Source organism: Eschscholzia californica, unplaced genomic scaffold (assembly GCF_041429995.1).
Source record: "Eschscholzia californica isolate CP2 unplaced genomic scaffold, dmEscCali1.0.p SCAF_2, whole genome shotgun sequence".
Classification (NCBI taxonomy): Eukaryota; Viridiplantae; Streptophyta; class Magnoliopsida; order Ranunculales; family Papaveraceae; genus Eschscholzia; species Eschscholzia californica.
This window is the reverse complement of record NW_028238309.1, coordinates 11,172,800-11,228,224: the sequence shown is the minus strand read 5'-3', so window position 1 is coordinate 11,228,224 and position 55,425 is coordinate 11,172,800. Positions and strand designations below refer to the sequence as shown.

Sequence of the window (55,425 nt, the reverse complement as noted above, 5' to 3'; positions counted from 1 at the left end):
TAGTTAGTTAAGAGCATTTCGAACTGCCCAGATCAGTTCAGCTGGAAAAAAGGAACATATAGCATGAAACATAATTTTTCTCATTATATTTTATTAATTCCATTATATTTGATAGTTGTTGATGATGCATAAAATGTCCAGACGTTGACTAACGTCTGGAGAGTCAAGATCAGACCTGAAGTCAGCAAGGTCAAGCCGGCTTAAGGCAACAGGACTGCTGAGCCCCTAATGGTCCACCGAATATTCCCCTAACTGGGAGATCGGCCAAAAAGAACCAACCCTGCAAAACGCCCTTAGCATGAACAGATCAACCCTGGGGTCTTCAAAGGAATAAGGGGGGTCCACACAGGTTCGACCAGGTGTCTTACGCCCAGAACTGGGGAGGCAGCAGCGCCAAGCGATCTACCGACTTAATCCCAAAACTTCTAGAAAGATCTCAGTCGGCTACACATCTCGAAGTGTTCAAGCCAGTTTGGACTCCACTTATCTAAAAGGAGGAAACTTCTCTTTTAGAGTTTATCACACCGACAAGATATCTATGGAAGATCCTTGAACTTAGGAACTTCCACTTATCAAAGATCCGGGATAGACTCCAAGAGATACCTTAGATACTTAAGAAAGAAAACTTCTCCCAAGGTTGGACGACAACCGCCTCTAATCACAGTCGGCCTAACTTCGCCTATAAAAGGCCCCCCACATCGCCCTTCACAGGACACGATCTCTTTACCAAAAAAAGATCACAAGAAACTCAGAGTTCTCATAACTCGCCCCCAAAAGGATCAATCGATATTCATTCTTTTACTGCAAAGAGCACACGGACTGGCTTGAGCGGCAGTGCGGTTTTCGAACCCTTTGCAGGTTTCCCCCCCCCCCCCCCCCTCGGGAACAGACGAACAGGAACAAGGAGCAAGGAGTTGGAGTTAGAAACTGGAGCAAGGAGCAGGAGCTAGGAGCTGGAATAAAGAGAAGCTGGACAGGAAGCAGAGCTGGAAGCAGGAATACCAGACTAATCAACCTTCAACTTAACGGAGGATTCATACATAACGAAGGTTGTCATGCATCAACTCCCTGTTTCATGCTGATAAGACGAAAAACCATTTTTTGACATCAGTTATTGTTGTATTTGATTAGTTCCATTTTGTGGGGTTTCTTACGTTTTCGATGTTTCATTTGTAGGCAATACCACATTTGAATTTTTTAAGAAACATGTTCGTTGACTTATACTTAGAGATGGTTGAAGTGTTCGGAGACGAACCAACGGTTGGAGATAAAGAAATAACAACAATCTGACGATAGATGGTGAGTCATAACACAAATGAAGGAGCTCCTTCTACCCGAGTTGATGTCGACTTTGACTCTTCTGATGTTGGTGATCAATGTCGCTCCTCTTAGTCCAAACATAGTGGCTACGTTTTAGAGTGTAACGTCTCAAGCCTTAGCAGTTGTCGATATTGTCCCCGCGTTAACCAACTCACACAAGTACGGGGTTACACTTTTCTCGCAATAGTCACGGTTGCTTCACCTTGCGAATTTCTTACAATTGCGCCATAGCTAGCTGACAACGTACCTAATCGCGCACCATTTGTATTTATGAGCGTCATGTCGTTAATTGGTCTTATCCATTTATACGCCTTTGTTGTTCGTGCCACTAACAAGTTAGTTAGATTCTAACATTTCAATAATTGTCTCGCATCGGCGGTTGCGATTGTCATTCGTTCCTACACCAACTTCTTTATTTTTACGTCAGTTACCATTACATGGACTGCTTCATCTTTACTCGTAAAACCCGTTTGTTACGTTTACATTTGCATATATCTAAGTCGTAAAGACAAGACCATCTACCCGACCATGAATGGTGTTTTCATTAAAATATGGATCATATACCAATGCCCTGAACCACTACCACTCCCTAAATCATACATCACCAAGCTCCAATGTCGTCTGAATCTTCACAATAATAAGAAAAAATGATACATTAGTGTACCAATCACCATCACATTAAGTTTGGTCTCCCTGAAATCTAAAATAGATTTAACACTACTAAGATCACATGTCTTATTAATCTTCCAAATATTAAGACAAAATGGATATGTTAGTGTAAAAATCAACATCACATTAAGTTTGGTCTACAAAAAGGCAAAACAAATCATGCACCACCAAGATCACATGTCATCTGAATCTTCACAATAATAAAACAAAATGGATACATTAGTGTACTAATCAAAATCACACGACATTTTGAGTGAAAATTTTGTTTGAAAATGTATGTTATTCTTTATCCACAAACACTCATTCGTCCACTTAGAACGTGATAAAAGATTTTATATATAAAGAAAGATTATTTTCTATAGAACATACGTTAATCTTCAATGACTAAAATTACACTTTTCAATTTATTTTTATAGGTTGAGATTACATCTCCGCAAGGTATCTCGAAGGATTGCGATTACACCTCTCAAACTTATCTTCAACAGTTAAGATTACACTTCTTAAATTTTTAAACAAAATTTGAGATTCTAAAACTGACTGTGCAAATTGGACACGGAGGATGACATGCTTAAGGCCGAAAAAGCTAATAATATTTTTAATAAGCTATAAAAATCTAAAAGAGTGGAGGAGAGATAATTGATTCTTGAACATGAGTAGATAAACTCCTACACATTAGTAGAAGGTCATTGTCATCAATATTACCCCTTAAATTTAATATATATATATATATATATATATATATATATATATGAAATAACTATTTACAAATAAAATGACTATTTACAAATAAAATGGCTATTCAATAAAAGTAAAGCAGACCCACGCATCTGAAATAAAATGTAAATACAATAAAAGTAAAGCAGACCCACGCATCTCAAATTGTTCAACAAGTTTAGTTTAATTATTATGATATTCTAATTTAAAAACATTTCTAATGCACGACTTAATTTAACATCTTCAATGCATGACTTACTTTGAAAAAGTTTAAGTATCACCTAAGGCTTCATGTATAATTACCGACACTTTTCATATTTTTGTCGCAGTAGCCACGATTGCTTCACTTTGCGAATTTCTTAAAGTTACGCCATAGCCAGCTGACAACGTACCGAATGGCACCCGTTTGTATTTATGAGCGCCTGGTCGTACCTGACCCTATCTATTTACACGTCTTTGTTGTTCGCGCCACTAACAGAATACTTAGATTCCACCGTTTCATTATTTGTCTCGTCTCGTTGGTTGCGACTGACATTCGTCTATACCAACACCTTTATTTAAATGTCAACAACTTTGATATATCACCATGGTGCTTCCTCCTGTTTTAACACAGTAAATCCTATAGAACTTCTCAGATATTTCTTATGAATCTAGATACTCGAGTGTGATTGAGAATATATGCAAGGAGTATCTATTCAATTCTTCGTATAATTTTATTTTCTTTACAAATACTTTGTTTTTTAAGAAATACATGAATTGCACACATAATTTAAACGATTTTTAAAGGAGAACGATAAATGAAATAATTATGTGATAGTCATTTGTTAGGTAAACTCAACACCACTTAAAACTCACTCCTAAAGTAAGATGGGATTTTAACCAAACTACATGATACTATATGTCATATGAAAATAATATTTAATAATGATTACAATCTATATTTCTGATATAAATAAATCTAAAGTTTTTATAATATGAGAAGACATTTACTAAAAAATCTAAAAGATTTCCTATATAAGATTGACTTTATGATTTTATATAGATATTATCCTTTAATTTTCAAATATTTATTTTAATAAAAAGTAATAACATCTCTAATGCAGATCTACACATCCCAAAGAGTCCCACTAGTTTGGGTTAAGAATTCTGATATCCTAATTTAAGAACATCTCTAATGGAAGCCTTAATTTAACATCTCTAATGCAAGACTTAATTTGAAAAAGTTTAAGGATTACCTAAGGTTTCATGTGTAATTACAGACATTTTTCTTGTTTTTGTCGCAGTAGCCACGATTGCTTCACCTTGCAAATTTCTTAAAGTCGCGCCATAGCCAGCTGACAACGTACCGAATTGCGCCCCATCTGTATTTATGAGCGTCTAGTCGTTACCTGACCTATCTATTTACACACCTTTGTTTTTCGTGCCACTTACGAGATAGTTAGATTCCACCGTATCAATATTTGTCTCGCCTCATCGGTTGCGATTAACATTCGTTTCCACATCAATACTTTTATTTACATGTCCACCTACACTTCCCCTTTCGGACCGGACGGTTCGGACACCACACCCTCTTGACCACAGTGGTAACCGGGCGGACCCGGACGGACACTTCACAAAATTTGAGTGTCCATTGCCTGTCCGAGCCCGTCAATTAGATCGGACATTACAGATTTCGGACAATCGGACGTCGGGCAAAACAAGCCCACAACCCTAATAATAAAGGTTCCCATAACTCCGGTGCCTTTTAAATTTGGCCCAAGCTTAAGTGCGTGGAGTGTGGAGTAATGCATGAGAATGAAGTTTGGTCAATTTCATAAATTTCCCGAACATTCACAAAAGTTTTTGTTGTCCAGTGTGGGACTAATCAATCCTCCCCAATTTCTTTAGCCTACACCTCCCCCCAAACCTCCACGACCTCAATGCCCTAGTCCCTAGTTTCCTTCGCCTAAGCCTCTTCCGTACTTACCGTTTCTTGTTGTATCTCCCTCTTTCATTTTTTTGTTAAAAATTCTCACTCTTTTTTGTTATCATCCCACACATATATTACAAACACACACAACACTATTTTTTTTTTTTATAAAATACACACACAACACATTAATATATATATATATACATATATATTGGTACACATATTATATATACATCTATGTATACAAATAATATGTATACATGCATAAATAATATAAACGGTTGGTCAGACGGACAATTAAACGGTCGGACTCCAACGGATGTCGGACAAGGCGTTGTGTCCGTGTCCGTCCGTTGGTTTTAGTCGGTCGGTCGGACAATGTCCGCCTCGGACATCGGGTGTCCACGGACTTCGTCGGTCTCGGGCGGACGTGGGCGGATTCGGGCTCGTGGGTTTTTTTCCCACCCCTACTCAAGTGTCGTTGGAAAATATAGGTAAGGAGCATTAGTTAACTTCGTATAATTTTGTTCTCTTTACAAGTATTTTTTTCGTTAAAAAACACATGAATTGCAAACGTGCTTTAAACGATTCCTAAAGGAGACCGATAAATGAATAGAATTATGCGATAGTCATTTGTTAGGCAAACATATAATATAAGGGGGCGGCGCACCACTTCACACTCACTTCTAAAGTAAGAAGAGACTTTAACCAAACTGCATAATACTATATGTCATATGTAAATGACATTCAATAATTAGCACGATTTGTATTTCTGACATCAATATTAAATAAATCCACAGTTTTGTAATATGAGAAGACATTTACTAAAAAATCTTAAAGATTTCATATATAAGATTGACTTTATGATTTTATAGGGATAACTATTTTAATTTTCAAATGTTTATTTTAAATAAAAAATAATAACATCTCTAATGCAGATCCGCACATCTCAAATAGTTTCACCTGTTTGGTTTAAGTATTCCGATATTCTACTTTATGGACATTTCTAATGCAAGACTTGATTTGAAAGAATTTAAGTGTCACCTAAGATTTCTAGAGTTTTTAAAAAAAAATTCTTCTATGCAAGACTTAGTTTTGGTCTTAAAATAACGTGACGACATTTAATTTATGAGAAGCAACGACTTTCTGATGTTAATTTGTGGTATGTACGATAAGTATTGTTACTTCTGCATTTGTTATGAGGGAATATCTAGTTATCAGAGCTTCTCAGAATACACGAGGAGACAACTATGTGACAACTACTCATCAATTTTGTGTCATTTTCTTTCAAAATATTCATCTGAATAGAGAAACCTAAAGAGTTTAACTTCTCCATAAAGAGGGGCCAAGAGTTCCTAATGAAAGAGAATTTTAAGAAATGAGTGAGTTTGAGAATTCCAACAATCATATTAAATTTGAATTCCATTAGGGAACTCCAAAGGATGAGTTGTATAAGAATTCAAAGAATTATATTACATTTGATGTTTGTTAGGAAATTACAAGGGATGACTTGCTTGGAGTTCAAAGAATCATATGAAATTTGATGTCTACTTAGGGGGTTCTAATCAACATCTAAGAACCTATGGAAGGTTAAATGAAAGGTGAAGTTCAAAGGTAAAATACAAAGTGTCATCTTCTAATGCAATTGACGATTTTTTCTTGTCTTAGTCAGCTTGTCTTAGTAACAACTAAGTTGTTTTGTTGTATAAATACATATAGCATATTATATTCTCATATATTATGTATTTCATATATGTACTCCACATAACTCCGCATTACGTGCTGGGGCCACGACCCTTACAAAATGCGGTGGGACAATAAAATTGAAATTGTTACAATTTTTTTCTTACATCGTGTTATTTCATATATGAGTTAAAAACGGTTAGTGTTGTGTTCCAGAAAAATGTCATATCTTATGATAAATCTTGTCAAAAGAAAATTATTTAGGTGATGAATGGGATAAACAATTGAAGTATGATAATACAAAAAAAAAACGTAATACAAAAAAGGAATGAAGCAGCAAAATAATCATGAAAAGAACTCCATTAAATAATTAGATAAATAATTTCGTCTTTCATGCCTTCATCTAACAGGTTGAAAGTGGATCTGCAAAATGATGAGTAGTGATTTGAATTGCTTATTAAGATATTTGGACATTTTGACTATTTAGAAAATTACTTTAAATTTCTTTACACAAAAACTATTTTAAGACGACCTAAGAAAATGTTTGCTCGACTACATGTCGATTTGGAGGTTTGGAATGAAATGAAAGCCAAAAGTTTCAAAAATGTCATGGTAGAGAGAATTTAAATGGGGGTAGTGGATAAGGACATTCGATGATACTTATGAACAACACATATGCAAACATTTCAAGATGTCGATGGACATTTTGAAATATTATGTCAGTGGATATTTCGAGATAATAAGTTCATAAACAAAATATCTTCTGAACTTTGGTAGACATTTGGTGGTTATTATTAATATTGTTATTATTATTATTATTATTATTATTATTATTATTATTATTATTATTATTATTATTATTATTATTTATTATTATTACACGATTATATAAAATAATATAGTTTTAGTAATATTTCAAAATTGTGAAATTGGACATTTTTGGCAATTTTTTATTGTTATAATATTATTATTAGGTTATTATATTATGAAACATATTTTAAAATATTTTGTTCAGACTTCGACATCATTTGTGGACATGTGACAGACTATTATTATTATTATTATTATTATTATTATTATTATTATTATTATTATTATTAGTATTAGTATTATTATTATTAGTATTTTGTATGATATAATATGAGTTAATAATATTTCAAAAATACATTGTTGGACATAATAGACATTTGCCAGATTATTATTACTAGGGTATATCCCGTGCCTCCGGCACGAGAAAATTAATTGCATGAACTGATCAACGTTAAACTCTTCGAAATAAACCTTCAAATATGGGCTGACTGCAGCAAGCATTATACTATAAATTGAAACTATATTATTGAAGTTCGTCTCCAAAAATATTATAAACTTTCATTGAGAGAGGAACATAAAAGGACATGTGTTTAGAAAATTTTGAGGATATATATAAGAAATTTAATTTCAAATTAAGAGAAAAATGAATGTAATACCTTTGTAAAAAAAAAAGTTCTACAATATTTGATTACAAAACATTCTTTCACCTAACAGACAGTAGCTAGATTGACTAATCTGCTTTTGTCGTTACAATCCACCCCCATCTTCTTCATCACAACTTTCTTCTTCTTCTAAATCTCTCATTCACTATCTTCTTCATCAATCTTTTTGTTCAACCCTTCCTAGTGCATTTGGAAACAACTAATGAAAATGATGACAAAACCATGGCTAACAATCAGAATTAAAGGTTACATCAATGCAAAGATGCAAAACCTCACACATAATACCACTAACTGGAAAATATTGTTGAAATTGTCATCTAATTCTGGCCTCCTTGAATCCTGCTTTGCCATAAATCTATCCATTGTTGAAAGAGCCTACTACCTCTTTCTTTGGAGATGAGATTCCTGATTTTCAAAGTATCAAAATAAAACAAAATATGTTGATGGAAAATAGGTTATGTAGAAACCGGATCTGTTTTTGGTCAATTTGGGCAACCAAACGTTGTCCAAATCAAGATCAGGATGGACCATTGGATTCGTCTCGTCGAGCTCTTGAATTTAGACATAATGTTTGTCAAAATCCGATTTCATATGAATGAGTTATCATTGATTTACTTGGGGAAAAATATACGGATAACTAAACGTGTAGTTTTAGTATTAGTACCGTATTGGAAAAATAAGGAAAGTTTTACTTCCTTATATAGACTTTTCCTTATATTACTAACAATAGATTGGTTGGGATGATGGGATGCTTGGCGTGGTTTGCACCACGCAAACCACGCATCACGCACGCGCGGCGTGGGCGAATGGGCGTTTAGGGCGCATTGGGCGCCCGCACTTTGCACTTTGCACTTTGCACTTTGCACTTTGCACGTGCGCATCGTCGCTAGGAGCGATTAAAGCCATTCGATTTTAAGACCAGAGATTTAATCCGACGGTTGAGATTTAATCAATAAATCTGATATATCCGTGGGGATCTAACGGTAGGCGTTTGTGGCGCTGGATCTAAATAGATCCGTTGAGATCTGACGGTCGAAATTAAATCTGTAACCCAACAGTCAAAGGAAACATCCATTCGTCTATAGGCACCCATACGAAGTGGTGCCAATACCCCTATAAATACCATGAGAATTCAGCAAACAAAACATCAATTTTTTAGCATTTCCTGGGCATTCATCTTCATCTTCAAGCATTAGAGTTTAAGAGATCATTGTTCAGAAGTTCATATTACTTACAAAGTTCGTCAGACTATCATAACTAAGAGGTACCATCTTTACTTTGATAGGTAATCCGTTTTATCCTGGGAGACATACACCATTACTGTTGGTACTGATATACAGGGTGTAAATTGTCTTAAGGACAGAGGTATCCTCGACTCGGATATTTTACATTTGATTTTTTTTTTTTTTTTTTTTTTTTTTTTTATTGTCACTGTTGTTATCTTAATTATTAGAAGATAACTCTCTCTGATTTATCAGATAGAAAGATAAACAAAAGTAAGTGTACTCTGTTTTGTGAAACAGAAAGATTAAGAACTATTCTCTTAAAAGAGAACCAGGGAAACAACAGGTTATACTCGAAGAAGTAACACAAAACCAACTTATTAGAAACACCGAACATAAAGAAAAGAAAGATTAAACAATTACCTTATGTTTGGTAAAGTTTCTCCTGATAGCCCGAGTCAAAGAGCAAAAGGCAAGAACTTATGTGATGAGTTGTAAAATTATGAACAAATTATTGTGAACTCGAACATTGTATCCGTGTCATATGAACACATAATATCATGAACAAAGTAATACTATAAACACATAATTTATGAACAAAGAAATACTATGAACATAAAATTTAAGGACTTAATTTCATCATCAACTTTAAGAAAAAAGAAATAAAATAGATATTGAAGAAGGGTTGAGTACTCACAAGAGAACTTAGTAGAAATTGAAGAACTCCAATTGAAATATGAGTATAACTCCTCTTATTTTCATCATATATACTTGAAATCTGAGTAGGAAAATAGAAATTTTCCCTAAATTAAACCTTTGTTTTCAATTCAAATCTCAATTCAAATCTGAATAGAAACTTTTAGAAAATTCCTTTTTTCTTGCCTTAGTATCTAGAGAGAGACGGAATTTAGAAATTACCTCAAACCGAACTGAGAGAGACGAATTGGAAGAAGCGAATTGAGTTTCTGTCATTATTCTTCCCCTAAACTTCTTTCTTTCTAAACCAAGAGGAATTGAGAGATGGAACAGAAGTCCCTCTGTCGAATAGAAGTCCCTCTCTTTCTTTTCTTTTTTTCTTTTCTATTTTAATTTCCTTTTTGTGTTATAGTTATTTCCTTTTTTCTATAAAATTTGATAGAAATAATAAATTATTGAGTTAATGGCAATAAAAAATACGGTCTAAATATAAAATTGAAGTTAAGGACCATATTAAAAATTGGGAGAGGGCTTCTAAACAATATGCATAATTAAATAAGGATGTTTGTCCCAGTCAGCATTTTCCCTTCTGTTTTATATAATAGATTATTATTATTATTATTATTATTATTATTATATAACATCTTTTCGAGAGTATTTCAAACATATGTTATAGATATTGGTGGACATTTGCTAGATATTAATTTTGGTGGCCAATATATGGACAACCGATTATTTTAGATGGACAACTATTTTTGGGTCCCAACCTAATTGACTTTGATTTAATAAGGGGACAATTCTATAAGGCCTTGATATCAAAACCTAATTAATTTGAGGACTATAAACAAATGTACTAATAGATTAGATTAGAAACTCTAATTGTCATTCATCTTCTTCATCTTTCTCCTTCATCATCAATCACCTCCATCCCCAACACCAACAAAACTCTTTCAACAAAAAAAAAAACACCAACAAAACCCCCACCATCACCACTACACCTTCACTGATCACAATATTTTCATGGACCACCGAATTCACCAATTAATACCATCATTATCACTACCATGACCATCACTAGCTAACATCTTCATCTTCTCCTTGACAAGGACAAACACCTAGTGATTAAGAATGAAGAGGTTGTGGTAAGATGAACTTCTAGTAGCTTATTCCACCTATTCAATGGCTTAAACATATAGAGGATCAAAGTCTTAGTGATTACTCTGATTTCACCATTATCACAACCGTCATTTTCAAATTTCCCTTTTAAATGCCCCTATAGAAACCAATTCCATCCCAAAATCAAACTTCAGAACTTACCCATACCATTCAAGAAGAAAATGATGGAACATGATTATCATGAATACCATGTGCTGATTTTGTAATTGTACTAGAGAGGCACAAAAGTACCAATTTCATCAGCATATACCTTATTTCATCATGGTGTGATGGATCATCTTCATCTGGACTCGTCTTTGCATCGAGAAGGTTGATAGAAATCGAACGAAATCAATTCCATTTTGTCTAGGTCTAATCTGTTTATAGGTTCAGAGAAAGTGGCTTCTTGATTTGGTAGGTCACTAGTTTATAAAATTTCTGCAACTAAAGACGGCAAGACGTCGATGCACTTCGGTAGTTTAGGGTTTTGGGATTCATGACATTTTCATGTCAAATTGAGAAGAATTCAGATCAAAAGAACGGTGGAAATACAACTCGTTCTATTGATTTCCCACATTTGTAACTATATGAGAAGGAGAAGAAGATGAGGGTGAGTTGAGTTCTTCCAGCTTGTTTGAAACCATATAAATCTATAAAAGCTCCTGAGAAAACAAGATTAATTCTTAAAAGAAAAAGAGGGTTAGGCAGTTCAAAAAGAGGGAGGACTTAATAAAAGCTATAAGTCTTGGAGGACATAAGTGAAAAATAATGAAGTGATGTCCCCTAAAAAATATTGTGTCCACGTAAAATAGTTGTCCACATAAGATAATTAGTTGTCCATATATTGTCCACCTTAATTTTATGTTCATTGATATCAGTGGCGAGGTCTGAAAATTTTCATTTGGAGGTACTATTTTATTATATAAAAGTCAATAAAATTTCGCCTATAATTAAGAAATTAAATTATATATACTAGTGAAACAATTTTGGTCCTAAAAAGCAATCTACCATTTTTTTTTTTTACAAGGTAACTAGATTTTATTTATAATCATCACTGATCCATTTCAAACTAATTCACGCCAGAGTATAATCATCACTGATCCATTTCAAGTTAATCGCCAGTTCCCACGACATATACGAAGAGGATTGGGCACGGTTCAAGTCAGGGAGCTTATCAAGAAATGGATCCCACAAATTTTCAAGACTAAAGGGAAGATCAAACGCTATCAGATAAGTTATCTCCCTCTTACCTTTTGTCTTTCTTGTTTTTAGTTTTTCTTGGCTTTAGATTCGGGTGTTAGCTTGTCTTCTCTCTCTAGGTTTAGGTCTCCTTTTCGCTTTTCTTCTCTTTAGAATACGAATGGACGTCACTAAAATCAGTGAGTAGACTCTTCTGGAGGCAGTTATTCCCAATCGTCCCTGCATGTAAAGATTAGATGGTTTTTTGGACTTTTCCGTTCGTCTTCTTCCACCTCTGGTCTTTTCTTTTTATAATCATGTGTACTTTGGTTCATTTCTTCATTCAGCCTTTTGGTCTTGCCTCAACAGCAATGGCTGCTCATTACACCCTCACTACTCATGGTAAACTGACTCTTAAGTTCACCAAGCCCTCATCCAACCAGAACTTGCAACCGATCAACTCGGGTTTCATTGCACGTTGGTGTTGCCCCTACGACATTGGACTATCGTTCATAAAGAAGCTTTCTTTACCCACAATCACGGTTCTTCCGAGATTGTGACTATTATCCTATGCAAGGTTCGATCAACACTTTAATCAGAAAACCTAGGAGCCTTTTTTATCCTTAATGCTGTGAACTTCGGTAGGCCCTGGATAATGAGAGGAATGATGCTAGTTATGAAGGAGGTGGAATTCCCCGTGGCGGAAAGTGCAGAGGATTTTTACTTTTAACCCATGTTGTGTACTGTTTACATAGTCCTTCAAGTCATTCAGAACAAGGAGGTCTTTGAGACAATTTTTGATTGCATGAGAAAGATTATACAGATCAAGCCACACAACTTTGGTTTAGTCACTAAGCATATATGTCAGAGTCCACTTCCTTTATGATGTTAGGTCACCTTTGCTGGCAGTGATAACTCGATTTTCTCGGATGGTGAAAAAGAAATGAAGTTGAGTTATTTCAAATTCTCGGGAGCAATTTGTCAGATCTGTCGTATTGTGGACCACCCTCTGAATCATTGTCCAGTTTTTAATTACTTTTCAGAAGATGAATCAGAAGAAGATACAATCCCCATGGATACTGCTCTCAGCAACTCCCCTGTTCTAGTCTCTGAGCTTCCTCAGCTGGTGGCTCCTCCTTCTTCCCCTGTGAATCACCCCAATCCCCCTCATCCCCTCTTCAACTTTAACAGAAACAAGGGAAGCGGTAGTTCCAGAATTTTTTCAATTAGTTCCACTGATCCTGCTGAGAAGGATTCTGAGCCAAATTCTATGCTCATTGACAACAATGAGACTAGCAGACTTCTGAATGAATCTCTTCTGCTCTCTCAAAGACTGAACATCATTCATAATTTGGAGGAAGAGAAAGATGCTCCCCCCAGAATAGGATACTCATTGTTTGATCCACTCGTTTAGGTCTTTTATGTTGATATTTTTGTGTTTGGTATAGTTTTTTGTCTTTTCTTTTGCGTTTCTTTCGCAGGTATAGTGGCCACAACAACTTATTTTGTTAGGTGGGTTTCGGATGTTCTTCTAAACTCTTGTGGTAGTAGACACAAGTGATATTCAGGCATCCTGTCTTTTTAGTCTTTGGCCCCCTGTACTTGCTGGCCTGTTGGTTGTATAAAGGAGATATTTGGTATTGTTTCTCTTGTTTTCCTTTTGGATGGTGGGATCTTTTTAGTGTTTAATCTGTCTGTACTAGTTCTTACTGTCTTCCCTTTTCTTGTTTTGTTTAACCCTTCTTTGTGTTAGTTTTTCTTATTTATCTCTTTTACCTAGGGCTCTGTGTTGTTCTCCTACAGGGAAAGGACCTTTTGGCATTAGTCAATTAGATTTTCAGGTTGCATCTAGCTAGCTGGGCTCTTCATTTGGAGGTGCTCTTATATCTTTTATTTGCCATTGTTGTGGTATAGCGATTGATGAGACATGAAAATGTCCCATCTGAATCTCTTAACTAAGGCTAGTTAGTCTAATTCAAGCAGTTACTCTGATGATTTGTTTGATTTTCTTTCTCAGGTGTCTTTTACGGAGTTCGGTGTGAAAAATAGTTAAAATCGGGAGATTGACACGTTAGGGGCATTTCGATCATTTGGTGGTAATGGTGCTTTGGTAATTTGACCAACATTGGTGCTCGGGTGAGAAATGGAGTCGAAGACGACCCAGACGGCGAAAAACGGGAGTCGAATCGGAGTCCGGATGAGCAAATTAGAGCAAGTCAAAGTTCGAGCAAAAATCATTTGACCAAGTCAGCTAAAGGACATGTGGCGCAGATCTATCAGGATGACACGGTGTAATCTGACGGCAGCAGTTGTGCGTGGTACACCTTCGGGCTTCATGGGACGGCACTCGGGATTTATGTTCGGAATATGATCCAATGAGTTGAATGTGATGGCTTCAGTACTCCCCGTGCGAATCTGAATAGATGGACGACCTGACACAGTTCCAAGTATGTGGCTTGATCTGAGATGCGCATGGTGTAACCTCCTTTATTGGGCTACGATACACCTTATCATCCTACTCTTGACAGCCAACGGTGACTAGACCCAAATTGTTGGGAATCCTTTTATTATCTTGATCTCTTCTCAATATAAAAAGGAAAGAAACCTAATATACAGTAGAGAGAGAAACCGATATTTAGAGAAGGGAGAGAAATTAAAATGGAAATAGGAAGAGATGTTGGCTGGTTTCATTTAGCTGAAGATTTATTAGAAGATACAATCAGAAAGAAATTAAAATGGAAATGGAAGGAGAGAAGATTTTTAAAATCTGATTTGAAGAGATCATTGGGTGATATTTTTTGACATTATCTCTTTCTCATTCTGTGAACTCGTTTCTCTCTCTCTCTCTCTCTCTCTCTCTCTCTTATTCTGTGGTAACTAACTTATTTAGAAAGAGAGAGATGCAGAATAGAGAAACAAATCAGAGGAGAAGAGATTGATTGAACATAGAGAGAATCATGGTGGGATTTCTTTCCTTTTCTTCTTCTTCTTCTTCTTACTATTTATTTGTATTTCTTTCAAAGAAAGAGAGAGTTGGAGATAAGTATTTCCAGAGGGATTGACTGATAAAGATCGAAGATTGTGTGAATGAAAGAAAGAAGGAAACGAGATTCGATCTCTTCTATGAAGAGATAGTTTCTAAAACAGAGATTAGCTGGAGATTTTATTGGGAGAGAGAGAAAGAAAATTCTTGGGATTTATCTCCTCTTATTTCTCTAAACAGAGAGGAGCTTGAAGATTGAAACAACAGAAGATATAAAAACCAGGAACATAGTGAGAGGAAGACATCTCGGAATGGGAGGATCCTCTCAAGCTCAACAGGACAGCAAGATTAGAGAGAAGAGAGAGATTGTAGAGAGAGAAAAGAAACAGAGTTTCCATTTTTTTTTTCTATTTGGATTGATTTTTATTGTTCTTATTTACTGTTGCTATTAAGAAAAAACAGAAAGAGTGAGAAGAGATAGAGAAAACAGTAGAGAGAGAGAGAGAAAAAAAAAAACAGCGGAGAAGACGAGAAAATAGTTGGGAAAATAATTTTCCCACAAAGAAATCGTTTCTGAGAAGACGAGAAAATTAATTTCCTCAAGGGTCTGTTTGTTTGGAAAACAGTAAAAACAGAAGAAAAACTGTTCCTTAGGGTGCGTTTGGCTGCAAGTGGAAAATCAGTGAGAAAAGTTATGTTTTCCTCCCTATTTCTCTTTTATTCTTTATATTTATTTTAATCTCGTATTATGATTAGTTAATCGTCTATCTAGGGTTGATGATGAAACCATGTTCAATCTTCTAATAGGGGTTTTAACGAAAACATCTTCCGGAATGAGGATAGTTCATTATCCGAAATTCTGAGTTATAAAAAGAGAGATTTAATTCGTTTTATTGGTTCTTCAACTGATTTTATGTGGTGAATTCAGAAACCTTAGTCTCTCTCCAATTTGACTTCTCCCCATTTGAGTTCATTTTCATTTCCGTAATTCTATTTTAATATTTTATTCATTTTATTTTAAAACCAAAACCAAATCATTTTATTCTAAAATCTTATTACTTTCTAGTTTTAGAATAAGTTTAACTAGTCTCTAAGGAACGAACCGGTCTTACCGGAATTATTACAACTTGACATCCGTGCACTTGCGGGTGTAGACCTATTTTGGAAACTTTTTAGGTCCATTGGCGATCGTCGGTGGTGCTTTCTGTTTGTTGTCGATCACCCCCGTTTGGGTTTTGGTGTAGACTTAGACCGTTAGGCTTTAGTGGGCCCATGGACTTTCAATCCCCAACTGAGAATCAAACCCCAATGGACCTGGCCTTTCTGGCCTGGAATGTAAGGAGTTGTGACAATTTCACCAATAGAAAACATCTGTGGCGCCTAATTAAAGAGCATAATCCTGATTTTATCTTTTTGTCTAAAACCAAATGTTAATCCTATTAACAAAGTCGGTGGGCTAGCCCTTTATTGGTCTCCTAATTATTCCCTCGACATGTTGTACACAGACCAAAACATGATCCACGCTAAAGGCACCCAAATAGATAATAATTATCAATTCTATCTAACGGGCTTTTATGGGTATCCGTATAACAACAACAAAATGAGACCTTGGGAGACTCTAGCTAGCCACACCCCGGACAATCAGAACCCTTGGTTAGTGATAGGTGATCTGAATTGTATCTTGCACCCGTCGGAAAAATTAGGAGGGAAAAGGGCCCATTGCTCTAACATGATTAAATGCAAGCAGACTATAAATAGTCTGGGCCTCCAAGACGTTGGCTATTCAGGCCATCCTTTCATTTGGACTAATAAACAATTTAAGGGCAACCCAATTCAGGAAAGACTGGACAGAGCTCTGGTCAATCACAATTGGCTATCCACCTTTGCTCACTCCAAGCTCACTCACCTCCCCACTGTTGTCTCAAACCATAACCCCATCATTCTAAATTTCTAACCACCAAACCTAACTCTTCTTTGGGGCGCAAACCCTTCAAATTCATCCGTACGTGGATGTCTCATCCTAACTATGCTCAATTCATCAAAACAAACTGGACTTCTCTCCCTAATTAAATTTAGTCCAAACCTAACTCTCTGGCCATTCGCTTGTCGAAGTGGAACAAAGAGGTCTTCGGTCATCTGGACACTAACATTAAACAACTTACCAACAAAATCCAGAACATTCTAGACCCGTAGATCTTTAAAGAGACTTTCACCCAAATCGAAACTCTTCTTCTTCAGCAAGAGAGTCTTTGGAAGGATAAATCCAGAATAGCCAATATTAACTTAGGTGATAGAAATACTAAGTATTTCCACGCCAGAGCTGTCACTCGTAATCGAAAAAACCAAATTCACTCCATTAAAAAAGATGATAACTTTTGGACTAACGATGAGGCGGAAATTTTTTTCATCTTTTCCAATCATCTTCTTACCATCTCCACCTCGGTTGGTTCCAGTTTCTCCACTAATCTTCTGGAGTGTTTCTCTCACCAAATCAATCCCTTTCAAAATGAATCCCTTATCGCTACCCCAATAATAGAGGAGATCAGGAAGGCTACTTTCTCTCTCAAACCAAGGGCAGCACCAGGTCCAGACGGCTACCCCCTTTCTTCTACCAATCCAACTGGGAAACGGTGTAGGATGACATAATGGATATGGTCACTCATTTCTTTAGCACTGCTTCCCTCCCTCCTCAGTCCAATCATACTCACATCTGTCTTCTCCCTAAAACTAAAACTCCTCAAACCCCGACTGACTTCAGACCGATTAGCCTTCTCAATACGACCTACAATATTATCACTAAAATCATGGCTAACCGCCTCAAAATCATCATGCCATATCTCATTTCCCCCTTTCAGGCAGCTTACGTGCCTGACAGGCAGATCACTGACAACATTCTGATCAACCAAGAACTTGTCCATTCCTTCAAAAAGATCTGCGGGCCTAAAAGCTACTTTGGTCTCAAACTGGACATGGCTAAAGCTTTTGACCGCATCGAATGAAGCTATCTGGAGAAAATCATGACAATCATGGGTTTCTCTTTTCATTAGATCAATCTGATCAAAATTTGCCTTAGCTCCAGCACCATGGCAGTGCTCATTAATGGTCGCCCTGGTTCTGCTTTCGAGGTTAGTCGATGAATCATGCAAGGTGACCCCTCTTCCCCCTTCTTGTTCGATATTGTCATGGAAGGACTTAGCCGTATGTTGGAGAATAACAACAACCCAAACTCCTTCGTTGGTTTTCTCATTCCCAACTCCAATCTTACCATTAAACACCTCTTATTTGCAAATGATTGCATCATTTTTGGCCAAAATACTTTCGAGAATGTGCACAATCTCAAACAAATTCTAAAGGAATTCAATGAGGCTTCCGGGCAAATGATTAACTATGCTAAATCCAACATCTTTTTCTCCAAAAACTCGCACCCCAAATTTAAAAGAATGATCATTCGTAACCTCAAAGTTCATCAATCTTCGTCCGGAGATAAATACCTTGGCACAAATCTTTTCATCGATAAGAAAAAAATCAAGCTTTCAAATCCCTTCTCGCCCAAATTAAAAACAAACTCTCTAAGTGGCAAACTAACCTTCTCTCACAAGTTGGCCGCTCGATAGTTATTTCAACTATTGCAGCGGTCGTTCCCGATACCAAATGCTGTGCTTTGCCATTCTCAAAGGTATTTGTAACATCATCGAGTCCATTCAAAGGACTTTCTGGTGGGGAAAATCCAAAACCTTTCATACAATCAACTGTTCCACCATTTGTAAGCCACGCAAACTAGGAGGACTAGGGCTTCGTTTTCCTCTCCTTGATAATCAAGCATTCCTCAACAAACTTAATTGGCGACTTCTCAATAATCCTCACGCCATTTGGGTTCAAGTTTTCAAAGCTAAATATTTTCCAAAATCGCCAAAATTGTCTCCTCCTAAAGCTAACCATTCCTGGCCTTGGAAAGCAATAAGTAAACAGTTTAGTCAAGTGGAAAGTTTGGTCTTCTGGGACGTCAACAAAGGCACTCAAATCAATATCTGGAATGATTTATGGATCCCGAACCATCCCCCTCCTATCACAAATCAGAGTAACTCAAGCCTCACCTTGGTTGCCCAGCTCATTACAAACAATAATTGGAATACTAACTTGATTAATAATTGTTTTGATAGTCACACTTGCAGCGCAATTTTAAGTATAAATTTGCAGGCATATAAAGAGGATTTACCAAAATGGACACTCACTAACTTCACGATTAAATCAATGTATAACTATTTAAGAACTGGAAGCAATTGACCGATGCATGACTCCAATGACTGGTTTTTCATATGGAATCTGAATATCATACCTCGCATAAAACTATTCCTTTGGAAATGTTGTACGAACAATCTACCAGTTAAGGACAAACTTGGTAGGTATATTGGTAACATCTATACTTGTATAAACTGTGATGCAAATGAAACTTTAGACCATGTGATGCTACATTACAACTACGCCAGAGCGATTTGGTTTCACTTTCAGGTTAGATCTGAACAATTAACCACGGTAAGTCAATGGATTCAACAATGGAAAAATTGGATGAGGAAATTACTACTTTATATGCTAAAATCCTATGGTTTATCTGGAAAGCTAGGTGCGAAAATTGCTTTACCACTAAAAAACAGACTTCTTTGCAGATGATCAATCGCATCAACAATACGTCAAACACACCACTCAAAATTGAATCCATAATTACTAACAAATGCAGGGAAAAACCTCGGCAACAACAATGGAGACCTCCACCGACCCCATTTCTTAAAATCAATGTAGACGCTTCTTTTATGCAACTTACAGAACCAATAGGAATAGGGTGTATTATCCATGATGACGAAGCAAATTTTATCATAGCGGTAGCAGACACAGTCAGAGGAAAAAATGCAGAAGAATGTGAAAGTCTAGCCATACACTACGACATCTTATGGGCAATTAAACTTCAAATACAACATGTCCACATCGAAAGCGATAATCAAAATATCAAGTACATTAATGGTCACAGCGACGGTATACATTGGCAGTCTAGACAAATCATCTCGAAATATCTAGAACTCAAGAATCAGTTCACAGAAATCATCTTCACATATGCTTCCAGGGAATGCAACGCTAAACCCGATGCTCTAGCTAAATGGGGAAGAAATAATAATCAGAAAAAAAAAATGGAATGTAGTACCATCTTTTCTTTCGACTTTAAATTAAGGAGCCCTTGTAAGAACATTATTGTTGGTTTATTCTAATATATCTCATCAAAAAAAATTTGAGACGGAAGTCATTTGAGTTCCAGGTACCTGCTTAGTTTGTTTGAAGCTAGCATATGAGATGCAATTCATGAGCACCAAAATTACAATGCTTTAAACAAAAGGGATATTGAATAAAAAGAAAAGAAGAATGTAGATGATGGATCTTCGAGAGTAGAGTGTGGGTTCTCCAATGATCTGAGACGCCATATGATGTAATGTTGCCAATCAAAACTTTTAAGTCACTCTCAACGATAATTTGTTAGAAATTTATTCGGATTGATAACTTCATTCCTAATATGATTGTCAATGCATCAGTTACATTAAATCTTGACAAGAGACTAATTTAAATCCCCCCCAACGAAAGTACCACCATGGTTTCGTGCTAACACCGAAGAACTTGTAAATGATTCCTTCGGTGGTACCCCAGGAAAAAGTCTTGCAAGTGATGGATCATTTACATATATACGTGAAGGGACGATGTGATTGCATATATAATCCTCGTTCTTTGTTTAATAACCTTTCCCCTGTGACTGTAGTTTAGTCGAAGTGTCAAACAATACCTTGTTTCTTTCTTTTAAATATTTTATAAGATTATACAAGCTCTATTGGAAGTATGAAATATCGTGAATGAAAAGCTATTGTTGTAGTTGACCTTTGATTGTTGGTTATGAATAATGAAAGATGTCTGAATGCCAAAGCGTTGAGCCCTTGAGCCTGTATGCAGGACATTCCATAAGAAGATGATCAATGGTCTCTGTCAGGTAATTAAACAAATACAAAGTGCCGACGAGATTTGAATAAATCTTGCGATATTGTTCTTTACTGACAAGCCTCCACAAAACCTTGCGATATTGCTCTTTACTGACAAGCCTCAACGAAACCTTGCGATATTGTTCTTTACTGACAAGCCTCCACGAAGTATCTTTCACATAAAACACTGTATCGGTGGATTTAAATTGATATTCTTATTAAAAAATTTCCAATCAAATGAAGGGGATGATGATGATGGCCCCGGTTAGGGGTGGGAATCGGGCGGGTTCGGACGGGCTCGGGCAATATAGAGTCGGGCTCGGGCGGATCGGGCACGAGTATGCCTAGCCCGCGTGTAAGTGTCGGGCGGATCGGGCCGGACAGAAGTCTCCATATCAAGGCCCGTAGCCCGTCCGAGCCCGCCTGCCCGAGCGGGCTCCGTCGGACTCGGGCCGGACGGGCTCGAGTAATTTTACTTAAAAAAATATTTAAAAAAAAAATAAGAAAAACCCTAAGTTCCAAAAACCCTAAGTTCCAAGTTCATTCACAAGAAAACTTACCCATCTCTTCAATCACCAATTTTCTTCAATAATCATATTGGTTCATCTCTCATCAACCACCCATATTCATATTAACCCAACTTATAAGATCACATTAATCTTCTTCTTGTTTACACATTTGAAATCACAACTTCACAAAAATCAGTAAAACTATAATCCCCAAAACAAAAGTTCATATTTATGTCCAAATATAGATTCTTGATGTGTTGTTATATTCATCAACAAATCTCAGTCCACTAGTTTTTTTTTCTCAAACTGATAAATTAAGATCAATTCGAGGTTTCTTGGATGGAATTTTACAATCACATCTAGGACAATTAGGGTTTTTGTTTGATATCAAAACATATGATAAACAACCTGGACATCCAGCAGCAAACATCACTCCTTCAGATGATGATGATGATTTCTTCTTCTTGTCATTTTCCTCTTCTTGATCGATTAAATTTGATGAAGGAGATGAAGAAGAACATGATGATGATGAAGCTATTCCACCATTACTAATTTTAGTATCTGTTGTTGTTGTTGTTGTTGTTGCGGAAGAAGACAGAGAGAACTAGAGAGGCGGAGAGAGACAAAGAGAGGCGGAAGGAGACAGAGAGAACTAGAGAGGCGGAGAGAGACAGAGAGAGGCGGAGAGAGACATAGAAAACTAGAGAGGCAGAGAGAAAGATGAGGAGAGAAAGGCATTTAGGTTTCTTTCTAGGGTTTCTGTTTTGTGGGTTTTATAAGAGGTAAAGGGTAACTCACACACGGGCTCGGGTATCGGGTTGGCGTCGGGCTCGGGTATCGGGCTCGGGTACCGGGCGGGTTTATCGGGTCGGGAGTCGGATTTGAATCCCTGACCGAGCCCGGCCCTATAAGCCCGAGCCATCGGGCCGGGTAGGTCCGGCTCGGGTAGAAAGCGGGCTGCGGGTCTAAACGGTCCGGGCGGATCGGGCCGGATCCGGGTTCCCGGACCGTTTTCCCACCCCTAGCCCCGGTGATTCAATAACTCTTTATAGAAAGATTCAAAAAAGAAATCACCTGAAATTATTGGATGCTAGATAAATTGATCAGAGAGATTATTATTCAATACTCTTATTTGGATTTTTGTCCCAATATTAAGAGGGAAGAAAGATATTATTTGTGATTATTTCCATTGTCCATTTTGATAGTCTAGTAAGTCACTTGCCGCAAGACATAAAATCCAGCCAGAACTGATGCTTTGATATAAGGAAGTTTGCTTGATTAGCCAACCAAGGATCGGAAAATTTCTTAACTATTTCACCATTGCCTATTTGTCGAGAACTATTTTATTTTGCATTATCATTCAAAGTGAAAATAATACTTTTCTAGAGAGGAAAAAGTTTAAATGGGACTCAACAAATTTCGACGATAGAAGTTTGACCCATGTAGAGGTTTCTCAGTACGAAATCTCCATGTCATGTAATGATGTAATGACTCTTTTTTTTTTTTTTTTTTTTTGAAATAAGATTACTTTCATTAAAGGATACAAATGTCTCAGAAGAACAAAGACAAGTCCACGAAATTCAAAGACAAAATGTAAACAAGTTAACTGAAAGGACTGAAACCACAACGAGTCAGTCATTATGGACTAAAGCTTGATGCGCTAGAATGTGCGCCTCCCGATTGCAATTACGCGGACAATACTTCACTTCCGCGTGTAAAGATAGGATGCTTCCACGTAAATTGTTGATGATATTTTGTAAACGCCATGGAACCGTTTGATCTGGGCATGTGAGAAATCCGACGGCGTTTAAAGAGTCTCCCTCTAATATAAACCCATCTAACCCTAGGGTTTGTGCAAGTTCCACGCCGAAAGAGAAACCCATTACTTCACTGTGCAGGGGAGATATTGGAGTAAATCTTTTGCTGATAGTTCCTATAGTATCGCCTATATGATTACGAGCAACAGCAGCAGCCGAAGCTTCAAATGGGTTAAAGGTACCATCTACATTGATTTTGGTTAAGTATTGAGGGGGAGGCAGCCATTGTTGATCCTGCAATGAGACATTAGTGCTGGGAATGATAATGGGGGAACATAATTTTACCTCGTTTTTGGTCATCCACCAGCATCTTTGAAGATCAGGAGCTTTGGAGTTGAACACCATATCGTTTCTAGTCTTCCACCAATTCCAAAGAAGATGAGTATATAAAACCCATGTTTCATTATTTTGAATACCTAGATTCAGAAGATCAATAATATTCTTGATAGGATCTGAGTCTAAATTTAGGATAATATTGCTGTGTGTGATTGTGATGAGTTCTTTAAATTTCGGACACATGCCAAATAAATGAGCTATAGATTCGACTTCTCCATGGCATAATTTACAAGTCTGTTGAATAGATAGATTGTATTTACCAATATTGTTTAGAGTAGGTAACCCATTGTGTAAAATTTTCCAAATGAATAATTGGATTTTAGGAGGGATACCTGACTCCTTCCACAGCTTCTTCCAAGGGACATTTAGAAGCTCCTGATTAAGAATAGGAGAATTTCTTATAGTCAAATAATAAGATTTTGTAGTGAACTTACTTGACTCCGTAGGTGTCCAGATTAGTGAGTCTGTTGTATGAGATGTTGTGATTGTAATAGAATTGATGGCTGCAATAGTTTGTTGTGTAAAGTATTGTTGAAGGATACTTTGATCCCATCCAGACTTATCAGTTAACATAAGGTTTGAGACCCATTGAATATGTGATGGTAATTCTAATATGAATTGTGGTTTCTTCTGAACCATATCAATTAGCCAGGGATCATCTTTGATATGAATGTTAGTGCCATCTCCAACTTGCCATATTATGTTTCTAGCCATTGTTGATCTTGTATCTAAAATTGCCTTCCAAAAGGGTGTAGCTGAAGTGGGTGTGTTGATAGTCCAAAAGTTTCCAGATTTTATATATTTAGAATTTAATAACTGAACCCATATTGCATTTGGATTAGTCAGGTACCTCCATGTCATTTTCGCCAGCATTGATTCATTGACACACGATAAAGACCGTATACCCAAGCCTCCATATTTTTTTGCTGATGTGATAATGTCCCAATTGATGAAATGTATACTTTTGTCTTCTCTTGAATGTCCCCACCAGAAGCACCTTTCGATTTGTTCAAGTTGATTAATAACTCCAACTGGAATTTTCTGAAAACTAAAGGAGTATGTGGCGTATGAACCCAAAACCGACTTAATAAGAACTGTTTTCCCAGCTTGAGTAGTTAAATGATTCTTCCAGCATGCTAGAGATTTTATAAATTTGTCCACTAACCAGCCGTAACTCTCTATGCGATTCCCAGGTTTAAGCAAAAAAGCTCCAAGATATTTTGCTTGGTCGTGCATAATGTGAGCTTGAAGATTGTTGGTGTATTGATCTCTAATATCCTGAGGAACACACTTGCCAAAATAGATAGAGGATTTATCAAAGTTTACGAGTTGGCCTGAAAATTTAGTATAAGCATCTATAATTTTAATGATGGACTCCAAATTCTGAGAAGTTGCTCGACCAAAGAGGATGAGGTCGTCGGCAAAAAGCAAATGGGAAATACTAGGGCTAGAAGAATTTATTTTGTAACCCGTGTATAAACTATTCTGATGATAATGTTCAATAAGAAGGGAGAGAGATTGAGAGGTGAGGAGAAAAAGGTAGGGTGACAAAGGACACCCTTGCCTAAGACCCCTGGAAGCAGAAAAGTTACCATGAAGAGACCCATTTACCTGGATGTTAAAATGAGTACTGGTAACACAAGACATAATTAGGTCTAAAATATGGCCCGTAATACCAGTGGCCTGAAGGACTCGCTTGAGGAAGTCCCAATTTACCCTATCGTAGGCCTTGGCCATGTCTAGTTTCAGAGAGAAACCTCCTTTAGTGGCCACTGAATTATGCATAGAGTGTATTAGTTCTTGTGTTATGACTATATTGTCCATAATTTGACGAGAGGGGACAAAAGCATTTTGAGTCCACATGATACACTGTTCTAGATAGGGTCTCAATCTATTGGCCAAAATCTTGGTGATGAATTTATAAATCGTATTGCAAAGAGATATAGGCCTAAAGTCCGAGGCAATACTCGGATGTCTGACTTTGGGGATTAAAGCGATAGTAGTATTATTTATGGAAGGATCAACAAAACCTGAGGTAAATGTGTCTTGAATGTACTTGATTAAGTCCGGCCCCACCACTTCCCAGTTGTGTTGATAGAAGAAACAGGGTAAACCGTCCGGACCAGGACTCTTGGTTGAACCCATATCCATTACTACCTCTTTTATTTCCTCGGCAGTCGGCATCCTTGAGATGTAGCCCAGATCATTGGCAGATACCGCTTGATAAGCATTCATTATTTCGATTGGGGCGTTGGTAACCGGTTCCGCCTGAAATAAGTTCTGAAAGAAAAGGACCAAATCATTAGCAATATCATTTTCATTGTTAGATACCAAGCCAGATTGAAGAGTCAATTGATGAATTTTATTTTTTTGTCGTCTTTGAGACATGGCCAAATGAAAGGCTTTAGAATTTCTATCCCCATTATGAGTCCACTTGAGTTTAGAGCGTTGTTCCATTTTGGTTCTGTTTACCTCTTCCAAATGAAGAATTTGTTCCTGTAAGTTACTTTCAATATCTAAAGTGGTTTCAGTCGGAGCTCTAAGTTGAATATCGTGAAGACGTTGTCTCAAAATTTTAAGTCTATTATTGATCAAACCGAATGCCTGTTTGCTCCAAGCGTGGACAGTGTTCTTAACTTGTTGAACTCTATCATGAAAAGATCCAGAGCAATCATCCCAACCCTTTTTGAAAGTCTCATTATAATGTTCATGTTTAGACCAATAAACTTCAAATCGGTCAATGGTTTTCAAGGTCTGCCCAGCTACGTGAAGTTTTAGTAAAATCGGGCAGTGATCGCTATTGTATCTAGGTAAATGAAAAAGTCCAGCCTCAGGATAATCTAACAACCAAGCATAGTTACAAAGAGCCCTATCTAGTCTTTCTTTGGTAAGGTGATGGATAGAACGACAGTTGGTCCAAGTAAATGCCGGACCATTGTATCCGAGATCAATAAGACCGGCGTTGGAAATAAAGGCATTGAACTGGGAAACAAAAGGCGTGTAAGATGAACCACCCCATTTCTCCGATGAAGAAGTGATATTATTCAGGTCACCAACACAACACAGAGGGTTGGAAATGTTATTAATTCTATGTAAGAGATTAGTCCAAAAATGAGCCCTATCCTGAATTCTAGGAGGACCATAAATGCACATTAAATCCCAATCAGGCATATCATTAAGACCAATCACAGTAGCATGTATTACATTAGAAGAGGAATAGTTAATATTAATAGTAAAATTAGAAGACCACAACAATACAAGACCTCCACTTCGTCCTATAGATGGAACCTGGTGGATCTTATCAAGGCCGAATTTATTAAAATTTGGGAGATTAAACATATTCTGAAGACGGGTTTCCGAAAGGAAAACCATGTTAGGTCTAGTAGACCCAAGGAACTGTGTTAATGTTTCTTTTGTCGGGGCGTTCCCGAGACCCCGACAATTCCATGCTAGACAAGTCATTTCTCCGCCGGCTTTACGGGAGCCGCTGCCCTTTCAGTAGAAGAATCAGAGATACTAAGACGAGATGTCTTCTTATAGGTTCTCTTAGCCCTGACAAGGTTAGAATCAAGGTGATTCGGATATAACCCGAAACTCAGGCCGATAGACACAGCCCACAAGAGTTGGTTAAATCAATTTTTTTTTTTGCATAAATCAACGGGCTTAAGGGGTGGTTAAATCAGTTGGCTTCCACCTCTTTCTCTTCTATCTCGCAGTCATATTGTATACCGAGAGAGAAGAAAGAACTAATTGGTTAGAACTCCCCCTTTTCCTTGGGAAATAAACCTGGTTTTCCAAGCAGACATTTTTTTTTATCAAAAATGATTGTCAATAAGATGATCATGTGAATGTCTTCCTGAGTAATGCTTAAGAATGTTAATTCCCTGATATTTATCTTTACTTGCACTTAATTTATAACCCCCACAGATTTTGCAATCTCTTCACCTTTTTAGGATAAAGTTCTTTTACTGTAAAATATCCCCCAAGTTTTAAAAGTTAGATTGATTGTACTAGAATGTAAAATAAGTTGTTTTTTTTCTGTTGAAACAGTTCATTACATTAAGATTTTAAAATATCATTACAATACAAGTCTACTAAAAGATAAGGAACATTTTTCCATGTCTTTGATCTGTTCTTCTTTCGAGTCCATTTCGCTAACTTGTCCGCTGGTGAATTTAGCTCTCCTTTTGTATGCTTGAATTGGACGCTATCAAGTCCGCTTGTAATTTCTCGGATGCTTCGGATGTGTATCAAGGATTGCCATTGAACTGAATGTCTTTTGTTTTGAATATGCTCGATGATGTTAATATTGTCACTTTCTATGATTATAGTCCTGTAATTATGTTCATCTGCCCACGAGAGGCCTTTGAGAATGACCATTGCTTCGCTTTCTTCACTATTTCGCGCCCTGGTGGAAAAGACTTGTGCTTCTAGGAATTTAGATTCTGCATTATGGCAACCGCCGGTAAAACCTTACCTCAAAATTAATGTAGATGCGTCTTTTACCTCGGTTGAATCTACTTCTGGTTTAAGTTTAATTGTACGTTGATATTTGTTTAAGACCTTGTATGTTGTTAATTTTCATTTTCCAAATAAGAAACACATGAATTGCAAACACTAAGTGAGATATTGTTGATGCTATTTGATTAACCAGTTCTTTCTTCTTCAACCAATAACACAAAGAACCAGTTTCCATTTCAAAAAAAATAATAACAATAAGGAACGAGTTTAATGGTAGAATAAATAAATATGGTTATTGGGGACAACCTTATCGTAGTCCCCTACTACTATCAAATTTATCTAGTGGTTTTACCATTTAGTGGAATCTGAAATGATGGGGAGGTAATATATGTGGCTCTTTTGTCACGATCAATAAGCAATCACCACCATCAATCAAATCAGTCCACCACCTCCATCACAACCAATTCACCACCTTCGCAACTCGATCACTTCTGTCGCAACTCGACCATTTCTGGCGCACTCTGCCGCCACCACTTCTGTAGCAACTCCGACCTCGTTGCAACTCTACCACCATCACAACCACTTCACCACCAATCAACCACTTCACCACTACACCGTACCACTAACACCAACAATATTTGATTGTCCGTATACCGACTTCCATAAAGAGTTAACCGTCAACAAATAGTCCATAGATGAAAATTTTCAAATGTCGTCATCTGAATATTTTGCATAAACTATTGTACCAGACATAAAACTAGAAGTAGACTGGGCCAAATAACCCATTAAAATAAGGGTTATTTCCCAAATAGCCCCCAACTGTGTGACCAGCTTCATGCCTAACCTCCTACTTTGTCGAAAATACCTAAATGACCCCCTTTTTTAGTTTCCGTTATAAATCCGTTAACCAGTCATCATTTCTCTCTCCTCCATCTCATAACCTCTCTCTGCCACCTCACTTCCCGCCACCTGATCATTATCTTCACCGGCGAAGGTCGACGGCCGACCAATTTCCGATCGGCGACCTTCAAACCTATAAAAAAAAATTTATAGTCATCCGAATATTTTGAAAGCACTCTATAAAGAGTTATCCCTCGATAAATAATCCATAGATGAAACCATAGATGAAACTTGAAATTGCAGTCATCTGAATATTTTGATTAAACTATTGGACCAGACATAAAACTAGAAGTGGACTTGGCCAGATAACCCATTAAAATAACCTCAAAGTAAACGGTCTGACCGCGTGTTTAATGAGCAACTTCTTTAATGGTTGTATCTTTTTTTTTTGTTGTTGAAATTAATGGTTTTTTTTTTGATGAAGGAAATTACCATTAAAACCAAGCGTCTATTACATACCAACTAGAAATCCGAAAAAAAAAGAGACAACATCACTCCAAAGTTTCTTACACCCGTGAGCACACCCCCATTTGGCTAACGCATCTGCATAATTATTACCATTCCTAGACACATGAGAGAATATAATTCCTGAAAAATTTTCCTTGATGTCTTTGATCTGTCGGATGATACTTTGAGATTGCCATTGAATACATCCTTCCTCACCATTGAGAGCTTGGATTATTGCTTTATTATCACTTTCTAAATGCACATAAGATAGTTGCATTTGCATCGCGCTAAGTAGTCCATATAATACCGCTAAACTTTCACATTCTTCAGCATTTTGCCCTCGTACACTATCTGCTACCGCCATTATAAAGTTGGCTTCTGCATCTCGCATAATGTAACCGATCCCTGCATGTTCATGTAAATTAACAAAAGAGGCATCTACATTGATTTTAATATAAGGTGTCGATGGAGGTCTCCATGTTTGAATAACCGTTTGTTCTTGACCCTTCGTGGTAGTGCTATTCTCAGTTCTGAGAGGAGTAGTAGTGGTGTTGTTTATCCTTTCTATCATTTGCATTGGATTTTGTTTATTCGTCGTAAAGCAGTTTTCACATCTTCACATCTGGCTTTCCACAGAAACCAAAGAATTTTAGCATACAGATTAATAGTTTCTTCCTCAAGGGATTTCCATTGGTGTATCCATTGAGTAATGGTTATATCTTCTTTCAAGGAATTTGTTAAAAGAAGTTTAAAGTATGACTTCTGCATGACTAACGATCTTCCCCTTAACCATTAGATTTAATAAATCAACGGTCTATATGCCTTAAAGCCTATAAATATCCATCTACTATATCTTACTCCATCAGTTCTCTTCTCTCCTTCTTTCGTACAATTGAATCTCTTCCTCCGCCATTAAAACGCAGTACCCATTTCTTACTCGCCATCACTCAAAGACCTCAAAACCCTAACTTCCCCCAAATTTGTGAATACAATTCATCATTTTAACTTCTTCATCTTCACAATTCTTTATAAGCCCTAATTTTCACTACTCTCTATAATTCTTCTCCGGAATGGCGAACGAAGTTGATCCTCATCAATCTTCGATTTTTTCATCATCATCAACACCATCTAATTCTTCTTCTTCATCATCTTCTTCATCATCATCGTTACCTTCAAGATGTACAGAAGCATTGAACTACATATGGATTCCTCTTTTGATTTCGTTTACGAAGTATCTGAATTCTGCTAAAGCTCAAATGATTTTTATACCTGGATCTAATGATGTAGATAGTATTAGGTCAACTCGATCGTCTCTTTGTCCTGCTCCTGATTCTAGTTTGTATTATAGACCAGTTATTGGAATTTTGAGTCATCCTGGTGATGGAGCTTCAGGAAGACTTAATAATGATTCAAATGCTTCTTATATTGCTGCTTCTTATGTAAAATTTGTAGAATCTGCTGGTGCTCGTGTTATTCCTCTCATCTATAATGAACCTCCTGAGATTCTTTATGAAGTAAGTCAATTAATTACTTTGATGGATTTAAATGATTCCTTGATTTTGTTTAACTGTTTATACAATTCCACTGGAAATTATATTTTCTTAGAAGTACTAAAGAATATGAAAAAGTGATACTTGAAGTCTTAAAGAAATATAAAAGAAATTTTGAAACCTGAAAAGGTTTTTTTTTTTCAGCTTCCTCAATGGAAGTTGAGAATTTGATTTTCATAGCATAGTGTAGCTGTATAGGATATGAAGAATGTAAAAAAGAACTGGTTCCGAGTGTACCCAAAGTAAGAACAGGAGGAAATATTAGCAGATAAAATCTTAAATTGGTGTATGCAACTCTTCTTCTGTAAAAAATCGTGGCTTAACTAGTGACTTACATTTCTTAATCCCGGGGCTATTATACCAATTCTTAGGTAAACTTGATGGATAGATATCTACTTGGACTAACACAAGTTTATTTAAAAACATGTAATAACATCATCAATCCCTCTTAAGAAAAAAGAGTAGTTCACCAATTAAAAACAAAACATAAAGAGAAAAGTCGAACCACACAGGTCGGCTATTACAATGTAAGAGGAATTCCACTCCTCCGGAGTTGCTTATTTAGCTCAAGTAGTAACTTCTACTAATAGGAAAGGAAGTCTCGTGAAACGAGTATTATAGTTAATGTTCCTAAAATAAAATTAAACAAACTTGATGAAGAAAAAGGACTCCCGGATGAACTTGATGATTGATATATGTTTCACTTTGTTTTTACTTTTTATGTAGAAGCTGAATCTAGTTAATGGAGTGCTCTTTACTGGAGGGTGGGCTAAAAGTGGATTATACTATGAGACTGTTGAGGGAATTTTCAAGGTAACCTTTTTAAGCAATTGCAACAAACTGCAGATGCTCATACTCAACATTATATATGGTTGGATTTGTTATTTATTCAAGTATTAGCTTGATTTCTTCTTTTTGGTCTACCAATAACTTGGAAGATCATAGGTTAAGTTATTGTCTAAATTCCTATTACCTGCATTACTATGTAAATAGACTTGCTATCTGCATGTCAGTCAAACAGGGTAAATATGAAACAACTTCTTACAGAAAGAGAAGTCATATAAAAAATATCTTCTGTCATATCTACAATGTTTGGGGTACCTTGCAATTCTTGGAACTCCTACCTGAAAGGCTTTTGTTGTTACTCTCAATATCTTTTATTGTAAAAGTCTGTTAATCTCTTCTTCGTTCTTTGTTTATCTTATTTGGATTTCCTATACCAGTAGTGTATCATATATAAATCGAGCTTCATTGAATCTTTATTTGGGCATTCCCTATGATCATGTTTAAACTTTACCCGTCATATTATTGCATATCTATTCAAAAAGAAATTCTTTGTCCGACAATCTCGATGACAGTAGTATTGTGTATTTGTGGATTCAAATTCAGACAAACAGGTATTTGATATAATAGGCGTTCATTGACGGGACTAATTCGTAATTGTTGTCAAGAACTCTTTTTGAACAAGTAACTGGAATTTGTCAAGATAATTCTACTTGTTTCCTCATTATTTCACTTATTCTTTATCCTATTCTACACCACGATTGGAGAATATATATTGCTTACTTATATTATCATTGTTAGTTCCCCTAATCACTACTCCTTTAAAATTTCTCAGTAGTTTTAGTTTGTAGTTGGTAGACATCTTTTGCTGCTTTTGGTTGATCTGTGTTCATAAGGTAACATTTAGATGTTTTAGGATTGTTTCTTAGGGAAATTGGTCAAAATTCGACAGAACATTAACTGTAAAAAGGATTTAACAATTTTTTTAGGCTTCAGCTCCCTAGTAAGCTTTTCACGAGTTCCCAGAGGTTTGCACGAGTAGGGTTTTCACAATTCTACATATTCTGCACTTGGTTTGCATGTGTTCGCACGCTTTTGCAGGTTTACACAGGTTTGCATAGGCTTGAGTAGGGAGCCCAAGCCTTAAAGAATATTGAACATGGAGCACGAGCCTAAAAAGATAGAATTTGGCCTTCGGCCTAATTTCATATTTTAAAACTATATTGTGGTTATAAGTTTTTCTAAAAAAACATTAGAATTTATGTTTCTCAAGTGATGAAAAAAAGTTGTGGGCACTGGTATGAAAACCCTCGTGTTACTTTTCAGCTTTCCTGTGCGAAACTTGCAACCTTGAGCCCATGACTGGTAGTCTGCTGCCCTAGCCTAAAACTCTGTACAGCTTCTTTTCTTCTTGACTTGATCAAATTGTTCAAAAAGAGAAAACTTGCAACTTTGAGTTTAGCATCAAAATTCTTACTTCTCTTGTATTTGTTCTTTTACAGAAAGTTCTGGAGAAAAATGATGCTGGAGATCAATTCCCTTTACTTGCAATCTGCTTGGGCTTTGAACTTCTAACCATGATTCTTAGCAAGGTAAGCTGCTTTTCAGGCCTTCCCTTTTTCTTATGTTCATTCATTTCTAGCTTCACATTACATGTTTTGATTGTTCGGCTTCGACAAAGTGTAAATTCATGTCCGCCATGTGTTTCTGGGTAGCTTTGGCATCTAACAGTTAATAATCGGTCACTTATGCAGTGAGCCTAGAAATGAACGCACAATACTGAAAAGAAATATTTCTATGTATGAATATTCCTAATTTCTGAAAATTTTGTCCGCTTTTCAAAACTGTGATTTCTTGCACTTACAGAATTTAAGAGCATACCAAGTGGAGCAATGTTTAAGCTTAAATGCAGCATATCAGTTGCTATTTAGGGTTAAATTTAGTATTTCAGAAAATTTCAGGTTTCTATCAGTATTTTGTTCTTTGCTTACTGTACCTAGACTTCTATTCTGTTGTTTGGCTTAGGTGGAGGAGCCGTGGAGGTGATATTTTTGCCACTAACTTGATTGTTGTTCTTGATTTTTAAACCACTAATTAGTGCTATGGTTTAAAGTTTAAACCTTCTCTTTTAACAGAAAGAATTAGTAGTTTCGAGTCTTTCGATTAAGGACAAAATGACTAACTAAAGGGGAAACAGAAAAAAAGCACCATCTTCTTGTTTTGAAGTTAATAGACTCGGGACGTCATTAAATTCTCCAACTGTTGAACAACTGCTGTGACATATATTATACCATTCTTAGTGAGCCGCTTGTGATTTTATTTCAGGATAATGACATTCTTGAAAAGTTCAGTGCATTAGATCATGCATCCACCCTACAGTTTGCTGCAGCTACAAACATTCAAGGGACTGTCTTTCAAAGGTGTGTGCTTTTCGACATGTTAGTCCCTTTTACTTTTTGCTGGCATATGCTTGTAAAAAGAACAATTTGCGTTTCTAGAAATGCATAGCAGACGTTGTTTTAGAGAGTAGATTTAATAATATCAACTCCAAATAGAAATATGGATGCACCTCATATGTTGCTATTCTTGGCGCTACTTAGTCTGCCGGCTGGGTGTTTTCCTATGTATTCCGTTGAAATCATATATAGTCTTACCGAGGATCAGGCTTCTGTTTCCCCAGATACACTGTGAGAAGAATGTGGGCGTTTCCTTGAATTGATATATGTGCTCTGTTAGTCTTAACCTAGGATCTGATTAATTGAACTAATGTGTGCTCTTAACATATATACATATATATATATATATATATATATATTTGTCACAATAGTGCTGTTAAGAACAAGCTTTTACTAATATATGTGTTTCGCCAGTCTTAACCTAGGATATGATTAGTTGAACTAATGTGTGCTCTTAACATAATATATATTTGTCACAGTAGTGCTGTTAAGGAACAAGCCTGTATTAATATCTGTGTTTCATCAGTCTTAACCTAGGATCTGATTAACATAATATATATTTTTCGGAAACACATGGCCAAATAATTACTCCCGGTACTCTTAAATGTATAATGTATTTGTGTTTATTCTTAACTGCTAATTCTCGTGTACAAGGAAAGGGGATAGGAAGGTAAACTAACGGCCAGTGAGCGAAGAAATTCGATTGGCATAAGATGGAACATATGCTTGTAGGACTGATTCATAGTTGGAAGTGACAGATCACTATAATTTCACTGATCCAAATTTTTTTAACAAGTAGAAACCCAAGCCAATTTCTTTTAACATTTAACAAGTAGAAACTTACCCCAAACTTCATAATATAGTTTAGAATACAGAATTTCTTTTGGATTGTTCGTTCGTGGAAGTAGTCTTCACTATTTGCATTCATATGATATATGCTATCAACCATTTTATAAGTAGTCTTTCACTGTTTTCTATGTTTCGCAGGTTTCCTCCTGATTTGCTTAAAAAGTTAAGCACAGATTGTCTCGTCATGCAAAACCATCAGGTAATTTTGGAAACATAGAAGTTACTGACACAAGTCATAGTGTTACACTTCCCAAATAGAAAACAATAGTATTTTCTATGTAATATTTTTGCTCCTTTGAAACTGATTTTCTTCTTGTTGATAGAGTTACATAGAAGTATAGAACCTCTGTTTTAGGGCTTATGAATTAGACTGTCAGTCAGTTTTTCCTGCGTCATCATTATTTAGGGTCAGGAAATCTAATGAATGCCAATGAGTTCAAGTATCTAAGGAGAAGTTCTTAAGCTGTACTTCTTAACAATAATTTCAAGTCTCATGTCCGTGAACTGCTAATAGTTCCTTAATTAAAAAATTGATGTGAACTTTGAAGTATCTCATTTTCTTGAAAGTGGAGGAGTCATTACATTAAAAGAAGAACTTTCAACAGGAGAAGCATGCACTACTGCTCTATATAAGACTGAATGTAATAATCACTGTCAAATATATTTCTGGGTGGCTAAGTAGTATCAGGATCTTTCTCTGAGTTTATAATGGAACGTGCACTCAATCTTGATCTACTCTAAATTGACCTTAATTTATAATTCTGAAAATGACAGTATGGTATATCATCAGAAAAATTCGAAGCAACGCCTGCTTTGTGTAATTTCTTCAAGGTTTTGACGACAAGTACAGATGAAGACAATCAGGTACCAGGCACTACCACTCCTCATGTTTATAGGGTATTTGTTTGCAAGAAAGATCAATTCTTCATTTATCACTAATCAGCTACAGATCCTTACTTTTCCTCTTTACATTTATTTACCAGGAATACATATCAACTGTACAATCACGCCAGTATCCTATCACTGCTTTTCAGTGGCATCCAGAGGTTTAACTTTTGTCTCCTATATTGCATTTATTTCATTCCTTCTCGAAGATAATCACATTGTTTCTTTGCATATATTTTGTTATACTGACTTGCATTTCTAGTATCGAGCTTTCTATTCAAAAGAACATAATTAAGTTTTACAAGTAGAAAATTACCAACTGATCTTGACACTGGAATGTGGAGAAATACCGAAACATGGAAAGGACTGTAACTTGCTGTCTGGAAAAAGTTTGTTACTTTCATCGGAAATCGTTTTACATCAATCTTTTTCAGGAAACAGTTTCAGAAAATAAACGATTTTAGAAGCGTCAAGTGGTGCTGTGTCTTGATCTGTGTTTCTTGAATGTAATGCCCAGATCTGAGATATTGGCATTTATAGGCACTTTAGTGTAGAAACGCTAACTCCAGCTCACTTGGGCAAAGTTTTTTTTTTCTATAATCAGATCTGAAATCTAACTGGAGTTCTGGATTGACTCGAATCATATTTCAGACTTTCTTATTTTTCTGACTCAGTGATGTATGACATGTGAACTGAGATATTGGCATTTATAGGCACTTTAGTGTAGAAACGCTAACTCCAGCTCACTTAGGCAAAGTTTTTTTTTCTATAATCAGATCTGAAATCTAACTGGAGTTCTGGATTGACTCGAATCATATTTCAGACTTTCTTATTTTTCTGACTCAGTGATGTATGACATGTGAAATGGCTTATTTGAGTTGTTTGTCGGTCCATTTGAGTCCATGAGTCAGATTAGATGAGCCAGATTCATACAATATTAAAAAAACCACCAATTTAGGGAAACATCTGACTGTCTTTCCTTTCGCATATTGATAATACTATTGGTGCTTTACTTCAGCGGGCCAAATACGTCTCTCAAAGTACTTCAGTTCTTTATTTCTATTTTACCTACATATTTTGATAGTATAATTATATGCCTCTATTGTTGGATTGAACAAGTTATATACAAAAAACAACCTAATCCAATTAATTGCAGAAAAATGCTTTTGAATGGGGCTCATCTATGATTCCTCACTCGGAAGATGCAATTCAAGTAACTCAACATGTTGCCAACTTCTTTGTCAGGTACTGAGTCTGAAATGTTTAGGTTTTTTTATGTAGATAACAGCCTATTATAAAACTTCTGACTTCATCTAAAGATAGTCTGAAATTAATTACTGATTAAAACGAATATCACATGAATCACCCAACTTTTGTTTTGCTAGGTTAGAACTTAGAAGTTATTGAATTGTTTGTTTCCGTTGAAAAGATTTATGATCCTGAGAAGAACAATTCAAGTCTTTTTATGGGTCTCCAGCTTACTGGTTTCCTTATTTAGGGTTTCAGATTTGCTTTTTTTATGCTTTAATTTTGTTATTCAAATTTTCTGAATGATGAGCTCCTCATGATACAGTGAAGCGAGGAAATCGTTAAATAGGCCACCTGCTCGAAAAGTCCTTGATAACCTAATTTACAATTACAGTCCTACTTTCTGTGGGAAGGCTGGGTAAGTTCACACCGTCTTCTAAAATGATTTTATTATAGTTGAATCTCTCTCACTAACTTCTACATTCTCTATGGTTGTAGGAGGGGATACGACGAGGTTTACATATTCTCCAGACTCTGATACCACGTCGTGAGGTTCTCTCACAAGTAAAGTAGTATCGTCAGGTACATCTATGTACGTAGTTGTTGCAAAATGTATAGGCTCAGTGAAGTATAAAAGTGTTACATGAAAGGGTGATATTGTTCAAAACATGGTTTAAAACTCAACTACAAGATTTTTGAACTCCATCATATTGTGGGAGTCGTAATATCATGGTCGAATTGATAATATGCTTTGTAGATATTATCCCTATCTTTTGTTGTAATAGATCTGAATCTAAACATTTTACTTTTGGTGTTGTTTGTCTAATTTCTAAGCCAGTTTTTACATCTGACTCTGAGATCAGAATCGACTCCACTCATTTTTCATTAATGTTTTTTTGTCGGACTTGTCTAAATGACTGTTGGGTCTATTTGTGTCAGACATAAAGTAAACAATAAGGCTACACAACCCGCCTCTTGGGACTCCCACTTGAACGACATGTGAGATAAACAAGAGTTTCTCTCTCCACGTGACTGGACATGTGAGAGGAGAGAGAAACAAGGGTTTCTCTCACATGCAGTTCACGTGGGAGTCCCACCAGGTGGGCTAAGTATACTTTTTGTAAAGTAAATCCAAACTAACAAGAAATCACAGTTGTTGTTTGACACAACTTGAAATGAAATGATTAAATTTGAAAAAAAAACTTGAAATCATAATAGAATCCCTAATTTAGACACAAAATGTCCATTTCCGACTCAAAACAAGTAAGGTCTGCCCGTGGAAATAAATGCTAACTTGTTTAACATGAGTTCTTCCATGTACTAAAACTCATTGAAAGAGAATCACTTGATAATTTCTATGTACTCTGAAACAAGAAAGTAGGGAACAAATTATACTTCATGTCTGGTAGGTTTCAGATGATCAAGAACCAAGTCAAACTAACTTCCTACAGGATTAAAGACTCTTTAAAGACTTGATTTGACCCCAAATTAATATCCCCAACTTGTTATCTCTTCTCCAGTCAATCTGACTTGTAGATCAATATCTTGCTCAAGAGGGAACAATTTGGTCAAATGGTGACATAAGGTTGTTGAATGTCTCATTCCTATACAGGACCAAGTTTATGTGCATTTCAGCAGACTAGAAATATCATTTCCTCCTCTAAATCAACAAACAATTCTTTTCTTTGACCTTTTTATTCACAAATTGATGTAGTTTGGACTTTTTTTTGTTGGACTTGGGAAAGGTGTTCTTTTAATTTGGACAAAAGAAGAATCCTCTAAAAAGGTGATTAGTCATTTTGGTGGGATGTAATTTTTCTTTTTCTTCCTGTAAAACATACTTTATGTACAAAATTAAACAAGAGAAGATTCAATCTGCAGACTCATTCCTAATGGTCGCTACTGATGTAGCTAACCCTTCTTATTGTTTAGCTTGCGTTTGGTAGTCTAGGCCCAAGCGCGAAACATTAGAGGAAGTCATTTTCTGATACACCTTCAATCAAACCTAGGTTGATAAATGTGTTACGACTCTGACCAATTAAGTAACATATAGAACCTCCCTAGTCGTCGTCGTCTATTGGTATTGAGCCAGATGCCCACAGACTTATTTCATATGATATCGAAGTTAGACCGTCATGTGATGAGTCTAAGAGATACATGTTTACAGCGTCTGCCCAAGGAAGGAATGAGTGTTAGGGTCAAGGAAAGAAACCAGAGGGGCATCCAAAAGGGAAGTAAGAAGTAACATGACAACTTACTAGGGGAAGTAACATGACAAGTTACTAAAATAAAAGACATATCCGCTCATTGCTGGATCGAGATAATGTGCACAAACTAAAAACCATAGTCAAAACTATTTGATCTAAATTTTCTTTGGTGAAAATGGATCTGTCAATTTTTTTTTCTCTTCAGCTGCTTATGGAGTTCACAAGCCGTTTCCATAGAGTTGCATTTAGGGCCGCAGTGTGATGCATTCTCTTGCATTTGCCGTTTGGGTAGGGAAACATTTCAAAGATATGTGGGGCGGCCGACGAAAACAACAATTTGAATTGTCTTTTTAACCTAGACAAACAAAAAGTTGGGCCAAATGCTCAAGTATTGTTATGGTAATTGATGTGAGAAGTTTCAACAAAAGAAAAGTATCCCCCTTGAAAACCAAATATTGTTTGTTTCAAATAAACTAGTTTCAATGGTTTCTGCATTCAGAGTATTATAGTCTTCAAAGTTGGTCTTGTTTATGTATTTTTTCTCTCTTTATGATGTGGTTGGAATATATGACGTTATTATAATAACAATACAAGTTATTCTAATTCATTATTATTACTTCAACAAAAAAAAATGTAAATGATTTAAAAAAATGAAAAATCAACTGCCACTTTCGGCGAATTGGATTTCAATCTCAAAAGATCACTAAACATTTTGTAAAACTAGGTCATTGCTTTTGTAAATCAATAACATGAATAGGTCCAAAAGGGAATAAACTTACTTTCTTCATTAATCTTTATTCTCACAGCAAAGAATAACACACAAGAAAACAAAATTCCGGCCAATAGTGGACATGGACTACCTGGAAAGTATTCTGACTCTCTCTCTCTCTCTCACACCTAAGGTCCTAACCTTCACATTTTTATACTTAAAAAGCACACTAACAACTTATTATAATACACAATCTAATTAAAGATAAATCTAAACAAGATAAACTATACCAAAAGATCTCAAAAGATCTTGGAAAAACATTAGATTATAGTATACATTATAAAAGTCAAATACAATATTTTCTAAACTCCAAGTGTTCCAACTTTTGCCCTTTTTCTCCGGTAGGATTTAGACCAGCCCCTTGTTTACATGAATAGATAATCGATTTCTTGATTTTGTCTCTATTTTCTTTTTTCTCGTGCAGATTGAGGTTGTATTAAATTTTCGATGACACTTTCAATTGTTCAATTTAACAATTTTCTTGAAGCAGGTTCAATCAAACAATTTCACTCTTAACTTTACTAGTGTTTGTCCTTAACAAAAAAAAAAAACTTTACTAGTGTTCGAGACATCTTACGTTTTGACTAACGGAAGATTTATGCTGTGTTTGGTTGCAGGATTCCTAAGTAGGATTCCTATCAAAAGTGGAATTTGGTAGGAATCATGAATCCTTGGTCCGTTTGGCTACCAAGAATCCTATGACTCTTGAATCCTAAGGATTCCTAATTCCAAAAATTTGTATTGGACCAAAATCCCACCCTACCCCGTAGGATTTGCTAGGATTTTGGATTAATGAACCTAAATTTCAAACTTAAAATCAACAAAAAAAAATATTTCCTTCTACAAATTCATTATTTTTTTTTCAAAATCATTATTTTTTTCAAAAATCATATTTTTTTTAAAGACGTTTAAAAATACTCAAATAATAATAAATCATAGGATTCTTAGTTGCCAAACAAGCCAAAAATTATTACTTGGATTCATGAATCCGTGGAATCATGAATTCCAAGGACTCATGAATCCGCGGATTCATGATTCCGCCATCCAAACACACCATTAATTAATGTTAATAGTTGTTTGGCGCCGTTACTTTTTGGATGGTAAAATTAATCCTCTATCACATCCAACAGATAAGGAAAGTACTTCCACGGCTTCACCAAATTTATGTCGCTTACATCAATCGATAGCAAAACATTCCAACAGACAAGTTAGCTAAATGGTCTAGAACTCAAGATGAAGATAAAATTTGGAATGATGTTCCACATTTAAATTCTAATTTGTATTGCAATAGAACTTTAATTCATTAATATTCCTCCCAGCTTTTCAACGAAAAAAAGGTGAAGAGCTCCTTGTATTTGTCTTTAAACCGTAGAAACATCTTAGTTTCTTTACTCTTTTCCTAGAAATTGGAGAGAAATCACTATTATGGTCAATGTAATAAAAGAATTAGCATTTGGAAAGACAATTGAACTCTGATTAAAAACAACTCACAAACTATTATCCACTACTTTTTGACATTTGTAACTGGTCTTGTCATGTCATGAAACAATATTCAACACCCAAGTTTGAGTTTCAACTGTAGCCTTAGCTCATCACTTAAGAAATCTATACATCTAATCTAATGCTCCTAATATGATCCCAAATTCCCAATAGGAATTGAGATGGTAAAATATGACTTCAACATAATATCGAATTTAGTATGCCTAGCATATCAAATGGACGTAATGGCAATGGGTAATTTGAGACACCTAATTTTTGTTTGGGTGTTCCACAAATAAGATTCGCTATCAAGTTATAACTATTGAATTTCATCAAAAAAAAAAAAGTTATAACTACTGAATAAACTGTAAGATACATATCATTGGCTTAATCTCAATTTATACTAAGTTCTCTTTAAGTTCATAACTGGAATAATCACTAGGCAATAGTCACATGGTCGCTAATAGAGTATGTTCTAACATATTGGGTGCTTGCTTCTACAAAAATAGATGAAGTGAATGTTAAATTCACGATTATATAAATAATCGGAGATATAGACATGAAATAAAGACACGATAATTTAACGTGGTTCGGTCGATTACTCAAGACCTACATCCACGGAGAAATAATTCTTTATTAATAATTCACCACATACAATTGTATGTGGGAGTTGATCGGTTACATTGGTCAGACATAACTCGATGAGTTTGAATCCTAGAACCCTCTCCTATTTATAGATGACTTAGGGTTTAGGGTTTCCTAGTTTCTGATTACTAAACTAGGAAATAATACAAAATCTATCTAATATTACCATTAGATAGTTACAAGAGATATTCTGAATATAAGAAACTAAATCTTCACATATCTTCAATATATCTTCAATATATCTTCAATATTCTGAATTCTTCTTGATGGTAGGATCTCGTCTTCTCGATCCGTCACGTACATACACGTATATTATTTCTGCAACTTATCTTGACCGCCGGATCTCCTATTTTCGATCCTCCTTATGTAACGTATCCTATTACCCCCCCGCAAGTTGGAGCACGTAAATTTTGGAGTGTCCGACTTGGAGAGAGAAAAAGGAAATACTTCTTGATTCGTCGTATTCGTCTTCTTGCAACTCTTGGATTGTGGATGCGTTGGAAGATGATTGAACGATTAAGTCACAACTAAAAGTTGGTAATTACGGTCAAAAAATTGAGCGAAAATCAATGACAACGAAATTACATGTATTTTCTCATGTATGTAAAGTTGGTCATTGTATGAAGAAATTGTCAACAACTAAAAGGTTGTGATGATAAATATCTTGTCGTATAAAAACGTCAAGTATGAACTTTAGGAGTGACAACAAAATAATGTTGTTTTGTTTAAAATCGACAAGAAATCATTGTCGGATTACCAAAAAATATTGGAAAGTAACAACCAAAATGATGGTCGACATGAAATTCATTGCCAAAAAAGGCAAGATCGCGAATATAATTCCGGAATTAAAGATAGAGATATTCTATCAGTGGAAGAGATATTCTATTAGGTGAAAGGAAGTGTCCAAAATGTAATTTGGTATGAAAGACAAGTCATCATAGAGAAAGTATGAGTTGGAAAATGTCACGGGGGAATCCGGAAATATATGCCAAATTAGATATATTCTATTTGTTGTAAGAAAAAGTCCAAAATATAATTGGAAGAAAGAAAATAATCATGAGAAATATATGATTATGAAAATTTCGCGGGTTGAATTCCGGAATTAAAATCCAAAATAGAAATTCTTTCTCCGTTGAAGAGAAAAATCTAAAATTTTGGTAGAGAAATAAAGTCGTCATAAAGAAAGTATGACTTTGGAAATATCACGGGTATATCCGGAAAGAAAATTAGATGAAATTAATCTATTTTTAGTGTCACAAATAGAAGAGAAAGTGACAGAAAAATTGTGTCACAACTAGAACAAGTTGGATATAGGTGACAGTAGTGGTCTGTCACAAAAGAAATGTTCCGACAGTTGAAAACTGTGGCAAGTGACTGTCACGAAATAGTGGTATGAGAAACTGTCGCATAATGAAATTGGGGAAAAATTTAGAAATTTCTAAATTAGGGTTTACCAAAAAAAGTTGGGTTTTCATTGAAGAAACTAACATCTTCTCGATTAGAGGTATAAACATGAATAGGGTATTGAAAGAACCCTAATCAATGTACATGAGGTAATTACCATGTCCAAAAGCCAATGCATTTGAGCCATATATGCCGGCAATGGTGATATATTTCTAGAGAGAGAAAGGGTCGTTCGTCGGTCTAAAACCGAGAAGTAGAAGGTCAATTTCTCACCAAACCCAGAAGAAATCGGTGGTGGTGTGTCCAAATCGAGTGAATTTATCGATTGGAAATGCCAAGGTCGCCGGAAAATCAACAAATCATACCCTAGGGTTTCTGTCGCTGGGAAGATGAAGAAGAAGGTCGGATCAACATGTGCTGACTCGGTCAGCGTGGTATATGGTGTTTCCGGGTCAAAGCACGCTGACTGTGGTCAGCGTGGTCAAAATTGGCTTACTAAGTCAGCATGCATAATATGAAGTCCGGGTCATGGTGGAACCGGGTAGTCTTGCCCGGAACTCAGTTCTGGTTTCGGCTGGAACGAACAGAAACCAGATCTGGACATTTTTGGTTCCAGAAGTATGTTTTTCAATTTTCAGACCTATTTTAGGTTTAAAATTTTTTTAAAAATCGAAAAAAATCAGAAATAAATCAAAAAATTAATTGACAAGTTACCTTTGTTGAAGAGTAAATCCTTGGTGATTATTTGATGAACTTTAATAAACTCCAGCAAATCAAGTCCAATTCTCGTACAAAAAATATATTCTTCTTTCACTTGATTTTCTCGTCTTGTAGAGAAAACATAAGCACAAGAATAATCTTGAAAATATAAACAAATCGGCAAGACGATTGAGTAAGAACGGAATCACAACTAAAAAAAAAAAGTTGGAGTTTTGCGGAAGCATAAAATCATTGGAATATGATTAACTTGGGAAAAGAAATCAACGAAATAACTTATCGATTATTTAATCACAACGATATATAAAAAAATCATTGGAATATGATATTCACAAGAATAACTTGGGAATTAAAAGGAATCGTCAAAGTAATTGATCGATTATTATGTCACAACGAACAAAAAAGAACGTTGGAAATTTTGCGGAAGCTTAAATCAGGAACATTAACCTGCTCATGATACCATGTGTTAAATTCACGATTATATAAATAATCGGAGATATAGACATGAAATAAAGACACGATAATTTAACGTGGTTCGGTCGATTACTCAAGACCTACATCCACGGAGAAATAATTCTTTATTAATAATTCACCACATACAATTGTATGTGGGAGTTGATCGGTTACATTGGTCAGACATAACTCGATGAGTTTGAATCCTAGAACCCTCTCCTATTTATAGATGACTTAGGGTTTAGGGTTTCCTAGTTTCTGATTACTAAACTAGGAAATAATACAAAATCTATCTAATATTACCATTAGATAGTTACAAGAGATATTCTGAATATAAGAAACTAAATCTTCACATATCTTCAATATATCTTCAATATATATTCAAATATCTTCAATATTCTGAATTCTTCTTGATCGTCGGATCTCGTCTTCTCGATCCGTCACGTACATACACGTATATTATTTCTGCAACTTATCTTGACCGCCGGATCTCCTATTTTCGATCCTCCTTATGTAACGTATCCTATTAGTGAATTAGTTGTTCAAGAGGTATAAATAGAGTGTGAAAACAAAAGGGCGAAAATGAGAAAAATAATGGTTTGATTTTCAAATGATACTTTTAGAATTGATCAATAGTAAATTTTGTTTTTCTTTCTAAAAGAAATTCTTTTACAGAGTCCTCCTACAAATCAAATTGGACTTTCTCTATCCAAATTTATTGTTAAACAAAAATTTGCTTTTGCTCCCATCCTTGAGTCAGCAGCCACCAATAGGTCCAATACCCTAATTTCCTCCCAATTTGGTGGACTTTGGAGTTATCTCTGTTTGTACTACTAGTACACACATTGACTAAAAATGAATAACTTCATCACCACGTCTCTCTTTCTCTCTCTAGCCTTGTCATACGCGGTGTCTCAGTGGCATTCCCCTTCTCTTTCTCTCTCTATCTATTCCTCTTCAATATATATAAACTCAACAAATCCATCTCAAGCTCCACTTAAAACATTTACCTCTGATATCATTTCATATTCTTGATCCATATTCCCAAAATCAAAACAATCAAATACCCAGATTTCAAAATAAAAAAATACTCTCTGGGTATCCTTTAATTTCATCATTTGCCAAAAATTCATAAAAATCAAATATGGCTCATTGCCACAAAACAAACATCTCTACTAGTTCATTGATTCTCTTCTTTTCTCTCTTGTTGATTTGTTCTTCATTAATTCCATCTTCAGATGCTAGAAAACTATTAAAAATGGAAGAGACCAATCATAATTCAAAGGGGATCCCTTCTTCTTCTTCTTCTTCTTCTTCTTTGGAAGAGAGTTTAGTATTAAGTGCTCTTCCAAAGGGTACTAAATCTTCTTCAACTCCTAGCAAGAAAACTCATGCCATGATCAATAATATCAATCAAAAGCTTTTATCATCTCATCTACTAAAAGCTCAAGTTGTCAAGGCAGACAGGATTTTAAGATCAGTTCCAAGCCCAGGAGTTGGCCATTAATTAGATGTTCTTCTACCCTTAGTTGATGAAGATCTTTAGTTCATGGAATTAGTTGAATTCTTTTAGGTTAGAGTTAGACCATTGTTTGACAATATTTATTAGTTATTTGTACAGAATTTAGTCATACATTTACAGAACATTACAGGCTTTTTTTGTTTGTTAAATTAATATTTTTTGTATTTGTTGAGGAAAGGAAGATGTATTTATTACTCACAATATGAGATATATATGTGACATTGTATTATTTACACTATGATATTGATTAATAACTAAATATTTATGATTTTCTTGTGTCCTAATTTAGTTTATCTCTATTGTTATATGTTAAGAAATTGTGACATCGTATACGTCGTGAATAACAATCAAATATCGAAACGTTAAAATCTTTCATTTCGTAAGCATTGTACTCTATTGCCTTTAGTTACCTACAACAATACTAGTGGTTTCATTTATCGACAACACTTGACATGGGCAGTGTAAAAGACTGTTTTAGTTGCACATATCTAGTTGTACTGTTGTAGAGTTTCACGAGAATTGTTTGAAAATGATTATTATCTGAAAACTAGCATCATTTTGAAGTAAAATATATTGACATGAAACTTGTTTAGAGTTTCACGAGAATTGTTATGAGATTTCTAAATTTTTTTACATTTGATATTTAAGAATAGAATTATATATATGTTTTGAAAGGCATAAATTTATGCGTCTTTATTCATCTTCATATCGTTTTCGTCTTCACTTTTATCTTCGCTTTCATATTCATCATGTTCTTTAGGTGGGTTGGGTGAATTTAGACAATCTAGTTTGGGGTCCTTTACTCTTTTGATCATTATTGGGGGGTTTGGGGGGGCAGGCCTTTAGAAAACATTTGTTCTGTATGTACCGGTTGTTTCTACTTACTGCACTCACGATTATTCAAGGTGGATGATTTGGGGAAATAAAGAAATTTTCGGGGTACAAAGTTTTGGGTGGAAATAATTTTTTTTTGAAATCTTTTGTTTCCTCTAAGCACTTAAACCCTTATATTTTCAACTTCTTCCTCTCCCACTTCTACCATGAACACCGACGACCTCCACCATAAATTCTGGCGACCTCCACACATTTTCATCATCTCTGGCAAATCTCATCTTCTCTCTCTCTTATCCCTCTTCTTTCTCTTTCCTCTATCTCCTCTCTCTCCTCTATCTCTCTCAATTTTCTCTCTCCTCTATCTCTCTCCCTCTCTGTATCTCCGGCGAAAGGGAAGAGCCCCTTAGCCGGAGCCATGGTTTCGAGACGAAACCAGATCTGGTCTCGTCTGGTCTCTAGACGAAATCAGATCTGGTCTCGTTTGGAAACCAGGAATCCGGTGAAGGGGTTCCTCCCCTTCATCGGAGTTAGAGAGTGAGAAGAAAGGGAGAGAGAGAGAGAGAACGACGTCGCCGGCTAACTCCGACCGGCGACTTCCTGCGGCGACTTTAAGGGCATGTTTGGTTTATGTGTTTTGATGTTTCACCTTTTTCCTCGGATAATTTTATTATTTCTCCAAATCAGCAGCCTTATTCAACACTCACAACTTGAACTCATTTTTCCCCTCGAACACTCACTTGTCCTATACACACATATTTCGACCAAAATTTCTAAAGCATTCCCAGGTAGAAGTTGTGTGTGTATCTCTCTCACTTTAAAATCCTTTGAACTTAAAACAAAATATCGAAGGTTAACGTTTCAACCTTCAATTTCTTCCTCAATCTTCTTATCTTCTTTTGTTATACTTAAGAAATAGGTCTGAGTACAGGCAGCTAGGGCTTCCATATTGTTGCTGAAGTATTATTTCAAAGTTCAACCAATTAATCTTTTAGGATTTTCAATTTTTGGGTGATTAGGAATGGTAATGGATGACTTTGATATCAAAAATCTATATAATACTACAGTTTAACGGTTGTGACTGATGTTTATGATATCAATTTGTTTCTGTTGATGCGAAAATTTTGATGGTTTGCAACGGGAACAATAGCTCCCCGTTTTCTGTTATTCAGACGATAACTGACGCATTTGAGCAAAAGTTGAAAGATGCGTCTGATCGTAAAGTTTAGCATTTCATACTCAGCTTACCAAAAATAATGTTGGAAGTAACTTTTAGAAGGCTAACTCAAGGTTTTCGTCCATGAGATACTACCGACACCATTGGAACAAAATTGGAAAGATGTCTCTAATTGTAATGTTTGACTATCGGCATTCATCCTACCAACGTAAAATTGGAAGTAATATTTTTAAAGGGCATCTCTCGATTTTTCTTCGATAAGATGATTACCAATGTCGTTAGTACAAAATCAAAACGATGTCTCTGGTTGTAATGTTTGGTTGTCGATACTCATCCTATAGATGGAAAACTGAGGGAAATATGTAGCCATCGATCTCCGTCGGTGAAACGACTACCAACTTTACATGACCTAAAACGGGCTACGCCTCCAACTTTATTTTTTGTTCACGAGTACTCATCCTCCAGACGAAACCAAAAGCAATGTGAAAAATATTAAAATACACAAAAATGTAGACTTAAAAGTAAACTTTGGTTTGTTTATATTTATTTGTCAACTGTAGAACATGACTTTTATATATACCTCTGATAACAGAAAAAGAAGATTGCCGCTGCTACTGACAACTTTTAGTTTTCGCGCATCACCATTAAAATCCTTTTGTTGTAGGAAAAATGAACAAGCACACTTGTTAGTAGTTCTCTCCCTTCTTTTTGTTTTAGCTACATAGCTTTTCAGTTTTCAGGCCTACATCCGTCTTGACTCGAGCGATATGAACCACTTCTTTATTTATAGTAGTTCCCATACAAATCAGTGAAGAAAAAAGTTGAAACGAAAATTCATACGATGTTTTTATATCTTTTTGGGGGGGAGGGGCGAGCGACTCTTCTTTATTTATAGTATTGTTAGATCAAAATAACAATTTGAACATTTTTCACTTTCCAGGTTTTGGGAGTGGTGGGAGATTTTGAAAATCTTTTAAATAAGCTTGACCAATATTGACGGAGTCAAAAAAAGTGAGAAAAATTGCTTGGCCAAAGCAATCGTCCTAGTCAACCGGAATGTGAGAATGGCAACGTAGATACGGTGACTATATATAAATTTTCTCCAACCCGAATGTGAGTGTGGCAAGGTAGAAGTGGTGACTGTATATAAAATTTCTCGAAAAGCCTATACCAGTTAAAAAGTGTTATTGACACAAAATTTCTTTCCTGGCCCAAACATGGATAACATTGCAACACACCCTAAATTTAGACTTTTAGGAGACTACACACTTTATTTGTAAAAATAAAAAAAATGAAAAGAGAAAAGAGTTATCTTTCTTCTCTATCTTCATCTTCTTCACCTTCACCACCAACAACTCTCTCTCTCTCTCTCTCTCTCTCTCTCTCTTTCGTTTTAATGTTCCACTGCCATCTCTCTCATCTTCTTGTAATCACTCTCTGTCAGTCACTCACATTTTACTGTTCCAGCGAAAGGAACCTTCTCTTTGTCGGAACAATGACACTCTCCGAGTGCCTCTATAACTTCCCATACCAATTTAATGAGAAAGCCCAAGGAGAGAACAATCGTTGGTATAGGTCGGGAGCCAGGAGGGGGGGCGTCTTTCACCTTTCATAAAGATGAAGATGAAAATCTACTGACAGAAAGAGACCGAGATCGCAAGAGAGGAAGAAGAATACTAGTGCCACTTCCATGTCTTTTCTAGTCTTATATCGCTTCAATACATTGTAAGTACATCATATAATGGAATAAGCACAAAAGTGTCATGAAACAAATGACTTCCCTAACCGCTAAGACAAGTGTGGCCTTAAACTTGTCACGAAACAAAAAATTATTGTTTAATACCTATAAATTACATTAGATAATTTGGTTGGAATTATTAAACTAAGTTCGGGTACCTCTTGGTTTTGAGTGGGGTACACAAACATTGGGGTGTAGGCCCATGTGCTTCCCCCCAATTATTCAATAGTACCTTTTGTTAATGAGTTTTTCCCTTAACAGCCCAATTCTCCAAGATCAAATTGATACAAAATTTGAAGTATTTATACTAACTTTTTAGATAATCAACTTAAACTAAAAGCAGTCATTACCAAAAGTTAAGAGAAAAATATAATCAGAGAGAAATAATCTAAACCTCTTCAATAAGAAGTTGTTTTCTAACTAACAAAGCTAGCATTTGAAAATTAAATTTATTATCTTTGAATGGGATTTCAAAACCCATATAACAAATTGTAAGTATCTTTATCTCCATACTTTTCCTATTGATATAACATATAAACAAAAAAGAAAGAAAATCAGTGATCAATTCTAGGACTTGGTTCGGACTGAATAGTTAGCAATATACAATCACTCTGGTTCGATCTGAGACTAGTTCCGAGAAGATGCCTTGAAGATATAGGTATAGTATGGCCTCGGTGACTCGGTCCTGAAGGTGGAAAACGACCCTTGGCAGCTAGGGTTCTTAAATAAGATTTTTGCAACGATAATGCCGGTTGTTTTTGGGAAGATGTTGTTGTTGTCGATGTTGATCCGCTCCGAAGGACTGGTATGACCGGTGAACCGAGCCGGCCTGCAGAAGTTTGTAATGGCATGAAAGAAATGAAGAGCAAAATAGTTAGGTATGAGAGGAGATTAGGATATGGGTTAAAGATAGACATGGTGTTTAGTTTGATAGATGTGAGGAGGAGGTTTGAGGAAAGTTGAGATTGGGTTTATATAAAGATTAGTTAATGTATTTTCTTGATTTGAAAATTGTATAGATTTTGTCCTTTTGGGATGGAATGAATCTTGCAAATAAGGTAAATCTTTGTAGACCAAGCCCAACTTTTACTTTAAGTGGGTTTTGTTGAAATTAAGTAATATAAGTTAACTTTTCTTCTTTTCGCTTTATGTTTTGCAATTTTTGATAGTGACGTCTGGTAATTCCAAGAATATGCAGTGTACCGTTGAATATTGTATCTGCAAAACGCACAATAAATGGTTCAGACATTTACATTCATTTATAACTAAAAAATGAGAAAATGTTTCAAAAGTCAAACTAAAATTAAATCGATCGAAAAATAATGTAGGTAAAGTTTGAGTGTTCTCTCAAGCTTTTTCCCAATTAGTACTATTACATTACAATAAAATTCCATTTTGATTAAATCGTTATGCATTTTCTACACGCATTAGGTCGATAATCTCAAGTGAAAATATTAGAAGATTAAAATATTGGAAAGAATTGGGGAAAAAGGAAAATATGAAAGAAACTTGAACCTGAAAAATTGACATTGGAGTTAGAAATTGGAGGAGGTGGGCAGTGGTCATTTATCATTTGACATTATTGAAAAAGAGATATTGACAAAAGTTTTTGATAATGTTAATAAGAGAAAGAAGGGCAGGAGAAAAACGAAAAAGAAAGGGTTGCACGTCTGAGACGTGTAGGAGGGGGTCCGGTGGTAGGTGTTGGTGTAAAGGTGTAACATTAATTGAATGAAGCCTTCTCATGTCTTTATATTATCAAGTGTGTATTTCGATCTTTCAACAAAAAAAAAAGTGTGTATTTCGATGGACATTTCCCTTGATATTCTTATGCCAGTAGTTCCCCTTTACTTTTTTTTTTGTTGAGAGAAGTTCCCCTTTACTTGCTCTACTTGATTTTAAGGGGGTCCATCTGCACCTCGGTATACTAGAAGTCACTTTTGGTTAAGATGATTCCAAGCTCAAACTACGATTAAATTTTGTTGTCGTAATTGCAATCGAGTTGTGCATTTACTTGCTCGAAATGTTTTTTGGTTGAAAGAGATAGTGTCTGTGAATCCCATCAGATCCCAAGTTTCATTGTAAGCCAGTTGGAGGCAGATAAGTCTAACGCTTTTCCGATATTTGATTTGAATAAAACTCCTTTATTTCACTCTGTAAAATAAAACTTCTCTTTATTCACATACTTTTAGAAAAACAAGTTTTACAATAGAATGAAGACAAAAATCTTGAAAAAGAAAAAGAATTCAGCATTAGTACAATAGAATGAAGACAAAAATCTTAAAAAAGAAATAGAATTCAGCAAAATTTCAATTCATCATAAACATGATAAAGAAAACCCAAAACCCATTTGAAGAATAAACCTAAACTCTAGTTTGTTTGCTTAATTTAGGGAGTTAGAAAGTCTTAAAAGTGTGAAGAAGGGTAAAAATTAAAAGAAGGAAACCAAAGGGAACCCTAAAGCCAAAGTAAGAGACCCTAAAACACAAAGTAAAAATTCTTGTGGTACTTATTGATTTCTGCCTAGAAAGTGTCAACTTTTTTCTGAAGAAGAAAATTAAAGGTTAAGCAAGTTTTATCAATCGACAATACCTTTTCATTATCCGGTGAAAATCAAAAGGTTGAAGAAAAAAAAGGGAAGAAGAGAAACTGAACAAGTTGTTTTTGTTTAAAATAAAAATAAGGTTAAGCAAGTTTTATCATTAAATTTTAGTCATCCATGTGGAGAAATAGCTTCCATCGGATTTACTAGGGATAACATTGTTACATCTACATAACGGCGTTAATTGTTCATCTAGAAGTTAAATCTAACATCTATTTAACAATCAATAATAAAAGTCCACGACCCTTTCACAAAATAATAAGCAATCATGACCCTTTCACATAACCAGGTACTTATATACGACCTTTTCACAAAATAATCCTTATTATTAATAAATTAATATTTTTAATTATTTTTATTTATACCTTATCAGATACAGATAATTATCGGATCAGATAGTTGTATATCTGTATTCAATAACAAATACCCGAGTCCTTACCCGATATCTGAAATTTCGGATTTTTTTTGAAAAAATCGAATACGGATCGGATGTTGAATATTCGGATATCCATTGACATTCTTATGACTAGGATTTTGGAGTTTATGTCAACACTATCAACCACTTGGGCAACCAAGTGTTGACTTTAAGATCTGATAACGCCAAAGGGATGTAACACAAACTCAAATTACATATAGATCATATTAAAATTCAGATACAGGGTTAAGAGAACCCACCTTACATTAACAATTGCAGAAGAGTAGTATTAAGAACATTGGCTCTGACAACCAGCACCACAGTGTTCAATGGTGTTGCCGCAATAACCCCAGAGACTACAACATAAACCTTCAGGACAAAGAGAGTCCCCAAAAACGTTTCCACATCTAATGCTGCATTGGCTCTGGCAACCACTACCACAGTGATCATCCGTGTTGCCGCAATAACCCCATTGACTACAACATAAACCTTCAGGACAGAGAGCATTCGAAAACTCTGTTCCGCATCTACCTTCAGGAATAAGTTTAGTGCATTGACTATAGCAATTGTAAACGCAATAGTCATTAGTGTTCCCGCAGTAACCCCAGATACTACAACAAGAGCCTTCTGGACAAACAGAACCGCCAAAGGTTCCGCATCTATCACTAGTCCACTCATTAATAGGTATGGAGGAGGACGATGAGATGAACAAAAACAATAAGAAAAATGATGTTGATGATGATGACATCCTCATTCTAATCTCTAGCTATATACTCTCAGTAGTTGTAGCAGTAGTCTAATAGTATAGATGATGGTTCATGTATTTATAGCCTTTTTGAGAAGGAGATGTTATTGTCCTCACATGAACCTATCCCTTTGTTAATGTATTACTATATAATTTAGGTGTCCTTCCCTATCCCAATATTCACATGCTTGTTACAAAATTGATGTAGGCATCAGGGGAAAAACAAAAAATAAACTGAAAATAGCCATCAACCACTAGCAGGATTTTCGGCGCCCAATCAATAGTAAATTGATCGATGATATGGATTATCATTTTTTATTTGATTTTGATTTTTCTGTATGTGTATTACTGATTGGGAAATTTTGTAGGTAATGTCGGAAGTTGTTTAAGGCAATGTGTTTTTCATCCAAGACTTGGTCAAAACAAGTTGACCAAGTATTGTTAGAGGCATTAATGCTTGTTCTAATTTTTTTTCTGGTAAAAAGTCGACTTCCGACAATCCTCATCGACGACTTTAAATAAAAAATTCTCTCTCTTCTTCTTCCTCCTTCACTCTTTCTATATCTGGTTCAAACAGAAGTGGGAAAGTTTGAGTTTTGAAGAAGAAATCCCAAAAATGAAGTATGTTTTGGTGACTGGTGGGTTGTTAGTGGTTTGGGAAAGGGGCTACTGCAAGTAGAATCAGATTGCTTCCTATGTCTTGTGGCCTTCCAAGTTACTTCTATCAAAATCGGTGCGTTCCTCTCTCTGTCTCTGTCTCTCTCTCTCTCTCTCTACCTCTTAGTTATTTAGTCCAACTGAATGTGTTTGCTAGTGAAGAGAGAAAGAATGGTTGTTCTTTTTTCTTTGATTTGAAACACTTAAAAATGTATTATTTGAAAGATTTCTAGTGGTTTTTAGGGATTTAGATAGAGGAACCTTAAACCAAGATTAGATTTTTCTTCAATTAAGAAGTAAAACGGATTGATGAAACCTTAAACCGAGTTCTCAAAATTTGAAAATATATACCTTTTACTTCGTGACATTCTTCTTCAGAGATTAGGGATAAGACGACTAAAAGACATAGGTGGTGTTTGTTTTTTTATATGCTTCTGAATCTGAATTGACTGAATCTGAATTGGCTGAATCTAAATTGGCTTAACCATTTTGTCAATTAGATGTTTGTTTTTTATGTCTGAATAGTTGGGGCTGAATTAAGAATTTGTCAATAATACCCCTCATTACATATATGGCCAAACAAACCTTAAGGTTGGTTGGGAATAAAAATATTAGAAACCCTAGGTAGGGCTTTCATTATTCTCCTCTTCCACAAGTCTGCCTCTCCTCTCTCTTTCCCCCCGACGGAAACCTCTCGCCGGAACTCAAACCTCTCGCCGGAACTCAAACCTCTCGCCGGAACTCCAACCTCTCGCCTACTCTCTCACTTTCTGGATGCCTCTCGCCGACTCTCCTTCTCTCTCTCT

General features: G+C 35.7%; 1 protein-coding gene and 1 long non-coding RNA gene across 3 annotated transcripts; one reads left to right on the top strand and one right to left on the bottom strand.

Moving 5' to 3' along the window:
- Positions 1-30,179: 30,179 nt before the first annotated feature.
- Positions 30,180-38,084, top strand: LOC147556182 (gamma-glutamyl hydrolase 2-like). 2 transcript variants are annotated; one of them, XM_086663976.1, is made up of 10 exons: positions 30,180-31,001; positions 31,764-31,850; positions 33,323-33,412; positions 34,146-34,240; positions 35,264-35,324; positions 35,900-35,989; positions 36,109-36,171; positions 37,167-37,255; positions 37,584-37,676; positions 37,757-38,084. In XM_086663976.1, the coding sequence occupies exons 1-10, from the start codon at positions 30,558-30,560 to the stop codon at positions 37,794-37,796; spliced, it is 1,152 nt and encodes a 383-aa protein (XP_086520102.1). In that variant the 5' UTR covers positions 30,180-30,557; the 3' UTR covers positions 37,797-38,084. The 2 variants fall into 2 exon arrangements, 1 of the variants encoding a protein (XP_086520102.1); XR_015235215.1 differs by having other exon boundaries at positions 30,238-31,001; positions 36,109-36,683; positions 36,857-37,255.
- A 12,551-nt stretch (positions 38,085-50,635) lies between these two features.
- Positions 50,636-54,079, bottom strand: LOC147556181 (uncharacterized). Its single transcript, XR_015234877.1, has 2 exons — positions 53,478-54,079; positions 50,636-51,418 (listed from the first exon to the last, which is right to left on the bottom strand). It is a non-coding gene; the product is annotated as an uncharacterized LOC147556181 (long non-coding RNA).
- Positions 54,080-55,425: the final 1,346 nt, after the last annotated feature.

Coding starts and splice junctions, on each gene's coding strand:
- LOC147556182 (XM_086663976.1), top strand. CDS start 30,558: ATGGCGAACGAAGTTGATCCTCATCAATCTTCGATTTTTTCATCATCA. Junction 31,002..31,763: donor CTCCTGAGATTCTTTATGAA/GTAAGTCAATTA, acceptor CTTTTTATGTAG/AAGCTGAATCTAGTTAATGG. Junction 35,990..36,108: donor GTACAGATGAAGACAATCAG/GTACCAGGCACT, acceptor TTTATTTACCAG/GAATACATATCAACTGTACA.